This window comes from Myotis yumanensis, unplaced genomic scaffold (genome assembly GCF_028538775.1).
Source record: "Myotis yumanensis isolate MYYU_CA2020_CCGP unplaced genomic scaffold, mMyoYum1.0.hap1 SCAF_11, whole genome shotgun sequence".
Classification (NCBI taxonomy): domain Eukaryota; kingdom Metazoa; phylum Chordata; class Mammalia; order Chiroptera; family Vespertilionidae; genus Myotis; species Myotis yumanensis.
In genome coordinates, this window is record NW_027223762.1 from 18,718,721 (window position 1) to 18,790,809 (window position 72,089).

At 40.0% G+C, this 72,089-nt stretch overlaps 1 protein-coding gene across 6 annotated transcripts; it reads right to left on the reverse strand.

Annotated features, from left to right (window-relative positions):
• Positions 1 to 5,309: 5,309 nt before the first annotated feature.
• Positions 5,310 to 54,951, reverse strand: ATL2 (atlastin GTPase 2). 6 transcript variants are annotated; one of them, XR_011473152.1, is made up of 14 exons: positions 54,822 to 54,951; positions 30,414 to 30,658; positions 21,420 to 21,554; positions 20,447 to 20,551; positions 17,615 to 17,665; positions 17,250 to 17,306; positions 15,718 to 15,810; positions 13,622 to 13,760; positions 12,507 to 12,634; positions 11,188 to 11,244; positions 10,257 to 10,328; positions 9,097 to 9,528; positions 5,674 to 7,011; positions 5,310 to 5,522 (listed from the first exon to the last, which is right to left on the reverse strand). XR_011473152.1 is itself a non-coding variant. In XM_070429035.1 (14 exons), the coding sequence occupies exons 1-14, from the start codon at positions 54,937 to 54,939 to the stop codon at positions 7,394 to 7,396; spliced, it is 1,755 nt and encodes a 584-aa protein (XP_070285136.1). In that variant the 5' UTR covers positions 54,940 to 54,951; the 3' UTR covers positions 6,919 to 7,393. The 6 variants fall into 6 exon arrangements, 5 of the variants coding, with proteins under 5 accessions (XP_070285137.1, XP_070285136.1, XP_070285140.1 ...); XM_070429035.1 differs by lacking the exon at positions 5,310 to 5,522 and adding an exon at positions 7,597 to 7,611 and having other exon boundaries at positions 6,919 to 7,501; XM_070429039.1 differs by lacking the exon at positions 5,310 to 5,522 and adding an exon at positions 7,597 to 7,611 and having other exon boundaries at positions 6,919 to 7,501; positions 54,853 to 54,931.
• Between the last annotated feature and the right edge of the window lie 17,138 nt (positions 54,952 to 72,089).

Genomic DNA, 72,089 nt, shown 5'->3' on the forward strand with positions numbered 1-72,089 from the left:
CATATCCTTAGGCAAAGTGCCAGTCCTCGGAGGGTCCCTGAAACCCTGTCTATGAATTTCAAGCTCTGAGTCCAGGGGCCCAGAGCAATGGCAGCTGGAGGGCAGCAGTGTGTGAGGCCACGGAGTCGACTCTCTCTTACTAATAGGAAGAGAGGCACCATTTTGTACTGCGAAGATGTATGACCACCTGCATGCTTCTGGACTAATCCACAGGCCATTGGGGGGAGGCGGGTGTTTGGTACCATGTGACCTAAAAGAGAACAACAGTAGAGCTTGACACCACGCTAGGCATGCGGCACACAGGTTGGGAGAAAGAACACCAGGGTGACGGCATTGGTTTTGACACTGGAGACCTGCGAACACTGCAGGTCTCCAAACCCTAACAACTCAAGGTTATCTTGGGCTTGGAAGGGACTTCCTTTTTAATAAACTTCCGATCTGGGAATAATTATAGATTTGTAGAAAAGTTACACATACAGTACATAGCTCCCATACCCCTTCACCCAGTTTCCACTAACGTTAGCATCTTTCATTATCATGCTACATTTGTCAAAATCAGGCAGTTAACATTGGTACAGTACCGTCAACTAAACTCCAGGCATTACCCGGAATTCACCAATTTTTCCACTAATGTCCCGAGATCCTGCATGGAATATAGTCACCATGTCCTCTAGTCCCCTCTGACCTGTGATGGTTTTTCCGTCTTTCCTTGCTTATCATGACCTTGACCATTTTGAAGGGTACTGGACAGGCATTTCAGAGAATGTCCCTCGATTTGGGGGTTGTCTGATGTCTCAGAACAGACTGCAGTTATGGGGTTTGGGGAATAGCCACCGGTGAAGTGCCTGGGAGGAATTACTTCAAAGAACAGGTAGCTGCCTTCAAACTGACCTGCCTGCAAACCAAATTGTGTTTTGTTTGTTCCGTCTGTATTTTTAAGAAATTTTGGGCTGAATTATTTCAATTCAGACTTCCAACTTCCCTTAAGAAACAGAAAGAGCTGGTGACTGCATGCTTGCCTGGCAGGCACAGGCAGGCGCTAAGAAGCAATGGCCTGAGAGGCCCTCCCTGCTCAGCCACTGACTGTTGGCCCTCAGCTCCATGGAGACTGGCTGGATCTGACAGGTTGGGAATCCACCAAACCAGGAGATGGCCTTGTTCGAAGTAGGCAAACGTGCAAACAAGTCATATGAGCAAAGCGGCAAAACCAGGAGAGATGGAGCCAACTTTGGGCCTGGCCAGTGGGACCCTGGTCAGAGAGATCCTCAGGGACTGTAAGTAACCGGATGGCGTTTGTCATAAGATTATGCAACACTGTGGAGCTGTGGTTCCTGTAACTTGTCTGCCTCAGAGGAACTAGTGTGTATTGACTTTCTCCTGCTGGAGGCAGAATCATCACTTCGGTTTGCCAGTATTGAAAGTGCTCAGGTTTCTGGAAGAAGCTTGGACTAAAGAACTGAAATAGGCATCTCTATATTGGTTTTATTCTTAATAATAGAGAGTGCTACCACAGATTCATGAGAAATCGATTTGGTTCCTCCCCTTGCACATCTACTTGACCAGTAGCTCTCCATGGAGCCATAGCCAGAGAGAGTCGGCACAATTTTCCTGTTTGTCCCATAAAGAGGAGTCGAACAGGAGGGCGGGGGAAAGCATTGACTAATGAAAGAGCCAACAAAATACTGGCTGCTCAAGTAACTCTTTGCTTTAGCTCAGATTTGCCTTTTCAGAAGAAATTCCAATATCTAGCTTCATAACTCAGATGCATACGTATGGCTTTTTTAAAGCACCCAGAAAAATCCAACATGGCATTAAAAAGTCCAAAATTAGAATATGCTCTTGAGGTCTTTGCCCAAAACACAACACCCCACATTCCTGGTCCTTTCCTCTTCCCTGCTCCGATACCATTCTTGTGCCCATAGCAACATGTCACACACACACACACACACACACACACACACACGCATGGCATTTGCTATCTCAACATTTCTGAAAACTTCCTCTTACTTGTTTGAAAAGCTAAGGAAGTAGAAGGGGCTACTACTCCTGAAGTAGGAAACAAGATTCACTAATGAGCATGATGGTCTCTTTGACCCATTCTCTCAGCAACAATAAAAACGCAGCCACAGTTCAATTTAAGCAAACACCTAAATGAAAATTGATTTGCTGTATAGAAAACATTAAATTAATATTAAATCCATCAATAGTCTCTTTTTTTAAAAGCATTCGGAGTAGAATTCCTTTACTTAACAAGCTTCTCTCTCAACTATTCCAGAAAATGTTTTTTTCACAGATTTGATAGCACAGGTACCAAGTGTTCCATAAATAATGAGTACCATGCAAAACCAGATTCTAGTTTCCTTTAAAAGCTGAACGAAGTAAGTTTTAATCCGCTACATCTGAAATGCTAAGCAGCCACAAATGATTTGGATAAACGGACTTCCTCTGCCCCCTGCTGTATTCTAGGTAAATGACAAGACTTCCCAATTTAGCCTCAGGAGAAAGTCAAAATTGGCCCATACTACTAGCATCCTTTTCTAGCATATAAAGACTATGTGACTCACCGTTGCATCTCAGCATGTAGCATACATAGCTGGAATACAGCAGGTGTCTAAGTGCCGAATGAGTGGACATACAGGGACGTACACATTCTTATTTATAGTGGATGGTCAGGGACTTTGGCTACAGTATGAAGATATAAGACAACTGGGGAAAGTTGAAGGCTTATTGGATATTTGATATTGAGTAATATTTTATTCTTTTAGAAGTGATGAGTATTGTAGTTGCTAAAAATAAGTCCTGATGGTTTATGGATACATACTGCGGTATTTATAATTGAAATGAGGTATCTGAGATTTCCCTAAAAATAATTAAATTGGGGGTGGGGAGAGACATGTGGGAGTATATAAATGAAACCAGATTGGCTATGTGCTGATAACTATTTGAGTGATGGGTACATGCCAGATCATTACATGGTTCTCTCTCCTTTTATATTTGAAAAATCTTCATAATCATGTCTTTAAATATCTTAAGGACGTTTTCATTAAGTCCTGATTTAATCTGTGCCTGGCACTACACTTCCTTAATCAAGAGAAACACAGTCGGTAGGTGCGCACACAATGACACCAAAAACAGCCCAGAGGTAGGATCCTGACCTTTTACACAGACATGGCAGTAAGCACAGGAAAGGTCTTGACAGCTCATACCTAATAGTTACCTGCAAGGTGGACAGGAAAAAATTCACTTCTTAATGTTTTTAAATGCATTATTACAGGCGATTTTCACCTTCCGTATGAACAGAATCTTGTTTTCTCCATCTTCTGGTGCTTTTCCTAACACAGCCAAGACGGCTTTCACCTTGTGTTAGGGACATCACTCATCTGTATCTGAAACTTCGTATGGATTCTCAGTTTCCCAGCCATCTCACAGTACTGTGGTGAGTATAAAAGTGCTGATGTATGTGGGGGTGCTTTACTGTGCCAGGCAAAGGCTGTGATCCCCACTCCTAACCCTTTTTATACATACCTTTGGGTAATTTTGATCTGGTCAACTGCTAACTTGAGTTCTGATGAGCCCTAAGACATGAAACTACAAGAGCATAGTAGTTGTATTACACTGAAATATGTCAAGAATAGATCAATTCCTGTCTAAACTCCAGCAAACTGCAAATCTAAAGCAGACACTCCTAGATCTGGTACATGACTTCGGTAGAGGCAGTGGCAACTCTGTCCTACTTGGGAAAGCCCTAATTTAGCTTGGTTTGCCCAGGGGCCAACTGCCAAGTCCTCCCCATGACAGAGGCTCTAGGTGCACTCTAAGCGACAGTCATCTGAGCAGCAAACCGGGCCTCCCGGGAAGGTAGAGACCAGGAGCACGGCTGCCAGCTCTCCAAACAGGTTTTCATCACCACCCCACATCTAGGACACATGGAAAAACACACAGGCGCACAGGCCAATGCTGGTCGGTGTGGGGATTCGGGCCCTGAATGAAACTGCTGAAACCTAAAAGTGTCTCCAACTGACACCAGCTACCGATGCTAGCAGATAAGCAGCTAGTCAAAAAGCCAATTCCCTAGTTAAAAGACTGAACTGCTTAAAGTGACTTTCTGAAAGGCCATTTTGAACTTACATAGTGGACCACTAACAGCAACATCACAGTGTTCGCTGGCATATTTTTAATAGGTTCTTAACCAAGGCCTAAGCTTATTTTTAATCCCATAATGATGAAATAATGTAATTAACACCAACAGCACTCACACTACAAGGGTAAAGTCCCTCCCCTGTCCAATCTGGAAGTAAAATAAGTGAAGTAAGTCCAGCTCAGGGTTCTTTGAAAATGTAACCCTCAAAATGAAATACTGATTTTTGATTCTACAAAGACGATATTCACTGAAGCAACTAGCTATCTTCATGAGAAATGTGTAAGGCATGCTTATAACAGGGTCACAAATGAACTGCCTCTTCCACAAAAGTAAATTGTCATTTTTTTAAATATATTTTTTATTGATTTCAGAGAGGGAGAGGACACAGAAACATCGATGAGAATCACTGACCAACCGGGAATCGAAATGTGACCTCCTAGTTCATAGGTCCACATGCAACCACTGAGCCACGCTGGCTGGGCCAAATTATTTGCCTTAACTAGGAAGATAAATCACTTGTCCTAAATTATTTTTTTTAATCCTCATCCAAGAATATTTTTCCATTGATTTTTAGAGATAGAAGGAAGGGGTAGTGAGAGAGAGAGAAACATCAATGTAAGATGCATTGTTTGGTTGCCTCCCGCACGCACCCTGAACCAGGGCCAAGGACCAAGCCCACAACCAAGGTATGTGCCCTTGACTGGAATTGAACTTGGGACCCTTCAGTCCTCAGGCCGATGCTCTATCCACTGAGCTAAACCAGCTAGGGCCTAAACTATTTTTGTAAAAACCCACCTTGTAATATAGATTACTAAAAAAAAATTGTATCACAGAAAATGTACTACACTGAAGTTATTTCAGTCAACAGTTTATCTTTAACCTCTTTTATTGCTTCTTGCTTAAAAATGTTCAGAATCTTCCAGCTGAAACCAGTGTGTTCTTGGAATTCTTTATAGAAGTAATCTTCTCTGGAGAAAGCACACTCCTTCCAATACTAAAAAATCCAATGGTCTAGATTTCACAGCCCTTTAGTTTAGGAAAGAGTAAGCTATGTGTCTTTAATTTCAGAAGAATTGTTATTATACAACAAACTTTTTATTTTTTTCATTCATAAAAACAGTCCACAGCATTCATAAAACAGGGTAGTCGAAGAAATAAAAAGAGACACTTTTCAGGTGGATTCTTTATGTTTAAGAACAGATGAGTTGGTAGCAATTTAATACAGATGGAAACAAATACAATCCATAGAAAAACAGGAGTTGAAAGGGGGAGGAAATACCAACCAAGATAAACTTAGAGTTTTCAGGCATGCAATTCAATATCTGAATTTTCTTCACTTAAAAACCAAAGTAGGTGCTTTAACAGGTGTCCTAAAAGAAAGCTACAAAAATATTGCAAATGTTAACCTTACATGTATCACACACAAAAAATTAATAAATCCTGAGCTACACCCAGGCTAATCACAAGTTCTCCCTATCCAAAACAGACACAGAAAAATAACTTTTTACAAGCTTAGCTTAAAGGTACAATACCTTAGAGCTCTCACTTGGGTGTTTCCTGCTCATGCTCTTTTCAATATAAACAAATGTGGTATATGTAATGGAATACATACTTGAAGAATTCCTTAAAGAAAGAATCACAAGTTTCATTTTATATATACAACAAATTTTTAATTATGTACTGAAAATAAATTACAGGAAATAACTTTAAAATGCAACAGAGAACAAAGTCACAATAAACATTCCCATTGGATTCCCTTGGGGGGTGAGATTGCAGTGCTCAAGGAAGATAAATATCACAAATATATCAAAAACTTCAAATAGTTTATGCATTCACACACCGACGTGAGCCACAAACATTCCTTCACAGGGACTGTACTTATTAGCCTACCACAGGACGAGATTTTGCCATAAACTACAAAACTTTTAATACAAAATTGTTATTTATATATTTATAATTCATATACATGCCCTACCTGTGAGTTTAGAAAATAAAAGCTACACACTGTACAGACACTCTTAACTCATAGCTGTAGGCAACATTTTTGGATGGAATTTCTCCCCCAATAAAATTAACGGCATATTTTATGTACATGAAGGCTAAACTGCATAATGACAGTTCAGATTCCCAGATATGCATCTCCTTTTAGGGCAGGTTTATAAATTTCAAAAGGCAAGACAAATGTACACCTCAGAATCACTTTCTTAGCTACAAGAGTTGTCATGTAATTTCTGTGAAGTTTCTGATACATGCAATTATGTAATACTGGTATTGAAGGCAGTAAAGCAATATATACTTTTAATGTAGTGGCTCAATAAAGGCTTCATTGTCATTCCAATCTGATTCTTTATACAGTGATTCATAGCTTCTCTAAAAATTAAAATTCAATGGGACACTGTTAGAGAGACTCTAAATAGATTTCTTAAAATATTTCCCTGAAATATCCTTTTACATAAAACAAATTTCACTAACATTAGCTTAAGTAAAAAGGAAAAGAAAGATTTAAAAACATGGCACAAATGTGCATGATAAACTAATGCTCCTCAGCCAATTTCCATGCCGTAGGAGCCATGAACAGAATGCTTAAAACCAACCAACAATTTTCACACTCTGTGGCAGCCATCTGTGAAGCCAGTTGTACTAAACTACTTCTACAGTTGATTGTAAACTTTGGTTTATTTGTATTTGAGTTCTCATTGTACAGCAAGCATGAACAAGAGGGAGAGTGGAGTCCATGAGGAGATGAACTGTCAGTCTGTCTTTAACCGGGCATGATGAGACACCTGGTCAGTCAGGCCTGCTTTGATAGAGTTTGTTACAGACTGTCTTATGTTTTCCTCCATCAAATTATCACCCAGGGGCTTCAATACCTGTGGTATGAGAAATGTGCAAAACAAATAAAAACATGAGGTAAAAAAGGAGTTACACATAAAAATAGATATAAAAATTCAATTCAAAGCAATGAAGAAAATAATCAGGAATGTGGAAAATAAAAAGATGCTTCTCCCAAAAAAAAGTTATGATGCTATAAATAATGCAGTTAGACATTTTTTAATGCAACAAAAATCACTTTCCTCTTATTCAAACCATTTACAATTCCTATGAGATGGATGTGCAATTCCATACCCTATTTGCAGCATCAAATCTGGTATGTACACAGCATTTATGCAGACCGGCCCAGACGGTCCTGCTTATTGTCCTACATGTATAAGTGTGAACACTTCAGATAGAGAAAAGAGTTTAAAATACTGTCTAATTTTTCTTCTTGTTATTGTTGGATGGCAGTCTCTGTCGCTGTGCTGATGAAAGAGCACGATGAACCATTCGGCTTCTAGTAACTTCAAACAGTTTGGAAAACACCTAAAACATGGAGTGATTTGTTAGGAGAATCACTGAGAGTGCCTGCAAGTTAGAGTTTAAGACTACAGGAATTTGAGACTTTGTAGGTTTCTCACCTTCCTGGGACTCCTCTGAAGCAACAGAAAAGAGAAATGCAAAATAAAATTTAGACAAGTTTTGTTGACACAGCACAGACCTTCTCTGACTAGTGATCCCCTTACCTCAACTACACTGAAAATAATTTCACCCACTTGAGATTCTTCCATTGAACTGTTTTGTAATAATGGCACCTCTAAAACCTTAAGAATCAATGCTGTATAGGAGATGACTGGTTTTCAAAAGAAGACATTGTACAATTATTAAAATTCTTGTTGCAGAACATTAGTAATGGTCCAAAATTTTCAAGTGGATAACACTTTTTAAAAAAGTGAAGTCGTAATAGCTTTTAATCCATCTTCTATTAGAAGGTATCAAAGCAATGTGAAGAGCCAGACTTTTAAGACAAAAATTTAAATTTAACAAATATCCAAACATAAGCTTCCAAATCAGACCTGAATAAAAATGAGCATTTCTCTAAAGAATAAATTCAAAATCCAAATTAATATAGTGGGTCACATTATAAAATAACATTACAAGAAAAGTCACCACCCAATCAACTTTCTTTAAAAAAATGGTTTACTTCTTCAGTCTTTGCATTTAAAGCCAAAACCAACGTGGACCTGCATATTCTACATCTTCAATTAAGCCCAATACTTCATGGGCCCAGAAAAGATACCTGAAAATGCCCTATTTTACTGTCCATCAGTAATAACTGTAGCTTTCATTCTGGTCCTCGACATGATGCTAAAGTATTTCATGATGATCACTTTAATGACAACATCCTTAAATGCAATTTTCTGTTCATAGGAAATTCTAACACACAGTTGGCCAATATATAACATGGCTTGCCTTAGTAGAAATATGTCAGGTCCGACTTTGATTTCTGGGTGAAGTAAAGATTATGATTAATAGTTGGTTCTCTGTAGTGCTTTGCTTTGTTCATCAGTATTTCCTTGGTACAGAGGTGAAACAAAGGTTTTTTTGGTGTAAGAAATCACTATTGGATTGTTCCTTGTAGTATATCAGCAAATCACCACTATCTTCATGAGAGACAACGAAGACCTGAATGCCACCTAATATTTTCCCTGGAATATATGCATGCATTGGTTCTTGCCAATATTAGTAAGAAACTTCTTTTGCTTTCCTAAAGTACTGAACTTCCAAACTTCTTTTCCTTACCTTCATAACTCTTTCACCGATTACATTTCCTCTTCTCAAAGAAAGAAATCCTTAAAGACTTGCCCTGCCCACTGTCTGGCAGTTAGGCCTATGATTAAGAATCTGTCCAAAGGATATTACAGATTTAAGCCAACCAAAGCACTCTGAAAGTACGACTTTAAAGAAAAAAAACTCTCTCCCATTCACACTTTATATTCAGATTCTACATCCAAAGAAAACAGAAAAATCCTTTTGACATTTTGCATATAAAAGAAAAGCAGGTGCGCAAATATTGTGTGGGAGCAGGGGGAGTCACAGGGATGAGATTAGTCACTGAAAACCAAAAGACAGATACCAACCTGTTCCCACAGTGTTTCAGCAAGCTGATCAATCATTGTTCCAATTTCTCTGAACTCCCCAGAGTATTTAACATATGCCCAAGTACAAAGAGATGTCAGTGCCAAACCCATGACCAGGTTACACAAGACGGCTATAGAGTTTAGACCGATGAAGCCAGTCAGTCCTGAGATTATATACATAGCAAACATGACTGCAAACAGGGTGGCAGGTGTACGAGCAGCATAGAAGATATTTTTGCCATCGTTGTGCTTTATGAAATTTGCATAGGTTTCTTCAATTTCAGCTTCAAGCTGGTCCTGATAACGACGGCAGAAATCATCTCCACCCATTTTTTTAATTGAACGAAACTGTTTAATCGCCACTTCCTTGAGATCCAGATGTTTTCGTTCCAGATCTGAAGGTGCGATGTAAGGCTTGTCTCCACCACATACCTGTACAGACACAATTACAGTACGAAGGTTACATGCTAGAAATAATTCACACTTGAAAGTTCCCTACTCTTAGTGTTGTCTCAAAAAGTCAGACCACCTACATGGTTCAATTTTAAACTTCTTCATTATGTCTCACACATAACCATAACCTACTTATTTATAACCTATATGTTTAACTGACTCGGGCAAAATAAATTTTCCAAATATAACTAATACAAGTAAAGACAAAAATAATTACATTGAAATTTGAACTTGACTTCACTTGACCCACCAATACACCATAAGAGTACAAAAGACTACTGGCAAGGGAGTGAGAAAAAGATAATAAATTAAAAAGGTACTTTAATGTTCAAATTAGTAAGCTTAGCATAGAAATTGCTAGTGGCCTTAAGCTAGTGTTAATTACATTAGAAGCTATTAATTAACAGCACTATGAATCATGCGTCATAAAATATTCCAGATGGTTTGTGTAATCACTTACTACCCATCTCTTGCACTCTATGTGAATTATTTTGTTAGTTTATTTCCAGCAGAATTAGATAATAGAGAATTAGGAAATGATGTAAAATAACACTGTATAAAGAGTACAATTTACTTCAATTATTTTTTTTATTTTTTTCCCCTCCCTCCTCCCGCGCTCCCCACTTCAATTATTTTACATAATAAAAATCTATCTCACTCTTTTAAAATTTTAGTTACAAATTTAAATTTAAATTTTAGTTACAAACCTGTTCCATATTTCTGCAATAAATCTCTCTTGCTCCTGCTACTGCAGCAAGATTATTAGCTTCAGCTGTTGCCTAAAACAATAAAATGTGCCAATTTTATACAAAAAAAAAACTGATGACTCTATAAATTCTGATCAACACAGTAAGTTATATACAATAAAGAAGTCTAAAAATGAACCAGAGAAAATATTACCAACTTCCGGTTTTCCTTTTCAATGAAACACTAGTATAAAGAATACAGTAACACTCTTTCTGGCTTCTATAGAACTGTCTGCCTAATTTTATTTTGCTTAGGTTTGTTAAAATGGGTTTATAGAAAATACCACATAGTAGTATGCTCAGGAAATTATAGGCAATTAGATAGACACAAACCTAAAATGCATCAAGTCTCCAGATGTAAAGAATCAAGTATTACCCAATATGGTTCTCTCTCTCATAATCAATATTACACAAGGGATATTTTTAAATGCACAAAACAGCTTATTGGGTGATTTTTATGAGAAAATATTATTTAGTCCACCATAAAGTGGAAAAATTGCCTGAGACAGCATTAGAAGTAACTCTAAATTATTAATACAAAAAGAAAATAAGACTTATTTCAAACAACATTCACTGTCAAAGATGCAGAGGAAAGGAGAAGTGTGGTCCAGAGGCCCATTTTAAGCTAGCTTCTGAAACAGAAATGTTCCTACACTTTCTGAGCAACTAAAGGGAAGGTATTGAGGATTCTTATTTCTGGTGACCTATCTGTGTGCAAGGTCTGCAATCTGTAGTTACCAAAAACTTCAGGACCCATGACAAGTACTGATTTAAATATCTGATATTTATATGCATGCAAAGAAGCACCACCCCATTTACAGCATTTACTAGTATCTCTAAAGCAAAGATTTTTTTTCTCTTTCACAAATACATACAAATACATACACACTACCTGAAGCATGGACTTTGGATGTGGAAGTTCCTCTCCTTGATAAATTTTAATGTAAGCCTAAAAATATAGAAGACTTGTTATACTGACAGGTTATGCAATTTAGCTCTACAATCCAAAAGAAAGAAAAATCATAATATAAATATAAAAACAATCCACACTATTAAAAGGAAAGCCTAGACTTTAAAAATCATCCAGTCTCATTCCAACAAAATTAACCCTATGCTCAACATTATTAAATATATATTTTTTTAGTTGATTTCAGAGAGGGAGAGGAATAGAGAAATAGAAACATCAATGATGAGAGAAAATTACTGATAGGCTGCCTCCTGCACGCCCCCTACTGGGGATGTGCCCTTGGCCAGAATCAAACCTGGTAACTGAAAAGTCAGCAGACCAACGCTCTATCCACTGAGCCACACCAGCTAGGGCTCAACATTATTAAATGCCTATGTTGCTAAATAATATCCTAGAGAAATGTTTCTAAATATAATTCCAACGTGCATAAAAGTTATTTCTCATATTCCAAAGTTATATATAAAACGCCATCCACTTTATTAAAAGAAACACATAATTCTCCACTACCAATGTTTCAACTAAATATGTTAGAAAACATTATAATTCAGTATTTTACTTTGACCAGCTTAAATTCTCTCTCAGTTTAAGAAAAAAGAATTATGTACTTGTGGTTTAAGAGTAAGAAGGCAAGATGAGAGTTTTTAGTAAGTCCAGATAGGAATCTTTCATCTCAACTTTCTATTGACTAAATTAAGTCATAACTAAACAAAGATAGTATGTATAAAATGACCAAAAATATACTTAGTTAACTGTGTTTTCCCTTCCACTTACCCATAACTACTATGAATAAATAAAGGTCTTGCTTTGTCTATCAAGCTATAAAATTTTGAAAAGAACAGAGGAAAAAAATACTGCAAATAATTTACTTGCACTCAGAAACCAGTTCTGATACTTTCAGCGGCTCTTATCAGGACCTCAGAACTCTGAGAGAAGGCTTTTGTAAGCGCTCAAGATGGAGAATTATGCTCCCAATCCCTATTGTCATTCACAAATGACAGTGGTATTACAATACAGTGAATGGTTCTTCTCTCCATATCAGAGCTGGAGAACAAGTAGGATAGTTCTGTAAACAAAATCACTGTCCAGAAGATACAAGGTGTCTGCTAGAATGTTAAATAACCTTAAATGATGATATACCAAATTCAAGGCAGATATTATACTTTTGCTTTAAAATAAATTTCTTATACATATGTCAGCTACATTTCTAACGTAAGCAAAGTCATTTAATGGGAGAGTTTTCCTACCTTAAAATATTCTACAAGATCCCTGCAAGTGACTTTAGATCCACTTATCTCTTTTTCCACCAAATTCTCAGGGGCAAGCAGCAATGGCACCAGATTTCGAAGCTCTCGTTTAAAGTCTTCATCAATGTCTAGTGGACGTGAAATCAGTCAATATATTAGTCCAGAAAAGCTAAGAACTACCCATTGGTAAGAGCTCATAAAGTTCTATTTCATGAAATAAGAGTTCACAGTATCTATTACTTAAGTAGATTAACTTTAAACTCATCCAAACATGTCATATCCTAGAAAAAAATTTAGCACCCCCAACACTTCCCCTCACACCCCAAGAATTCTTTCAGTCAAATAATAAAGTGTGGACTACACAAACAAATCCCACATTAAGTATTAACTAAACCAGTGGTCGGCAAACTGCGGCTCACGAGCCACATGCGGCTCTTTGGCCCCTTGAGTGTGGCTCTTCCTAAGCCTTAGGAGTACCCTAATTAAGTTAATAACAATGTACCTACCTATATAGTTTAAGTTTAAAAAATTTGGCTCTCAAAAGAAATTTCAATCGTTGTACTGTTGATATTTGGCTCTGTTGACTAATGAGTTTGCCAACCACTGAACTAAACTATCCCTTTCAGAAAGCAAATAATTCAAAAATTTGTATTAATTGTTAAGATTTTTCCCAGCCATACTGTAAAAGTTTCATCAATCTTTAAGCCTTTTTCCATCATTCTCAAAATAATCCAAAAACATAATGAAGTTATACTACCATCCCTGAAAAGGAGAGACTTAAATCTGGTTGCATCAATAGAATACACTGGTAAAGCTTTATAGCAGAAAGCAACCAGATGAAATACTGAAATGTTCTCAGCCTTCAGAACTTTTAGGACATCAGTGCTGAGCAACAGACCACATTATAAAATGTTAATCAGTATGATAGCTGTTTGCAAAAAAAAAAAAAACAATGGAAAACTAGAAAGACCACATAGAGCATTATAATCACATCATTAACAATGCATCAAAATATCCTCCAGTATCAAACACAAAATTTAAGGAATCATGTATTTTTTAAAACTTTCAGCCCCTAAAAAATAAGTTCTGATTTTAGCAAGAATGGGAATTCCCACCTTTCAATCTCCCATCAAAACTAGGATTAGTTGCAACTTTAAGACCAGGATGTGGTAAAAGGAAGCAACCAAGATTTGAGAAACAATTGTGAATGTGCTTCCTTACATTCTGTAGCTCTTCATGCTGATTTTGCTTTACCTGAGGGCAGAAGGAGACAGAATGAAGGTGCAAATAGGAGCAAAAAACTTTTTAAAGAAAACACACACATACTCAATGCATGCACACTTAACTCAGATACTATTCCAGATAGGTGTTTGACAACAGAAAATTTTACTAAAGATCCATTTCTGACCACTTTGGTAAGACCCCACTTTGTCTTAAACCAGAAAAGATTGTTTTTCCCCCCTATGTTAGCTGCCAAGGACATAAAAAAATAATAATAATTAATCATAATATCTAACACCAGAATAACAAATCATGGTTGAGATTTATAAACCAGGTAATAAATTAAGAATCTGCCTTTAAAGTACTTACAATGGCAAAGAGAAAAACAAAGTATTAATCTGCCTACAAATAAAAGGGTCAAATAATAGCTAAAGTGAACCACTCCAGCACAGTCCAAAAAACCTTAGAAATTTGTTAGGATTTCAGCTCTTAGTCCCAATGATTATTTACGATTAATACTAGTTATCAATGTCTGGGGAAGAGAGATTGCTCTGTATTTCCTGGAAGAAAATCTTAACTTTAGATTTTTAATAACTACTTATCCCAATATAACTTCTCAAAAATCATTCTAAAAAACATACCAAAATACACCATTCATAATCAACAAAACCTGGAAATTACCTAAATCACTATCAAAAGTAGAACTGAAAAATCATTGTTTATTCATACAATGGAATACTGCAGAGCAATGAGAATAAATGAATAAGTTACATGCAACAGTATGGGTTAATCTCAGAAACATAATAATGGACAAAAGAAGCTATTCACAAATACATAGTGTATATGATTCCCTTCGTAAAAAGTATAAAAACAAAGCCAGTTAGAGGTCAGGATACTAGTAGAGGGTTTGTGGCTGGAGGAAGGGTGGGTGTCAGTGGATGGAGGTGGGTGATTCAGGATGCCAATAACATGGTGGCTATGTTTAATCTGTACAAATTCATCAAGCTGCACACTGATGATTTTAAGCACTTTTCTATGTTACTTCAGTAAGACACTAAAAATCCTTCTTGGCTTTGAAGTACATAATTCTGAGTTTAGGTAGTATGCCTCATGTGCTGTGTGTTAATTTCTTCTGAACAAACCAGAGAAAATTCTTGATGACTAAAATGATCTCCAACAGTAGGGTCTAAAAACAAAAATGCCTTTCAAATAATCCAAGATTGAGGAGCTGGTTTTAATCTCATTTTAAAAATAAGACAACTATATTGTACCCAAAGTTTATTAATACGGTTGAGAAACTAAATGTGTCATCACATAGGCAAAGAAAATTGTATTAATCAAAACAGAACCCTCTCCCTTATGAATAAAGGGACCTTTATGTATCTTTTGTGTATGTGAGTGGATGAGTAGTATCTGACATAAGGGTTTCCCCAATAATGCCATGGAGAGTACCTTTAGGAATAAAGGATCATGTTGGCGAGGTTATTTTCCAGGAATGCCTTGGTGTGGCATCTGCATGGGCCAGGAGACTGGATGTTTGGGTTGTAGTCCAGTTATCAATAATTAGTTGAAGTGATCAAAAGCAAGTCACTTTTCTGGGTTCTAGTTTTGTATTTTTTTTTTTTAAAGAAGACTGAACTAGATGATATTTAAGATCCCTTTCTAGCTCCATACGCTGTCATTCTATGAGACAGTATTCCTTGGAGAGATGGCCTCACATCATCTGTGCTCAGTGCATGCACATTACATTATCCAGTCTATTCCAAATGATCAGAAGATCAGCTGGGCCAGAGAGGAATATGCATGCAATCTAAGTAGGTAAGTAAGTCATTGTCCTCTTTTCACCAATTATGTGTGGAGTCATCTGGGCTAACTGGGATACTCAATTTATTCCAAGGATACCTAGAGATTGGTAGTCTAAGCAGCAGTCCAGGCAGCCCACTCCTTCACCTCGCTTGGCACTTACACTCTCCTAAGAAGTGGAGCTTACCTGCAATCTCTTTTCAAGGAATTGTTTTCCACCTTCCAAACCATATGAATGTTCATAAGGGTAACTCCAATCTCGAATCAAAAACATTAATGTCTATACACAGGGGGAAAAAGAAATCATTTTTACAAAATCTTACCAAAAAAGCCACTATTTTAACAATTGAAGCCAAATAAGGCCCTAAACCAGTGATGGCGAACCTTTGAGCTCGGTGTGTCAGCATTTTGAAAAACCCTAACTTAACTGGTGCCGTGTCACATATAAAAATTTTTTGATATTTGCAACCATAGTAAAACAAAGACATATATTTTTGATATTTATTTTATATATTTAAATACCATTTAACAAAGAAAAATCAACCAAAAAAATGAGTTCGCGTGTCACCTCTGACTCGCGTGTCATAGGTTTGCCATCACTGCCCTAAACAATCCTTATAAAAAAATTGTAGTATTAAATAGTTTAATACTGCTCAAAGTTATATCAAGGACCTGCCTAAACTAACACTCCCAGACCATATACCACCAAGCAATTGCCTCCATTTGAGAACTTCGCTATGTTCAAAGAGCTACCACAAGCAATAATGCAGGTTTTTTAAAATTAACTCCCCACCCAAAATGTGACAACCAAAAATGTCTCCAGACACTGGCAAATATCCCATTAGTGGTAAAAATACCCCAACTCAGAAAAAAATGAAACAGGACCAATTGAGTGTATTTCATCCATATGCACAAAATGAGCCTATAACGTGCCCAAGTATTTCATAAAAGTGATCACTTGAGCCAGACAAGACTGAGGTAGAATTGTTTTTAATAAATCTCTGTCATGAAAGGGCTCCACAGAAGCAAGCAAAGCAAATACTTCTAAAATAACTCCACCTAGATTAACTCTGACAATATTCTGTACCTATCATTTAAAAAACATGGGGATAAAAGAGCAGAAGGGAGGAGAAATATAATTCTCTATGAAACCAAAATAAAAAACAGGATTACCCTCAACTTGCAATACACCACACCAAAGAAGCCTATACTAGCCAAGACCGGTTTGGCTCAGTGGATAGAGCGTCTGCCTGCGGACTCAAGGGTCCCGGGTTCGATTCCGGTCAAGGGCATGTACCTGGGTTGCGGGCACATCCCCGGTGGGAGATGTGCAGGAGGCAGCTGATCGATGTTTCTAACTCTCTATCTCTCTCCCTTCCTCTCTGTAAAAAATCAATAAAATATATTAAAAAAAAAAAAAAAAGAAGCCTATACTATTTTGTAGTAGTTTATCATGTTAAAAGAAATTTAAGTGACTGTCTTAAGTTTTAGAATTAAATAACATCAAATTAAGAATCTATAGTCATTTGTTCTATTTCCTACTAGTATTTGGTTAGCCTACAATAAGTTGGTGATAATATTAACATAAATTAATATCAATTCTGCTGAATCTATTGCTAAAAATGAGTTTGTTGTAATGACCTGTTTTCAGTTACAAAATAAGATGACTTGATAGCTGTCCATAGGTAACTTTTAAAAAATGATAAAATATTTATTTACCTGAAATGGTTTCTGGTAGATTTCTTCCATTGCAAGCCTGCCATACTCTGTAAATAACTATTAAATTAAGTTATTTTAAATAATGCCTCCAAAGAGATTGAAAGAAGACATCTGTAAAACTGTTTTACAACAAACCACTAGATGTCAGATATCATTTGAAAGCCAAGCATTTAATTTTCTAACAGACTGGGTGGGTATATATTAAAATTTAATTAATAAAAAGTTTAATGAATAAGAAGTCATACATCAGTTTAAAATCATGCAGTATTAAATCTTCTTACAATGATATAGGCTTTTAGGGGTAAAGTCACAATAAAGTAGGAATTAATTTTTCAATACGTGGACATACATTAAGTCTTACGTACTTGCAAGTGCTGAAGATCATCTTCTTGAATGTTCTGAGACAAATTATATACCTATTAAAACAAAATTGTTTTTACTGGTACTTTATTTTGAATACCCAGCTGTGTATAGCTTTACTTATGGAAATAAAAGCTACTTTATACCTCGGTACAAATGAATCACTTAGCCACTCACTATCTTAATCCGTGGCACATGAAAAGGATATTCTCTTTTTTCCTAATTGTCAGGATAAAACATTCAGAGGAAAACAGTGTTAGTAAACTATAAAAATCACGAATACATGCATATGGGGCCTAAAAAGTGGCAGACTTTTAAAAAGGTATATTAAGTAGTAAGTTTCTATTTTCCTTCTCAAGGTTACTTTAATGTTATTACTAAACAGTTTTTTTTAAGTAAAGATTATTTCCAAAATTATTTTTTCTAAGTCAATGAATGTGAGGGGTATAGTTTTACAAAAATAAATTCCTCCCTGATACTAGTACAATCATAGTATATAGCTGATAGTTACTTGGTGGGTTTCTCAACTACCATCGATTCAAATATGGTTCTCTTTTTACATAAGTAAACTCATCAGACTAAATAATTTAACATGAAAATTTCAACAGCCTGTGCTAACTGAAAAAAAAAAAAATTAATAACAGTAGGTGGCACTCTCGCCCTTTCTGAAATGTTTAGGAAGCTTTCATAGACCAGAGCTGATGACGGAAGGTCTAAGTACTCTCAAGGAAGGAAAATTGGAGAAAAGATCCACTAGGTCCAGTCCTTCTGGCTCAGGTCTTCATAAGGTGACCTAGGCCACCACAGGAGAAAAATGGATGTCCACAGACGTCACTCTGCTAAGAAATAACGTTGTCTAAGAAAATAGGGTTGCTCCAAAGACAGAATAATTTGTTCTAACAGCAAATGAGTGATAATCTAGCTGAATCACTTGGAAGTCAAGAATATAAACAGCCAATATAGGTCAGCAAAATTAAAATAATATTCTCAGCTGACTAACTCCAAACAGATTACTTAAAAAAATAACTAATGACTGAAGTAATTAAACTCTAGATTTAAACTTAAAACCAAGAAAATAAATAAATAAACAAACAAACATAAAACCAAAAGCATGACCAACCTATTTTTACCACACGGGCCTTAGCTTTTAGATAAGAGGTCCAGATCCTTGTCTGAGCCAAGTTGCAAATAGCAATGAGAGACAGGATTTGTTCATTTAGATCATTAGTACTTAACATACTGTGTTGCACTTAATAGATGCTCAATAATTATTTGTTGAAAGTATAAATGAAAGGAGGATCAATTTGTCATTCATCTATCAGCCAGACAGCTTATGTAAGGAAGGTGAGAAATCTAGCCTCAAAGACCAGGAGGAAAGCAATAATAAAATATAACTTTAACCTTCCTGGTTATTAATAGCTTACAAAGCACTTTCTTATGCATTACCTCATTTAGATCTCATATCTGACTGCACACAACCACCACATGTGAGATAGGCAAGATGGGGAAAATACTCATTTCATAGGTAAGAAAGTGGATGAGTGACCATAAATGATTATCCAAAACCAAGCCTTCTACTACCATAAAATTGAATAAACAAACAAGAGAAAACCATGGTACAAGTTTTAGGACAGAGAACTCCACCCCACATTATATTTTAAGGCAGTGGTTCTCAACCCTGGCTGCACATTAGAATCACCTGGGAATCTTTTTAAAATCCTGATTTCTGGGCCTCATCCTCCGGAAATTCTGTTTCTTTATTATGGGGTGGGGCCACAACATTAGTAACAAAGAAACAGAATTTCCGGAGGATGAGGCCCAGAAATCAGGATTTTAAAAAGATTCCCAAATGAATCTAATGTGCAGCCAAGGTTGAGAACCACTGTTTTAAAGCAAGCCACAATGCCAGCTAATCTGAAGGGCTATACTGTGATAATATAAACACAAAGATGTGGCTTCTGCTTTCCTAAAGGGATTAGCAGTTCTGCCACCTTGCAAGATTAGAGAAAAAGAGGGTGAACAAAATAGACAAAGGAGACTGAGGATCCCCAATAGTATCATTTAGTTGATAGTGACAGATATCCCAAGCCCTATAATAAACAGAAGCCAGGCTGAAAAGTACTCCTCTTTTATCTCATAATATCCAAAACTTCCTTCCACTCAGACAGCTAGATACTTCAAATTGAGGAAGAATGGAAATGGGAACTTCAAGACTGGTCATATGTTCCAGATATTACTGGAAAGCAAAACAAAAATCCCAAGAGACTGTGACAGCATCACCTATAACAGCCGTGGGCAAACTACGGCCCGTTTGAAATGAATAAAACTAAAAAAAAAAAAAAAAAAAACCGTACCCTTTTATGTAATGATGTTTACTTTGAATTTATATTAGTTCACACAAACACTCCATCCATGCTTTTTTTTCTGGCCCTCCAGTCCAGTTTAAGAACCCATTGTGGCCCTCGAGTCAAAAAGTTTGCCCACCCCTGACCTATAACCTACCACTGAGAAGAAACATTTCTTATGTCAGGAGTACATATCTGGCAGCCATATGACTGAATCCAACTAAGGATAACATGCAATAATAACTTTTCCTTTAAAAAAAAAGGCATTAGATACTATGAAGAAAAACCAAAGGAATTGGCTATTTATTGGTTTATTACTTTCTTGGCAAGCACTCAAAGTATACAATTTTATACTGTGAGCCAGAACAGCAAGCATGAAATGTAAATAGCTCTAACTTTAACACTTTTTTCTCCGATCAAAAGGCATTTTGAGGAAGAGGAAAGGTATTAGGCTGATCTGAACCAATCATACCACAGCATCTCGTGTCTCACCTGGACTGAGCTAGTCATAGTGCTCAGAGCAAACACTGTTGCACAGTCTTTGATTGTTGACTGGCTATCGAAGGCACCCTGAGTATCCATTAGCAGCACAGCCACCTAGAAATTTAAAAGTTTAAAATACTAAGTAAAATATTCACCAATAGTGACTAAAAAAAATCTATCTATATATATATATATATAAAAGCCTAAGTGACCGTTATGACCCAACGACCAGAATGACAGAACAACCAGCCAACCACTATGACACGTGCTGACCACCAGGGGGCAGACGCTCACGCTCAATGCAGGAGCTGCCCCCTGGTGATCAGTGCACTCCCACAAGGGGAGCACCACTCAGCCAAAAGCTTGGCTCACAGCTGGTGAGCGCAGCTGCGGTGGCAGGAGCCTCTCCCAACTCAGCGGCAGCACTACCGAGCAGTGGTAGTAGGCACAGCGGGCCAGGATGAGTGCAAGCAGCATGGTGCCCGGCTTGGGTTCCTCCCTAGCTGCCAGCCACTTGGTGCATTGCTACATCCTCCAAGGAGTCCCGGATTGCAAGAGGGCGCAGGCCAGGCAGAGGGACCCCCTTTCCCCCACCTCCACCTCCACCTCCACCCCCTGCCTGTGCACAAATCCATGCATCAGGCCTCTAGTCAAATATAAAATAATAAATGCTAAAATCAGTAATTAGGACAAGAAAAGTACTCTAAGTTAACTATCTCACAGATTTTGACATAATAATCCATATACAGGGTGGGGCAAAAGTAGGTTTGCAGTTGAGAGTACACAAAACAGTTTATTCTTTTATTATTATTTATTAATTCTTGTATTACCTTCCATATGAACAGCTGTAAACCTATTTTTGCCCAACACTGTAAGTTAAAGTTATCAGACATTAATAGTTCTGTATTGTTTTAACTTTTAATATTAGAAAATAGCTCAAAAAAGAATACAGGAGAAAACACAGTAAGTATAAATATTTTACTTTTGTTCCATCAGGTCTGTCAATCACAAACACTTCATTCCAGACTTGTATGCCTGTTGTTTCTCTTTCACAACCACCTCGCCATGTAAAGCCAGTCAATGGTTCGTTGTTTCCACCAATCCAACTTTGATGATCCTGTTAAAGTCAAGCATAAACGTAAATTAAACACAAAAATTAAGAACTAGAAATATAAAAATCACCCACTCTTTATTTTACAGATGAGGAAGGTAAATCCAGTGAGATTAAAATACACTGGAACATTACACAAGCAGTTACAAAAGCAGTCCCAAATCTCATCTGAGGGGGTCCATCAAATATGGTCTCTCTCACACCTAAATCCTCTCTAATCAGCTCACATTTTCACTCTCTATGCTTCGAGATAAGTGGAGTCACAACACTTTTCCCCATTTTGGAAAGTTTTCTTATCCTATATAATAAAAGCCTAATATGCTAAGTGTCGAACCGTTTGACCATTCAACCAGTTGGTATGACGCATACTGACCACCAGTGGGCAGACGCTCTGACTGGTAGATTAGCTTGCTGCTGGGGTCCAGCCGATAGGGACTGGACAAGACAGGCTGGACACGCCCTGGAGCCCTCCCTCGGTCCCTTCTTGGCCCAGATCATGCACCAGTGGGGTTCCTTGGCCTGGCCTGCGCCCTCTCGCATTAAGGATCCCCTTGGGGGGTGTCAGAGAGCTGGTTTCGGCCCAATCGCCACAGGCCAGGCTGAGGAAGCCCACCAGTGCATGAATCTGTGCACTGGAACTCTAGTGTTTAATAATCATAAAAAATAGCTACCATCTATTTTGACATCAAAGTTCCAGACAGAATGACTGTCAAAAACAGTATATATCTCTTAGAATAACATATACAATGTTTTCACACTAGCTTAATGTTCTCTTTAAAAAAATATGGACTTTAAAAATAACCACAAGACTTGCTTGGAACCTGACTGAAACAATCCAACTGTAAAAGTCTCTTTCAAATCCTAAAAAAAAATCTGAATCCAGAGTGGGTATTATATTAGATGGTATTAAATCAGAACAAAGTTGATTCTTTGCTATGATAATGGTATTATGGTTATGTTATTAATAATAATATTAACAGAGTCCTTTTGTTAAATATGCATGTATTTATACTGGAAGGCTATATCTGCCATTTGCTTAAAAATGTTACAGCAAAAACAAAAAAGAATTGCCTAGCCAGCATGGCTCAGTGGTTGAACATTGACCTATGAACCAGAAGGTCATGGTTCAATTCCTAGTAAGGGCACATTTAAAAAAAAAGAACAAGTGTAACAAACAAAACAGTTGCAAACATAAGAGATATTAATCCAACTATATCAATAATTACTTTAGATATGCATGATCTAAAATAAAGCAATTAAAAAACAGAAACTGTCACTATGGATAAAAAAGACCCAACTATTCATTGTCTACAAAAAAACATACACAGTTTAAATATAAAGACACAGGTAGGTTAAAAGTAAGGAAGTTATACCATGCAACCACTAATCAAACAAAAGCTAGAGTAGCTGTACTAATTTCAGACAGAGCTGACTTCTGAACAAGGAAATTATCAGCATAAAGAGTGGTATCTACACTAATAAAAGACAAAGATGCTAATTGACTATACCTTCACTACACTCATCAGCCAATCAGAAGAGTATGCAAATTAACCCAACAAAGATGGCTGTTAAATTTGCATACTGCAGGCAGATCTTGCTGCGCCGCCCAGACCCCCTCACCCCCCCCAGTGCGGGATCTGGGCCTGCCGTGTGCAGCCCGGGGCGAGGGGGGCAGGCGGCAGCGCGATCCCCAGCCACAGCCCACCCCAGTGTGGGATCCGGGCCTGCCGTGTGCAACCGGGGGAGACGGGGCAGGCACCGCGGGATCGGGCGTGCCATCTGCCACCAGGGGAGCGGCTCTAAGCCAGCAGGTGGTTATCTCCCAAGAGGTCCCAGACTATGAGAGGGCACAGGTTGGGCTGAGAGATACTCCCCCGCCACCCCCCCCCCCGCCACCGCCCCCTGCCAGTGCACAAAAATTTCTAGTTACATATAATAAAAGAGCCAATTCTCTAAGAAAACTTAACAATCCTTAAAGTGTATGTACTTCACAACAAAGCATCAAAATATGTGAGGCAATACTGAACGTTTGAGGAGAAATAGACAAATCTACTGTTATACTTGGAGACTTCAACACCCCTCAATCAGTAACTGACAAATGCAGCAGACAGAAAATCAGTAAGGATATAGCTGAACTGAATAGCACCAGCAATCAAGTGAATCTAACTGGAATTATAAAACATTTCATCCAACAACAGAATACACATTCCTCTGACTCACACAAAACATTCACTCAAATAGACCACATTCTGGGGCAAAAAACAAATTAAAAGGAATAGATTATACAAAGTACACTCTCAGACTACAATGGAATTAAACTAGAAACCAATTAACATCAGGGTGAAAACCCCAAACAATACACTGGCGTCTAAACAACACACTGTGAAATAACATATGGGTCAATAGAAATTTTTAAAACATTTGAACTAAAAGAAAACAAAAATACAACTCATGAAAAAGCAGTGCTTAGAGGAGAATTTATAGCATTGGGTGCACACATTAGGAAAGAAGACAGAACTAAAACTAATCATCTAAATGTCCACCATAGGAAATTAGAAAAGAAAAGCAATATAACCTAAAGCAAACAGAATACAGGTAGAGCAGAAACAAAAAAAACTGAAGAGAAAAAAACAGGGTATCAACAGGGAAAAAAAAAAAAAAAAAATCAATGAAACCAAAATATGTTCCTTTGAAAAGATCAATGAAATTTATTTGAGAGAGAGAAAAGACAAGTTAATAATGTCAGAAATCAAAGAGGAGTTAAAATTATTAATTCATGGACATCAAAATGAAAATAAAGAAATATTAAGAACAACTCTATGCCCACAATTTTGATAGCTTAGTTGGAATGGACCAATTCTTTGAAAGACACAAACTACCAAACTACATATACAAAAATAGGATTATCTGAATAGACCTATATCTACTAAAGAAATTTAATGAATAATTAATAGCCTTCTAAAAAATTAATGAACTAAAGCCCAATTTCACTGGTGAATTCTACTAAACATTTGAAGAAGAAATAACAAACACCATTTCTCTATAAACTCTTCCAGGAAATAGAAGCAGAGGAAACACTTCCTACCTCATTCTATGAGGCCAGCATTATCTTAATACCAAAATTAGCTAGACATTACAAGTAAGAAAAACTAAAGATCAATATATCTCATGAACACAGATACAAAAATACTCAGTAAAACATTAGCAAATTGAATCCAACAATGTATAAAAAGAATTATATATCACAACTACGTCAGATTTATTCAAAAGATGTAAGGCTGATTCAATATTCAAAAAATTAAAAGCATAATCCATCACATCAACAGGATAAAGAAAAATCACATGATCATATCAATAGATGCAAAAGAAAGCATTTGACAGAACCCAACATCTATTCATGATTTAAAAAAACAAAACAGCCCTGACCGGTTTGGCTCAGTGGATAGAGTGTCGGCCTGCAGACTGAAGGGTTCCAGGTTCGATTCCGGTCAAGGGTATGTACCTTGGTTGCAGGCACATCCCCAGTGGGAGGTGTGCAGGAGGCAGCTGATCAATATTTCTCTCTCATCGATGTTTCTAACTCTCTATCCCTCTCCCTTCCTCTCTGTAAAATATCAATAAAATATATTTAAAAAAAACAAAACAAAAAACTCCCAGCAGACTAGGAATAGAGAGGAACACCCTAAACGTGATTTTTTTAAATTTACAAGAAAATCTACAGTTAACATCATACATAGTGTTGAGAACCTAGATGCTTTCATTAGGATGTCCGCTCTTACCACTTGTTCTCAACATTGTACTGGAGGTTCTAGCCAGGAAAATTAGCCAAGAAAGAGAGATAAAAGGTAATCAGATTGGAAAAAAAAAAGTAGAACTATCTCTATGTGCAGATGAAATGATCTTGTATATAAAAGACTCTATAAAGAATCCACTAAAAAACTACTAGAACTAATAAATGAGTTGAGCAAAGTTGCAAGATATAAGATCAATGTACAAAAATCAATTGTATTTCAATAAACTTGCACTGAACAATCTAAAAATGAAATTAAGAAAACTTCCTTTTATAATAGCATCCATAAATAAATAAATTTAAAAACTGATAAAATTTACTCTGCAAATCACAAAACATTTTTTAGAGAAATTAAAGAGCTAAATAAATGGGAAAACAGCCCATTTTCATGGACAGGAACACTTAATATTAAGAGAGCAATACTCAAACTTTCAGCCTCAAACCAATCAACAGAATCCCAGTTAATCTCCCATAGAAATCTGCAAGCCAAATCTAAAATTCATATAAAACTAGAGGCCTGGTGCATGAAAATTCATGCACGTGGGGGGTCCCTTAGCCCAGCCTGCGGCCTCTCACAGTCTGGGACCCTTGGGGGATGCCCACCTGTTAGCTTAGGCCTGCTCCGCAAGAACAGATGATCTAAAAGAAATAATCATATCCTTGGGTAAGGTTTTTTTAAAAAGGTAATGGTCACATAAAAATTCACTGCCGACAGGGCTGAAGAGACTGGGGGACTCCAGCGGCAGGAGCGCCGCACAGCAGGGCTGAGAGGACTGAGCGCCACCATCTTGTAGCTGTGGGCACCGCCATCTTTTGAGAGCATGACAGTCAATTAGCATATTACCTCTTTATTATATAGGATTATTATATAGGATTGCAAGAGACCTACAATAGATAATCTTGAAAAGGAAGACCAAAATAAGAGAACTCTCACTTCCTGATTTGAAAACTTACTACAAAGCAACAGTAATCAAGACAGTCTGGTGCTAGTATTAGAAAAGATATATAGGTCACTGAATCAGAATTGAGAGCCCAGAAATAAATTCACATGTCTATAACCAGCTAATTTTCAACAAGGTTGCCAAGACCAATGGTGAAAGAATAGTCTTCCCAACAAATGGTACTGGGACAACTGGATAGACACATACAAAAAAATGAAACTGAACCCTTACCTCACACCATTTTTATATACAGGTATATAAAAGTATTATGTATAATCAGTGAATACATGTTAAACTATGTTAATACAATTATAGCATTATTCATAAGCCTAAAGATGGAAACCCAAATGTCTATTAAGTAATCAATCTATATATATAAAAAGCTAGTGAATAGAACGCCATAACAACCGGAACGACCAGTCACTATGACGCTCACTGCAGCCAGAGAACCGGCCTGATCTGGGGGTGGGGCCAGCCGGCCGCGGCCCTTCCTCCCGGCCAGCCCCACCCCAATCTGCCCACAACCTGTCCCCCCCACCAGCCCCACCCCGATTGGCCCACAGCCCCTCTCCCCTGGCCGGCCCCTCCCCTGATTGTCCCCCCTAAATGCCCCCCATACCCCAATAGGGGGCGGGGCTGGCTGGCCAACCTCCTGCAGCCCCTCCCCCTAGCCAGCCCCTTCCCCCAGTCGGCCCCACCCCTGATCGCCCCCCCCAGCCCAATAGGAGGCGGGGCCGGCCGGCCAACCACCTGCAGCCTCACCCCCAGCCAGCCCAACCCCCAATGGGCCCCCACCACCCCTGTCAGGGGCAGGGCCCACCAGCCAACCTCCCGCCATCTCCTCCTCCTGACAGGCCCGGCCCCAATCCGCCCCAATTGGGACCGGGCTGGCCAGACCCCACCCATGCACAAATTTGTGCACTGGGTCTCTAGTAGATAAATAAAATCTGTTATATCTATACAATAGAATATTATTATCCTAAAAAGGAATGAAGTACCGATAATGCTACAACATAAATGAGCCTTTAAAGCAGAGGTCCTCAAACTTTTTAAACAGGGGGCCAGTTCACTGTCCCTCAGACATTCCACACATGCGCACTGTGGGCCCGGGATGAGTCAGCTGCTAAGCAGGACAGGCAGCGGCGGCAAAAACACCCGGCGGGCCGGATAAATGTTTTCGGCGGGCCGCATGTAGCCCGCGGGCCGTAGTTTGACGACCCCTGCTTTAAAGTGCCCTGACCAGTGTGGCTCAGTTGGTTGGAGTGTCATCTGTATCGTGGGTTCAATTCTCGGTCAGGGCACATATCTAGGTTGCAGGTTCGATCCCTGGTTGGGGCATATGCAGGAGACATGTGTGTGTATCTCTCTCTCCCTTCCTCCCTCTCTAAATAAATACATGAATAATAACACTGAGTGAAAGAAGGCAGTCACAAAAGACCACATATTGCCCAGCCAGTGTGGTTCAGTGGTTGAGCGTCGACCCATGAACCAGGGGGTCACAGTTCCCCTCCTAGATAGGGCACCTGCCCAGGTAAAGGCTCAATCCCCAGTGTGGGGTGTGCAGGAAGCAACCAATTGATGATTCTCTCTCATCATTGATGTTTCTCTCTCCCTCTCCCTTCCTCCCTCTGAAATCAATAAATAAAAAAAACCTAAAAACAAACATATTAAAAAAAAGAAAAGACCACATATTATATCACTTCCGACCTTCTTTAGCTAGCATGCCATCTTTGTGAGCATATAGGTTAATGAAGTAAATCCAAAACCATTCCATTATTATTTCTCCCCCTTTCATCTCCTAGGAAAACTATAACCCACCATTAAATCAGTACAAGCATGTTATCCTAAAAATCAGACACTGTTTAATGCAATTTTCAATTAAGAGAGATTACTTATATCAGGAATTCTACATGGAAACCTTCTGAATAAAAATTAATAAAAATATTTCAACTTAGAAGCTACTAATTAGGTATGTAACAGCACTCAAGCCCTCATAACTTTCTATGGCTTCAGTGTCTTCCCCAGGAGAGGGGGTAGGAATCCTATTAGCTAGAGACTGCAAATACATGTGTGGGCTGCTATTCCTCCTCTGAACAGCCCCTACTAAGTGATCAGAGATGGAATCACAAATAGCACCTGAGGTGAAACTTATCTGTCATTGCCAGACAAGTGATCTAAGCTTCCTTCCCCTTCTAGCATTTTACTGTCTGTGACCTACTTGAAATCAAATACATTTACAGTGAACAGCTCAGGCACAGATAGAGACAATACACTCAAACTAACTTAAGAGGTTGGAACCTCAAAATACAGAAATTCTTTATCATCTTTAAATGTACAGTGCACTTTTAAAAGGATATGCCACTATTTATACATTCCTCTATTTCAGATGTGAAACTCAGGGGGGAAAAAAACAAGTTTAAGTGGAAAAACTTTAAAATACTATCTCTTTCTCAATTTCCAATATAATAGTATTCTTTAATATGAACTACATTCTGATACTCAGGCATACTTGAATATTCCTGAAGAGACCCCTATAAAAAAAAATTTCCTGAAAAGCAGATGCATACCCAGTTACAGATTTATATAGAACTCAAAAAGATGAGCACCTTGACCAATATTTAGACCAGCAGTCGCCAACCTTTCGGACCTCATGGACCACCAGTGGTCCAAGGACCACCGGTTGGCGACCACTGCTCCAAAGGTTTCCTTAAAGCAGCAGAGCCCAACCTTTCAGACCTCACGGACCACCAGTAGCCCGCAGACCACCGGTTGGTGACCGCTGATTTAGACAATTACATAATTCTGTCAAAGTGATATTTCTAGCATCTTTATGTGGCTTCTAAATGTCAAAATGTCAAATGCCCCCAATAAAGCCTTCCCGCTAAATGATCCATTCCAAATTTCCAGTTCTTTCTTGGTCTCTATCAAACTCCCATTCCCTCAGCCCAACTTGCAACTGTTATAAAAACATTCTGATTCAAATGGGAAAAAACTTTTTTTTTTTTTTTTGCTTTCTTCAGGGAAAAAGTCAGAGTCGGAGGGGTGCAAGAGAAGAGGGAAATAACAGTTGTCTGGCACCATAAAAAAGTGAAAATATGTAAAGAAAGGGAGCTCATTGGCCAAAATATAAAATAAGTGCTTACACAGGCCAAGTATTGTGCTAGGTGCAGGAGATATGGTATTCAAGATAAGGCCCACCCTTGACAGAGGTTTACTAGCCAGAAAAAATAAGTAATAAAGTGGTATCAAAAAAAGTAGTATCGCCAAACCGGTTTGGCTCAGTGGATAGAGCATCAGCCTGCGGACTGAAAGGTCCCAGGTTCGATTCTGGTCAAGGGCATGTACCTTGGTTGCGGGCACATCCCCAGTAGGAGGTGTGCAGGAGGCGGCTGGTCGATGTTTCTCTCTCATCGATGTTTCTAACTCTCTATTCCTCTCCCTTCCTCTCTGTAAAAAATCAATAAAAAATTTTTTAAAAAGTAGTATCGATAGAATATATGACCTGTGACTTGAGTATTGGGAGGAGGACATAACTTAGTCTTAGACATCTGGGAAGGCCTCCTGTGAAGATTAGCCAAGGGCACAGCAACATTTGAGAAAAAACATGACACACTCAAGGAACTAAAAACTAGAGGATACTTTTATAAACAAAGGCAAGAGATGAGTCTAAGAGAACATGGAAGACACTATAAGGGACTCAACTTCATCTCAAAAAGTAACCATCACTGAAGGTGACTTGAGGAGCACAGATGTCCTTCTACAAAAGTCTCTATCAGCCTACCCCACCCACTGGAAAGGTGTTCAAGAAGAGGAAGGTATGAGGAAATAACAAAAAGGGAGAGACTTTGGAGTATATTCAGTCATCTTGGATTAGAGCTGCAATGCCTGGAACATAGATGCTCAATCTTATGCATCAATATCTATTATAAGCAAAAAGGAATTATAGAGATGAAGAGCAATCAAGAGATCAAACATATATTACTGTCGTAACTGAAAAGTCTTATTAAGAACTGATTTTTGTAAAACTAAAAATACAGCTCTTACTAGTTTTTGTCTATTAGCTTTTAAATAAAATTGGTTGGTTGGTAGAGTTTGTTGTTTTTAATTGGGTTCAATTTAAAAGACACTATTCACCTTGTTATACATATATCTAAGCATGAAGTCCAGTAGAAATGATTTCCCTTTACGAAAAGCTCCTGCCACGGATACTACCACTATGTTAAGATCACGAATGTGCTCCTGTAGCAGTATCTGCTCCAAAGCTTCTTCATCAAGCTCAAAGTTATGGTCATCTTCATGAGCAAGAACAATCTGTACTGGACATGGTTTCTTCATAACCTCATCAGAGTTTACTAGGTTCTCATCTTCATAATCCTCACCTAGAATTTAAAAAAAGAAAAACATTACTTGAATTCCTGCATTACAAACTTTTTCTAAAGGATCACAACTAAGGCAAAATTTCAATCAACTTCCCATACCACCCCCTCACCCTATCCCCCACACACACACACCTTATAACCATCTGAAAATATTTATAAGTGATGGTCAAGTAGAGGTTGGATTTCCCATTCCTTATATAATAGGACCAAGAATACCAGTAAGATTTCCCACTATATCTACAATAATAAAAGCGTAATATGCTAATTAGACTGGGCAGTCGGACTACCTTCCGGACGAAGCCAGGGCTGGGAGAGCCAAGCCCCTTGCACGAATTTCATGCATTGGGTCTCTAGTATACAGATAAGCAGCAATGCTAAGTATGGCTTCTATCTCAATTAAGTCTTTAACAGCTAAATGTGAACAGTAGATGTTGCTGCATTATCCCATAAACAACTTTTGCTACTGTATGCACACAGAAACTAGTTGGGGGTGGGAGGATCAATTGCACCTAATAATTCACAATCTAATTTTCCTTGTAGGTATTGCCTGAAAATTATTCCAAGTTACAAAGATTAAAATATGTATGAAATGTAAACAGTTTTCATTCTGAAACTTTAGAGGGCTATGTTAAGGTCCTCAGAAGTCTCCAAAAATGCGACTATGATAAAGCTAACGAGTCCCTGATTTAATTAGAGTAACCCAATAGTACATGGTAAAGCAAAGCACAGGATTAATGTTTAGTGCAGCGGTTCTCAACCTGTGGGTCGCAACCCCTTTGGCGGTCCAATGACCCTTTCACAGGGGTCGCCTAAGACCATCCTGCATATCAGATATTTACATTATGATTCATAACAGTAGCAACATTACAGTTATGAAGTAGCAACGAAAATAATTTTATGGTTGGGTCACAACAAGAGGAACTGTATTTAAAGGGCCAGAAGGTTGAGAACCGCTGGTGTAGTGGAAGACACAAGAAAAATGGTCAGTGAGGTGCACAGTTCTAACTTAGTTTCAGCTACCTCCGGTGTTCTTTTTCACCAAATACCACAGCCACCACCTTCAAAATTACACAGCTCGCCAAAACAGCTACATAAACTCTTCCTTGTCCACCCAGCACACCTGAAGAAAGTAACTCTTGCAGAAGAACTTTACTGAATAATGTACTCAACTGAATGGGAGTGAAAAGCCGGGTCAGGCTGTAAACACAGACGACAAACAGCAAAACTAGTTAAAGCCCCATTGCTACCTCTCTATAAGCCTAAACTGGCAAAGCCTAAAACTGAAATGTCTTTACTTCCAATACTCTACCCTGCTTTTGTGTCCTTTATTATAATTAGGATTCCCACAGTAAGGATCAAAATTCAAATTTCTAACTATAAACACTATGACCAACTCAAAACCAAGGATTGTTGGCAATTAGCTGATGCTAATCATCCCGTTAAAAACCAACCCGGAGTTGTGCTTAGCAAAAACAGATGCATTCGGCTCTCCTTTTTTTTTGGGGGGGGGGGGGGGGGGTGAGGGGGGTACATTTTCTTAAATTTTGGAACTTTTTGCTTCTCAAAAAAAGTAAATCACCATAATGTCAAAAATGTTTAAGTAAAAATATTGTCACTCTAGAAATAAAGCATGGCACTTTAAAGTCTACAGAAGTGAGGAATAAAAGAATACAAATTATCTTCCAAGTTCAAACTATCATGTTCAACAAAGCACAGTTGTGAAGGACAAGGAAATGTAACTGAAGAAAGCATAGACCTCTAGGTCAGTACAATTACCAGTAACCTTGTTAAATGTGACAGACTGACTAACAATGTGGACAACTTGATAGAATGCATATCCACAAATCCATACAACTGAATGAAAGAGGCCATTTCCTTATAAAGGCACAATCTAGTTTTCAAAATGCTTAAAAACTGAACAGGTGAGCTAGAAAAGGAGTAAGTTTTTAGCTGAAAATATTATTTGAGAAGTTTAGGAAGATAACTGACTGGCTCTGAAATTCAGTGGAAAGTATTAACCCTTTGCGGTCGTTTGTCTACTCTCAGCCACCAAAGCTTTTTTACCGTTCCGGTCGTATGTCTGCTCTCGGCCACCACAGCAAGGAACCGTACAAATCTTAACTCTACTCATTCATGTATCAGTTCATAATTTCTCTGAAAGCTCTTAAGTGTCTAAGCGACCTTGTCACGAACCAAAACATTGCCCCGACAAATCGGAAATATCGAAACTCAATATAAACAAACGCGGTGGTTCCACACTCGCCATGCAAAACACCGTGGCAAGTCAGTCGCCTTTTGAAAGTGAAGAAATCGACAAGCTTGGAGATACTTCGCAGAATTTCAAATAAAGCTTTACAAATTACGTTTACCTGTAATTAGGCATTCTCGCTTGTTAAGATATTTCAAAATAATACTCCAAAATGGCAAAAAGAAAGTTACCGAAAGAAGTGTACTGCGAATCTGAAAGTAACGATGAAGAGTTTTATTTTGGCACCTTGAATACTGACTCTGACGTAGAAAGTGATAACGTTTGTAGTGATTCCACTAGTAGTGACGTAGTTCCAAAAAAGAATTAATAAATCTTGTTTATCCTTCATAATCTTGCATGTTATGTATCACTGCTCTTTCAATGGAAATTAATTCCGACCAGTACGACACCCATGTCCAAATTTAATACGACCGCAAAGGGTTAAGTGCCATTACAAATGCACTGTTACCTGGAAGAGAAGAAATTGCTATTTGAGATCACTGTCAACAAAACAGAATTTCTCAGAATGTGAATGCATTAGTAAAGCCAAGAAAGAAAAGAGCAATGCAGAATTTCAAAGGAAACTTAATCTGTTAGAATTTCACTCAAAATAGTTCACCAACAAAGCACTTTCAAAGTGGAAAAGCAAGAGATCATTGAAGAAAAATTCTTCTCTAGCATTTGTTACTCACAGTTTTAGAGCATCAACAAGAAAAGTATGAACTAGATAGTCACTCTGGATATAATTCAAAGGTGTTTATCAAAATAATGTATTAGCATTATGTATATAATGATTACTAGATAATATGTTTATATTGAACATCTAGTTTATATTCCTAATGTTCTTAAAAGATTGTCCAATATTCATTTCTTTTCAAGATCAAGTATGATACAGAATGAAACAGATTTCCTAAATCAGATTCCCAATTAGAAGTAACACACACAGGAACCAATTAAGTAGTGTCAAAGTCCTGCATAAATAGAATCCAGGAAGTCTTCACTCTAGAAATGGGGACTACAAAAAGGCAGCAATGCACCATGATTTTGAAGACCACTAGGTGAAAAACTGATGGGATCCATCAGCGATTTTCAACTTTTTTCATCTCATGGCACACATAAGCTAATTACAAGGTATGTGCAGCACACCAAACATATATTTTTTTGCTGATCTGACCAAAGAAGGGTATAATTTTGATTCATTCACACCAGATGGCTATTATTGTTGACTGTTGTCATCTTTTATTTGACAATCTAAGAGAAAAGAGGTCAGTGCTCCTGACTAAATAGTCAGGTATTGCATGTTTTACAATTTCCTGCGGCACACCAGTTGTAAATCGCTGCCTTATATACAATTATAGGCACCTAATTATTTAGAAAGTCACTTTGGAGCAAAAAGGGTACTGCGGCTCGGCAAACCGCGGCTTGCGAGCCACATGCGGCTCTTTGGCCCCTTGAGTGTGGCTCTTCCACAAAATACAGGCTCTTCCACAAAATACCGACCTCTGCGCATGGGCCACGACGTTTCAATCTCACTGTACGTGCGTGCCTGCAGGTGGTATTTTGTGGAAGAGCCACACTCAAGGGGCCAAAGAGCCGCATGTGGCTCGCAAGCCGCGGTTTGCCGACCACGGGGGTAGGTAATTATTACTTTTTTTTTTTTTTTGGTAAATCAATCAAAAGTGTGCCTATTTTTTGGTCAGATTGGAAAAAAATACTCTTTTGGTGTGCTGCAGAATTGTAGTAATTAGTTTATGTGTGCCATGAGATGAAAAAGGTTGAAAATCGCTGCTCTAGATCTAACTACAGGGAAGGAAATATAGGAAACACATTCACCACAACCAGAGATGGAGTCAGAAAACTCTAGAACATGGGAAATTCCATGAACAAACAAACCTGAACAAATAATTTGCAAAGCAAAGAGGGGAGAAGGGGGAAGAGTACCTACAGAAGAGAGAATTAAGAGGCTTATCAACCAAATGCAGTGTTTAAGCAAAGCAAATATAAAAAATTTGAAACAAGAAAATATGAACTCAGAATATTTGATATTAAGAAATTATTTTTCTAGTGTGATATGTGCTATGTTTTTTTAACATCTTTAATCTTTTAAAGACACAAAATAGTCATACAATCTGCTATTTGCTTCAAAATAATCTAGTGGGAGGCTGGCTATGAGAGACTAAATAAAATAAAGTGGCCATTATACTGACAATAGTTGAATCTGGGAGATGTGTCTACACAGTTTCCTTATATTATTCATTTCTGTACATATTTGAAGATTTCTATTAAAAGAAGGGTGTTTTTGTTAAGTAGGGAGTCTAATAAAGGCTTTATTAGAAGATGAAACAGATCTAAACGTTTTTAAAAGAGAGATATAAGCCAGTGCTATTAGAAGTGGAAGAAAGTCTCTAAAATACTTTCTCAGCCTATCTTCTACTTCCACTGCATTTTGGTGATGGGGCGGGGACAGGAGGGTGCATGGAGAATTAAAAAAAAAAAGGTTTTCAATATATATAAGACAAGATCAAGTGACTGTAAAATTCTGTGACTACCCGACCATTCACCTCAACCCACTTCCCCAGAAATACAGTTCTAAATTCACATTAATTCTTGCCTCCTAATATCTGGAATCAAGAACCCTACTCTAAGAAACTCATTATCAACTGGCTAACTAAAAGAAGGTACTCACTTTTTAGTAGAGAAAATTAAAAGGAATCAGGTTTAAAAATCAAATCCATTAAACATCTTACAAAGAAAACTTTAGGCCCTGGTGGCTTCACTGGTGAATTCTACCAAACATTTAAAGAAGAAATTAGACCAATTCTACACAGACTCTTACAGAAAAAAAAGAGAAGGGACCACTTCCCAATTCATTTTATAAAGCCAGTATTATTATTATCCTAATACCAAAATCAGACAAAGATATTATAAGAAAATAAAACTACAGATCAATATCCCTCATAACAGACATAAAAATCATTCATCAAAATCCAGTATTCAGAATATATAAAGAACTTCTACAACTCAGTAAGTACAATTCCATTTTTAAATGGACAAGAGATTTTAACAGAGATTTCAAAGATACATGAATGGCCAGTAAGTTCATGAAAATATATTCAACGCCATTAAATGTTAAGAAAATGTCAATTGATAACACAATGAGATACCACTATACCCTCATTAAAATAGCTAAAATTTATAATAAGATTGACAAAAGAGTTTGTGGGAGTAATTGGCACTCACATATATTTCTGGTGAGGGTATAAAATGATACAACCACTTTGAAAAACTTTCTGGCAATACCCTATATACTGTTAAACATATACTCACCATACAACCAGCAATCACACTCCTATGTACTTAAAAGAGAAATTAAACATATGACAACAAAAGGCTTGAACATAAATGTTCATAGCAGCTTTATTCATAACGTCCATAAAACTGGAAACAACTCAAATGTTCATTTACTGGAAAATGAATTAATTGTGTGTTAAATCCATACAATGGATTACTACTTGGCAATGAAATGAATTACTGAAATACACAATGACACAAATAAATCTAAAAAGCATTATACTATGTGAAAGAAGTCACATGCAAAACATTGTAGTGTCTGATTCAATTTAGAAACAGCAAATCTACAAGTAACAAAGCAGATTAGTGATTGCCAGGAAAGAAGGTAAAGAAAGAGAATTGACTACTGCGGACTGAACGTTTGTGTACCACCACCTCCCCAAATTCGTATGTTGAAGCCCTCATCTTCAATGTGATGGTACTTGGAAGTAGTACCTTTGGGGGATAATTAGTTCATGAGGGTGAAACCCTAATGTATGAGATTAATAAGAGACTTGGGAGACATGATCTCTCTCCACCATATGAGGATACAGTAAGAAGACAGCCATTTCCAAAACCAGAAAGAGGGCTCTCACCAGAATCTGCTGGCACTTTGATTCTGAACTTCCCAGACTCCATAATTGAGCAGTAAATGTTGCTTAAATCACCCAGTCTATGGTAATTTGTTATAGCAGTCCAAGCTAAGCCAACTAAAACGGAATACAAGGAAACTTTTTGAGATGGAAACGTTCTACATCATGAGTGTGATGGTGGTGGTTCACACCTTATGCCCTGAGCTATAGGGATGGGTTCAGGTACCTGCTACCCTGAACTGGAATAAGTGCGTTGGAAAATAATAATCTTGTTTCTATTCTTTTTGAATGTATATATAGCTCATATTTATTTCAATGTATAATATTAGGAGTGTTTGGGGTCTTTCTTTGTAAGTTTAGTGATGTTTTATGACCAGAAATGTGCTTGGTGATATTTTATGACCAGAAATGTGCTATGGGAATTTAACTCTTGTTTTTTTATCACTTAGCTTATGGTAAACTTAGTTATGCTATATGTAATTTTGCCGGAAGCCGGTCCATCCTTGCTGCTTGACACAGTCGCTGCAGGAAAGAAACATCTACACAGCATATGTTTCAATGGACCTGGCATATATAGCATACTGTTTTTGATATGTTTGCTCCCTTTAGCGCCATGTGTTTTAACCAAGGTCACCTCTCCGAGAAAGGTTGTTTCCCCAGGTGGGGATCTTTCCCTGAGGTTAGGGAGGGGATACAACCCCTTAATTAAGTGCCAGGCGGGTAGTTAAGCTACATAATCTTTACTCCCTGGAATGGAGATGAGAAACACTTTAACCCTTGTAATAGAAATTGACAGGATTAAAATCGGCTGGTATAAATACGGATGTAATAAGACAAACGTCAGATCCTCATCAGTTCCTAACCAGAACTCCGACCAGAACTTTGGCTGGAGATCCTGGCTATAGGTCCTGACTAGGCTGCTGACCAACTGAAGGCTGTCTTCGTGTCATTCCTTCTTCGCCGACTTCGTCCACACCTTTGGGGACCCCTGGACCTGCTGGGATTGGACCCCAGCATAATTTCACTGCAGTTTTAAGAACCCATCAAAATTAAGAACTTGCTGTACTTAAAATTAAATCTAACATATCACTCACAGGGGTTTTGGACATTATGCAGCCAAACTCACCCATTTTAAAGATAAGGAAAACACATGCCTAGACCACTAAAGGGTCAGGTCTTATTAATTTAGTATTATTTCCTCTATAGCAGTGCTTTGCAAACTTTTAACATGCACATGAATGACCTGAGGATCCATGTTCTGATTCAGTAAATCCAGGGTAAAGCCTGAAACTGCAAACTTCTAACTCCAACATGATACCAACACTGCTGGTCCTCAGGAAATAACAGAGTACCCAGGATCACAATATTTACAGGTGTTTAGTATGTAAATATCATTTTATTTCATTTCATGTAGTTTCAACTGATGTTAAAGTTCCCACAGAAGAAAAAGTTTAAGCTCAACTATAATCATTCATTCTTTCTGGGAGACCACTAATACTATGATACAACTAACCACTCCATCCTGGCTACCTACTTTAAAAATGTAAACATAAGAAATATTTTAATATATTGACATGATATATAGCTAGAGTTGAAAACTACTGGTAAGGAATCATCATCAGTCACCTGGGTAAGCTTTTATAGTAGTGCTCAACTTCCCCGCCCGGGCCCCAAATAGGTACTGCCTGGAGTAAGAATGACAAAGACACAAACTTGGACTTCAATAAACTATGTTTTTAAAAGAGAGAAGAAGCCATTAGCCAATCAGTTACTAAAAAAAAAAAAAAAAAAAAAAAAGAAAAGGTTTGAACTATTTGCTCCTATAAAATAATATTATTAAAGAACTCATAAAGTTAAACTTCTCTCATATGAAACTGGAACTACAATGCAAATTGCCAAAATAAAAACTTTATAGACTCCTGCAGAGGAACTATTAACAATGTCAGATATCAGATATGTGGGGGAGAAAGAAGTTTTACACTACCCTCTTTCTACTAGAGTCTTACAGCTGGTCTATTTAAATTAATTTGAGACCAAAAAAAAATTTAATTATATATTGATATGGGAACCCGCACAAACATGACAGGTTCAGAGACAGAAAGTAAAATAAGTGTATATGGCAGCCTGAGCCAAGAAATGAGGTAAGATGCCTTGAGGCTTCAGAGGGGAGAAAGGTCATTGGCAGGATGGTAAAAACAGAAGTTCAGTAAGTAGAAGTTTGCCCTGCCCTATAGATAAGCCATAAAAGGTTATCTCTGGTAATAACTCTTATTGTAGGCAAGGCCCCCAATTCAGATTTTTCTAGGTAATTAAGGAGGGGTAGCGTCTCAACTGCCTTCAGCACAAAATAATTCATTGGCCAAACTGGCACATGTGGGGAGGCCTATTCTGGGCCCCTTCAGATAACGTCCCCCACTAGCTTTACCCCTTTGACCATCAAGACCATCCTAAATCACCAAGTTTTAAAAATGCTTTTAAAGAGTATATAATGTAGTTCATCCCCTTCTTTCATTACTATCAAGTCAAGAGATAAACAAAAAGTTGTTTTCCTATAAGATTTACATATTATTTTGCACTTGAAATCTGTTTCCATAGTAACCAGCACTGATGCAACAGAATTTCTGCTGTTCCCATTTTAAGAACACTGAATCATAAAAATTCCTTCATGCATTTATCTAAATAGATGAAGACAAATGTAAAATAGATTACAAATATATCAGGTAAAAGTATTTTCCCAAAGCTTATCATCAAATATTAAGTAGTTCTTAAAGAATACATTAGGATATCAGTGTACTTTGAGATAAAAAATATTTTTCAACTTAAATTAATTTTAAATTAGATATTTTAAATGAGGCTGGAGTTTATAAAGCAATTTTGTTGGCTAGTTAAGAGATGCTAAAATGAGTAATGGCTCATGGAACTCTGAGCAACAACAAATTCAAAAAAATTCTATTTAGGCTCTGCAACTTAAGAGTCCTCATTTAGGTTCTTCTCTATTTTCTTCTAAAGGAAAGTCTTGCAGAAAATCTCACCCAAGTCACCCCAAGACTCTTGCATCTGCTCTTTGTTTGGGGAGTGGGGGTATACTGTTCCCTGGTCCAAATTTTTAAACAATTAGAGTACACAGTAGTGAAACTTTTTCAATTTAATTTTTAGGTAACTTTGTTCATATGCTAGAAGAATTCTTACATATATGCACATGAAGAAAGAGACAAGGTCTCTTGTTTCCTGAAGCATTGTTTGTAATCGTAAAAATAAAAATTGGAACCTAAATATCCATGAATAAATAAACCATGAAATAGAGAATTGAAATTATGAATAAAATCTAAATGTGCACACATGGATAAACCTCAAAACCAATGTAAAATGAATAAAAAGTCAAGCCACAAGTACAAAGGTTAAACCACTTACTAAAAAAATTTTTTTAATATGCCACAATACTATGTATTATTTAGGGAAAATATATAGACATTTTACGGAACTATTTAAAAACCAGGAAACATATATATCACTTCAAGAGAGGCATGTATCTGTGGGGAAAGGAAGGAGAGAGATGTTGGGAGAACACTTCAACTACACAGAACACTTTATTTCTCTTAAAAAAAAAAAAGGATTCTAAACATGGCAAATATTAACAGATCTATGCAATGGACATTTGGGCATCTATTACAGTTTCCTGTCATTTTAGTAAGTTTGAAATATGTTACAATTGTTTTTAATGAAGTATTTTAAACTGCTTCAGAATTTACTTTCACTGAGACTCTTATGACTCTGACTTATGCCAGGCACTGTGACAGGAATCCTCTCAACAACCCTGTGTTTTAACAATTATTCCCTTTTCAGAGAAAAGGAAATGCAGATATTCAAACAAGTTTAAAATTTCTTTTTCTTGAAGATTCTACAGCTGAAAGAAGTATATGCATCAAGATTCCTACCTAGGTTTTTATATACTAAACTGTCTTTAAACGTTACAAGACCAACCACTGTTCTCACTCAGGTGGTATAGTCATAGAAAGGAGACTAAATCAGTCCTACTTTTGAATTATGCTTTTCACTTAAATCCCTGATATCAGCTCATCCATTTTATTATTATTATTTTTTTTTTTTTTTTTGGTTAACCCTCACCAGAATTTTTTTTTTTCTATTGATTTTTTAGAGAGTGGAAGGGAGGGAGAGGAAGAGAGAAGAAAAACATAGATCTGAGACACATCAATTGATTGGTTGCCTAACAAACACACCCTGACCCAGAGGGGGGAAGAACCCAGTTACATGCCCTTGTTTGGGAATCAAACACGAGACCCTTCAATCCACAGGCCAACACTCTAACCCAGCCGTGGGCAAACTATGGCCCTCGGGCCGGATCCAGCCCGTTTGAAATGAATAAAACTAAAAAAAAAAAAAAAAAAGACTGTACCCTTTTATGTAATGATGTTTACTTTGAATTTATGTTAGTTCACACAAACACTCCATCCATGCTTTTGTTCCGGCCCTCTGGTCCAGTTTAAGAACCCATTGTGGCCCTCGAGTCAAAAAGTTTGCCCACCCCTGCTCTAACCACTGAGACAAGCCAGCCAGGGCATCATCCATTCTTGTTGTCAGTAAAAAAAATAACAAGTACAGATTATTTGTGGTTTAAAGGGTTTTATTTTGTTTGGGCAAAGTGCATTGGTAAACATCTAGTATTCTAGATTTCTAGATCCTTAAAGTTCTGAGTCATACTGGATTTTGGGACAAAAACTAGAATAACTAAAATAATCAAAACTACAGATACACATAACTCTTCCCTACAGATCAACAGGGAAATATTTTGCTACAGAATGGTTGCTGGGGTCCAGCCCAGCAGGTCCAAGGGTTCCCCAAGGTGTGGACGGAGTAGGCGATGAAGGAATGACACGGAGACAGCGTTCAGTTGATCAGCATAGCAAGGTTCTCCCGCCAGCAGCCTAGCCAAGATCTCTAGCTAGGACCTCCAGCCAAGTTCTGTTCAGGTTCTCCAGCCAGGTTCTCCAGGTTCTCCAGCCAGGTTCAGTCGCCAGGTTCTGTAGCAAGGTTCTCCGGCCAGGTTCTATCCAGGTTCTCCTGCCATGTTCTGTATAGGTTCTCCAGCCAAGTTCTGTTGCCAGGTTCTGTCGCTAGGGTTCTGTCTTTAGGTTCCGTGTCTAGGTTTTGTCTCTAGGTTCTGTCCCTAGGTTCTGTGTCTAGGTTCTCTGTAGGATCTCCAGCCAAGTCCTGTCTCTAGGTTCTGTCTCTAGTTTCTGTCTCTAGGTTCTGGGTCCTCTTGTCTTGTTACATCTGTATTTATACCAGTTGATTCCAATCCTATCAATCTCTATTCCAAAGGTTAGGGCGTTTCTTATCTCCATTCCAGGGAGTAAAGATTATGCAGCTTAAGAGTGATTGTTCGTAGTTAAAGTGATTAACTACCCGCCTGGCACTTAGTTAAGGGGTTTTATTCCCTCCCTAACTTCAGGGAAAAATTCCTACTTGGAGAAACAACCTTTCTCAGAGAGGTGATCTTGGTTAAAACACATAGCGCCAAGAAGGAGAGCAAACATAAGAACAGTATGCCATATACGCCAGGTCCCTTGAAACATATGCTGTGCAGATGTTTCTTCTCTGCAGCGACTGTGTCAAGCAGCAAGAATGGACTGGCTCCCGGCAAATGGTCAATTCATCTGTAATTTAATTATACATGGGACTACAACTGAGTTACACTGTCAGTATTTAATTAGGTACAGCCACACAATAAAACTGTGAGTCCTATGCACACTAAAGCTTAAGAACCACCAGCGTGGCTTATTTAGAATACAGATTCTTGGACTTCTCGTCCAGTGTTGAGACAGCTGATTAGATATGGGGTCCAGTAATCTACGTTTATAACAAACACCGCACTGAAAACCACCAAGGTAATTTTGATTCAGGGGACAAAAAGAATACAAGTGTGTGTGTGGGGGGAGGGGGGGGGGCGTATATAAGTCTTGATTCTCTCAATAAATATTCACTGAACACCTGCTAATATGCAAATCGACCAAATGGTGGAACGTCTGGTAGCTATGACACACACTGACTACCAGGGGGCAGACACTCAACACAGGAGCTGGAGTGCCGCTCAGCCAGAAGCCCAGCTGATGGCTGGCGACCATGGTGGTGGTGGCGGGAGCACTAAGGATGTCGAACTGCCGGCTTAGGCCCCCTCCCCACCGCAATTGGACATCCCCTGTGGGATCCTGGACTGCAAGAGGGCACAGTCCGGGCTGAGGGACGCCACCCCCCCCCCCCCCCACCCCGAGTGCATGAATTTCTTTCGTGCACTGGGCCTCTAATAATAGCATAATATCTCTACATAATATCTCTATATATAATCTTTAAAATCACTTTGTGGGGTAGCAATGAGTTTCCTTGTTTGTATAAAGGATACTGAGTCTCAGATTAAGCAATTTACAAGAAAATAACATTTTAAAGCAGTGGTTCTCAACCTTCCTAATGCCGCGACCCTTAATACAGTTCCTCATGTTGTGGTGACCCCCAATTTCATTGTTACAATTTGAACATAATTAAAGCATAGTGACTAATCACAAAAACAGCATGTAATTATATATGTTTTCCAATGGTCTTAGGCGACCCCTGTGAAAGGATCGTTCGACCCCCAAAGGGGTCGTGACCCACAGGTTGAGAACCGCTGTTTTAAAGTAATCAAATAGGGATACACACCCAGGTCTTTAGAATAGTCAAATCAATCATCTTCCAACTGTGCCAACCAAGCAAGTTTGTTGAATAAACTCAAAGCAGAATTCTTACGTGCTCAAGATTTCCAGAAAATTGAAAAAAGTTACCAAAAATATAATTTGTCGCCCAGGCCCATGAACCTGGAGGTCACAGTTCAATTCCCTGTCAGGGCACATGCCCGAGTTGCCAGCTTGATCCCCAGTAAGGGGCATGCAGGAGGCAGCCAATCGATGTTTCTTTCTCATCCATATTTCTATCTCTCTATCCCTCTCCCTGCCTCTCTCTAAAATCAATAAAAATATATTTTTTAAAAAGAATCAACCTGCCGAGACCGGTTTGGCTCAGTGGATAGAGCGTCGGCTTGCGGACTGAAGGGTCCCAGGTTCGATTCCGGTCAAGGGCATGTACCTGGGTTGCGGGCACATCCCCAGTGGGAGATGTGCAGGGGGCAGCTGATCGATGTTTCTCTCTCATCGATGTTTCTAACTCTCTATCCCTCTCCCTTCCTCTCTGTAAAAAATCAATAAAATATTTTTAAAAAAAAAGAATCAACCAATAAATGCATAAATAAGTGAACCAACAAACAATGTTTCTCTCAAATCATTAAAACAAATTTTTAAAAACTACAACTTTTTAACAAAAAGGAGAAGGGTATATCTCTCATCTTTATAACAAATTTTGGCATACAGCTATTTTTCCCATTACTTTCTCCAAAATTTCCTTGTCAAAACATTTATACAGTCAGCACAACATTTATACAGTCACCCATTTGGGAAACAATTCTTTTTCATTCATAAGCTTCATTGAAGGGCAAGTTTTAAGTTGTAGATTTTTAAAATATAAGATGCAGAAGCATTTGGGATCTTGCTCTCTAGCATATGTCATCAATTTTGGCTCAAATAAACTCTAAATAAATAAATAATGAAATAAAATTTTATTTGCCCATCTTTGGTAAGATATGCATACATATATTTATATGTAAGATAAATAAATGTGTAACTCACTAGTTCATATTCACTGACACAATGACTTATACGATGTGTCCTGAATAAGTGAGGAAGGTCCCCACCCCACGTACCTCAAGCCAGTAATTAGAGAGCAGGGCACTATGCTAGATACTATCGATGTACAATTTGCCAATAATAATCCTAACTCCCAAGGTTTGAACACAAACAAGCATAAAAGAACAGCATAAAAAAAATGCTATATTGACTATTTAAATTAGGGTTATCAATGAAGACATCTTGGAGAAGGCTGCAGCCCTCTGAGTCCTGAAAATCAGATTAAGGCTAAACTTAAAAGTTTAGGCTACGAGTACTGGCATTATCCTGAAGAGAGCAAAGGAAAATTTTGAAGCAGAGGAGTGATAAGATCAAAGCTGTGTTAGAAAGATAAGGTGAAAGTGATGAGTGAGTAAGAAGTGTAATGAGAGTCTAAAAACAGAGAAATCAGATATAAGGCAACTGGAAGAGACTGAGTATAAGGTGAGAAGCACAAAGTGAGGAGGTGACAGTAAATAGAGAAAGTGATGCATGTAAGAGCTAGCTAGTTCAACATACTTCTTAGGACTAGGCAACAAATAATACTAAATTACTCCATATTTTTTATGAGACATTCTCTTTCTTATAAGCCTTTATAAAGCAACAATGCATTAAATTTCTATTTTCAAAAATATTTTTGATACAGTGGCTACAAAGTTTTGTAACACAGGGAACAGGAATCCAAAGTCAGAGTAGGTTTCCTTGACTCAGGCAAATAGTTTAAACATTCCCTTTTTGGCCCCCCAAAATTAACTCCATAGTAAGTCAAAAGACATTAAACCTACAAAAGAGCTATTGAAATTTGGGATAACCAGTTAGGAAAGGAGTCACTAAAATTAATAATAACAATGCACACAGGACCCAAGCTTAAATTTAGAATAGGGTTTTCATGACAAATCTCAAATTGGTATCTATCTGCCAAGACTCTGGAAATAAGAAGCTTAAGTTCCATTTTGCCACAACACTCTACCTCAGATGACTTGTTAAAGCAGCACTTTAAAAAAGGGGGGGGAGGGGGAGTATACACTCAAATCCCAAACTTGGCTCAATAAAGGCAAAATTTGTAAGGAGTAAAAAGAAGGGAAAAGTACCAAAAACAAACGTCCATCCAGCTGGATAAAATGTAACTAACTTGAAAAAACAAAAGGGTAAGGAAGTCAGAAATTCTCAGCATTCTCCTTTCATTGTTTCTCTAGTATGGAAATTTTAAAGTACATGTCAGGATTCCTTTAAACTAGACATACCTAAAATACACATGCTCAAAAACAGGAAGGAGGAACATATCTCCATAGTTTTTAAGAAGTCACATTTGGGACTGCTCAGGCAGTTTTCCTAAGAATTATCCAGTTATTTAAATCAATTCTTTGCTGTACCAGGGTACAGAAAAACAGCCCATGCTGCCCTGACCGGTTTGGCTCAGTGGATAGAGCGTCGGCCTGCGGACTGAAGGGTCCCAGGTTCGATTCCGGTCAAGGGCATGTACCTGGGTTGTGGGCACATCCCCAGTGGGGGATGTGCAGGGGGCAGCTGATCAATGTTTCTCTCTCATCGATGTTTCTGGCTCTCTATCTCTCTCCCTTCCTCTCTGTGAAAAATCAATAAAATATATTTTTTAAAAAAGAACAGCCCATACTTCTTTTATTAAACACTAGAGGCCCGGTGCACGAAATTTGTGCACTCAGGAGAAGGGGGGGTCCTTCCGCCCTGCCTGCGCCCTCTCGCAGTGTGGGAGCCCTCAGTCGGACATCCTTAGTGCTGCCGCAGAGGCCAGAGAGGCTCCCACCGCTGCGCTCGCCAGCTGTGAGCCCAGCTTCCAGCTGAGCAGCGCTCCCACCAGGGGGCAGTTCCTGTTGAGATGTCTACCCCTGGTGGTCAGTGCTCATCATGGCGAACGGTCCTTCAGCCATTTAATCGATTTGCATATTAACCTTTTATTATATAGGAAGGTTGCTCTAACACCATTTATTCTTTCAACTGCCTTTCCCTAATTGTTTTTAAATACTTTTTTAAGCAATAATTTTTCTAATAATTTTTAGAAAAATTATTAGAAAGGAGAGACAAGTGCTTAAACTATTTTGCAAAAAGCTTCCTTACTTACTATCTTTATTATCTTTCAAACTAGTACATCCTACACTCTGCTCTCTTAAGACCAACCCATTTTTCAAGGCCTGACAAAGTCCACCCATCTCCATGAAGTCTTCCTCAACAACACTGGCACACAGTAATTTCTACTTCTGAAATTATAAACTTAATGATAAACTGTAATCACAAATATGCATAAGTTCTATTTGATCTCCCATCTACATGAAAGCTTAGAACAGGAGGCTGTTCTAAGGTAGGTGTCAACTTATAACATCAATGGAAAAAAAAGCTAGGCCTTTGTCTAAATATGGTCCTCTATCGGCCTGTCCTTCTCCACCTCTTTACTCCCAAAAGAGAACTAATCCGTCCCATAAGGTTCTCCTTTACCCTAAAAAGGGGTAAGTTTCTTTGTACACTCAATACATGCCAAGTGCTTTTAAGACATTATCTTTTCATATTAAACTTTTAAAGTGGGGGTGTTGTGTGTGTGTGTGTGTGTGTGTGTGTGTTTAGTTAAGGAAGCTGAAGCTTGGTTGTGGTGGTGACTTGAACCCAGCTCCTAAACTTTGGAGTCTACCACACTACTGGACACTGAAGCAGATGCCCACAGATTCAACTCAATCCCTATTAAAATACCAACAGCATATTTCATAGTTCTGGAACAAATATCCCCAAAATTTATATGGAACCAAAAGAGGCCCTGAAAAGCCTGAGCAACATGAGAAAGAACAACAAAGTTGGAGGGATCACAATATCTGATATCAAACTATACTACAAACCCACTGTAATCAAAACAGCCTGGTGTTGGCAGAACAGGTATATAGACCAATGGAACAAAACAGAGACCTTAGAAATTGACCCACGCCAATATGGTCAACTGATATAGACAGTGTGGGGCACATATGTAATACTGTAAATTATAAATAAAAATTTTTAATTAAAAAGCAAATATGAAAAGAAATTTATTGTATGCAAAGGGACATCTATGAAAGAATAAGTGAAACACTGAGAGATGATCAAAGAATACAAACATACAATTAATAATTTGTATTCAGTTACCCTATTAAATTTTCAACATCAACTGTAACCAAAGATATGTAAATAAAGCAGTAAGATCTCCATTTTTACCTGTGCTGCATTTTTAAATAACGCCCACTTGTAAACAAAAGTATCTGTAAATAAGCACAAACCTAACTCTAATGGGAGACAGAATGGATACACCTTTCTGAATGGATTTACTGATGTGTCTCTTCAATCTTGAAAATATACATGCCATTTGACTCACAAATCTACTTTTATAACCTATCCTAAATGTCAAGACTTATCTACACAGATGTTTAGCCAGCATTATTTACAAGAAATAACCCCACATCCAAAAAGAGGATTAGTTAAGTAGTACTACAATGCCACTTAAGAAATCATGTTGTAGAGATTTTTTTAATCACATAGGGAAATATAATATGAAATGAAAAAGTAAATTACAATAAGATCTCAATTTAGGAAAAATTACAAAAGGATATAAACTAAAAGATGTATACTAAAATGTCACCAGTGGTTACCACTAATTGATATGATTTTTACCTTCTTCCTTTTTATTTTGTTTTCCAAGTGTCTACAAAGATTATTACTTTTTAAATTTTAAAAAAATTAAACTTTTACAACAAGGTGTGAATTATCATATCACCCCTTTAGGTAAAGAGCTGTGCTCACAAACCCTGTTCCATCAATCACAAGTTTAGCTGTAACTTAAAGGCAATAAATTTCTATCTTAAGCTAGAGGGAGAGGAAGGTCTGGATAGAGGTGGGCAAAGGAGGGGGGGGAGGGACATCTGTAATAATGTCAACAATAAAAATAAAATATTTTTAAAAATTTCCATCTTAACATCCAGTTGTAAGACATTTGGCATCAGCTACAATTGTTGACCTTCCCTTGACCTTCCAGCCTAAATTTAGAATTTTTTGAAAACAATATCCAAGTACACTGTCATTTTCTTGCAATACGTAAAAAGCCTCTCAATTCTAAACAAAAACTCCACGTAGCCAGTCCATATTAACATACTTATTTTAAAATTAAATTGCTGATGAAAAGAAAACAGCAATTACTGATGATCTGATTAACTGTCTTTTTTAAAAATCTAAGAACAAGGTTCATTTCCCAGCCAAAATTTCTCTCCTATTCAAAAAATCACCCTCCATTCTAATACAAGTGAACTTAATCCAACTTTTAATATCTCATAAATACACTCATTCAAATACAGAAAAAACAGCTTGTTTAGTGTGCGAATTTCACCCCCTTTAAAGAATTTAAGGAAGGCTTTAAAGCTTCAAAGTGTCTTTCATAAATTATCTATTTAATAATCAAAAAATGTTTAAAGACCAATAAGGTTATTATTAACCTTCTAGGAGGGGGAAATGTTATCATTGAGTAATCCAAGCCTCCATTCTGAATCCATTCTGAAGGTCATAGGAAGTTTATAGAACTCAAAAGTAAGTCATTGGCTAAAATAACTATGTTCTAATCACTACTTGTGACTCTACTATAAATTATTATATAAAGGGGAAAATTTTTTTTATTGATTTGAGAGAGAGAGAGAGGGAGGGAGGGAGGGTGGGAGGGAGGGAGGGAGGAAGGGAGGGAAAATCATCCATTTGTCGATTCCACTTATTGATGCATTCATCGGCTATTTCTTATATATGATAATAATTAGTGGGGTATTAAGTCAATCATTTTTTAGTAATTCTTGTGCATAACAGACCATAGTTAGATTTTGCATGTTTACTGTTAAAAAAGCACTTGGAAACTGTCATGACCTTAACTAAAAAATGAATTCATATTGAATCTTGTAATTGAAATAAGCAATTTCAGAAGACTATTTTGCCACATGAAGTGATCCTCTAAAGTGCAAGTTTATTAAAATGACACAAGTATGGATGTTTATTTTTATCTTATAAAAAACGAAACAAAGGCCTTTCAAGTCACCTATTTTACAAATTAATTTTTCATTCAAAGTCTCCTCTTAGATAACCACAAATTATAGTAACTACCATCAATAGAATGTTTCCATTGGGTTAAGCACTTTTATCACATTTAACACCCACAATACCCTAATCATGAACACATTATCACCATTTTACACATAAAGTTAAAAATTTACCTACCTCCCTTGTCCAAACTAAACCTCTGTCCACATTACAGAAAAACAATTACAAGAGACTTTCTGATTGCAAATAAACACATATAAATAATAGCACAAGTAGTCAAATTGGCATTTCCTTACATATCTATTACTGTGTCTTAAGCACAGACAACTTTACAATTTACAAAACACTTGTACCCTGTCATCTCATTTGTCTCCCATAGCAGCCCTGTTAGGGGATTATTATCACTCCCATATGTCATAGGCTTCAAGGATCAGAGTTGAAGTGAAGTCACTCAGGTTTTGATTCCTCCTCCTTTTCCCATACACCATCTTTCTTCTCTATGGTTAAAGAAACATAACCCCCACAATCTGAGTATTATGCAATAAAAAGATGAATGTATGGGAGACCTAGATAAGCAACTTTCATCGGTTGCATTCTTCACCAAGTTCATAGTTACTGGTTATTTTGATGCCAACCATAGAAATATAAATTATGTAAGTAAATTTTGTTAAGCTGGCATGTTAGCAAGGGAATCCCCTAGATTCTACTTGTACTGGCAGAAGACTAAAGCCAAAGTCAGTAAGAAGTACAAATTATCTCCTTGTGTAAAAACAGGATGTATACACTAGTCTTTCATGACTTAACAGTTGTTTCAAATAGACATCTGCCCATAAAATCAACTACCTTATAGCCATTTGTTCCAGAGTGGGTATTGAGGGTGGCTACCTATATATACACATTTCTACTCAATTTTAGCAAATATGTGTACACCCAAACACACAGAGTTGTGGTTAATAATAACTAGAAAAATCATTTTTAAAATACAGTAGTTATCTTGGCTCTGCACTTATGAAGACTTTGTGCTTCTCAATGTGCACAAGCAAAATTGTTCTATTTAATTACTTCTACTTCTTTCTACAATATCTACCATTACCCTTTCTACTTTAACATTTCCCACTCCTGCCCTGGCCAGTGTGGTTCCGTTGGTTGGAGCATTATCCTGTAAACGGAAAGGTCCTGGGTTCAATTCCCAGTCATGGCACATACATAGGTTGAGGGTTCGATTCCCAGTTGGGGTGAATACTGTCCAATTGATGTTTCTCTCTCTCGTTCCCTTCCTCCCTAAAGTCAATAAACATATTCTCAGATGAGGATTTAAAAAAAAATTTTTTTTTTAATTTCCCACTTAGTGACTTGCCCCATCTTTTTTTTTCTAATCCCCACACAAGGATATGTTTTTATTGATATTGAGAGAGAGAGCGAGAGAAACATCGATGTGAGAAATGAGAAACATCTATCAGTTCAAACCTGCAACCCAGGATGTGCCCTGACCGGAAATCGAATCTGTCACCTTTTGGTGTACACTCCAACCGAGCCACCCAGCCACCCATTACTTTTTAACAACCCTATCTTCTCATTAGTATGATATCAGACTTCAAAGTTTTACCCAGTCATCTCTAATTATGTGACAATTTTCAATGAAGAAAGGCCTCCTACTTTCTCTAAGTAAGAGTGCCTCTGAGTAGTTTCTGTGACAAGTCACAATCATTCCCTCTAATAGGGAAACTTAATTCCCTCACAGAAAGATTTTCAAAGAAAATAAAATCAAAGCCAGATGTTTGAAGTACTTTATAAAGTAACAAGTATTATCCTATTGCCATCGTATTTTCAGGTTGATGGTTTTTTTTCTGCTAGCCATTTTTAAAGCTATCAGAGAAAGCCGTCAACCAATCTTCTGTATTATGGGTGCTAAGAGTAAAGGATTGGAAGAAATTTACATGAGTAATGAATTAATTGGGGAATCAAGTTCAATTACTCTATATTCCCAACTATCTTCCTTAAGTTAAATAATGTCCAAGAAAGTAAACAACACACCTGAACTTTGAAATTCCAAAATGGTTAACCGAAACTACAGTACTATTACACTTTTAAAAAGAAAAGAAGAAAAAAAAAAGGCTGTTTCTCAGCACCCACCCCAGAGAAAACCTCCTTTGGTAAAGCTGTAAATGACCATTACAAAAGTTTAACTTTTATTCCCATCCCTTACATTTCTGGCTCTTACATTTGAGAGCCTGCCTGCTAAATGGCTTTGCTTACAATTTTATGTCAAACAGGTCTTCACTGGGGCACAAACAATTTTTTTTATGTATATTGCTACTAAGTGTTGCAATTTTTAAAACATGTTTTGCCCCACAGGCCTGGCTCAGTGGTTGAGTGTCTACCTAGGAGCCAGGAGGTCAGGGTTCAATTCCCGGTCAGGGCACATGCTCAGTTTTCTGGCTCTATTCCCAGTGTGGGACGTGTAGGAGGCAGCCAATCGATGATTCTCTCTCATCATTGATGTTTCTATCTCTCTCTCCCTTCCTCTCTGAAATCAATAAAAATATATTTTTTAAAAATAAAAATAATAAAACCATGTCTTTGAACTACAGGATCAAACTAGATGACAATCTTCCAGGCAGCTGCTTACTATCAGACAGATGGAAAAATCACAATTTTGGAAAAATTCTAACAATTTCAAGAAATTATTTTTACTTGTAAATATTCAAAAACTGCCGAAACCGGTTTGGCTCAGTGGATAGAGCGTCGGCCTGCGGACTGAAAGGTCCCAGGTTCGATTCCGGTCAAGGGCATGTACCTGGGTTGTGGGCACATCCCCAGTGGGAGATGTGCAGGAGGCAGCTGGTCGATGTTTCTCTCTCATCGATGTTTCTAACTCTCTATCTCTCTCTCCCTTCCTCTCTGTAAAAAATCAATAAAATATATTTAAAAAAAAAAAAAAAAAAAAAAAAAAAAATATTCAAAAACTTTATCCTAAAGTTATAGAACAGTAGCAAATGAAAAAGAAATTCCAAAATAGGTGCACTCTACTTAAGGCCAGAATAATCTCATTTTAAACTCGTTCCTTATAATAAATTACTCTAAGACAGCTCTTCCTTCCCCAAAAAAAATAATTTCAAAGGATTTCCAAACTTGACTAATTAGGTTTAATCACATCTACATGTTCCCATCAGCCTACAAAGTCATTAAAATATGAGAGTTAATGCTTTATAAAGATCCTACATTTCCTAAAAAGGAGTAAGCATTTCTTAAAAGAGACACGAAGCACCTTCCTAAGACTGAACTGCTGGAGTTGCACCTGACTCACCCCAACTTAGCTCTTCAACTTTACTCATCCAGAAAGCAGAGGGAGACAAAGAGTTTCTACAGTCAAAAATAGATGAGTCCCTATTCATTCACAGCCTGCTTGCTCTTCCTTTAAACACAAATCTTAACAAGTTATTTGGTTTCTAATGTAGTAATGGGTGACTCAGAGCAAATGAGCAGGGAGAGGGACTGTTTTAGGCATACATTTGCTAGGAATGACTATCAAGTGAAGGCTAACTCTAAAAGGAGGAGAGAAAAAAAAGACAATCTGTGAGCAGCAGACTGAGCTGCTCACATTTAATAAATGGTGAGCCGTGTTTGTCCAGTTTTAAGGATCCCATCTCTTCTCAGTGTATCACAGCATAAGAACGATGTTCATGGCCACAACTGAGTAAATACTTACGCTTCTGATTAGACGGGTACACAGAGAAATAGATATTCAGACAGAAACACACCTCCCTTAGGGTCCAAAAGCGCTAAATTAACCAATCCGTCTGCATTCCCAAGCCAATTACTTGAGAATTCCAACCAGAAGAGATCTAGGACAAAACTTCCTTTTATTTATTTATTTTTCCTGTGTAAACAGTTCTGCCATGTGCTTTGGTTGGCAGGTGACACTAAAATAAGCTTTCTTTCCTGTTCTTTTTCCCTTACCAAATCTCTACCATCTGGCATCACCTCCGACACGTCCCAGGGCTACCGTGAATGCAGAAGTGTATTTCCCAGAAACTTTTCTATTAAAGTGAGCCTTCATCGTTACTATTTTATCAAGATGTTTTACATTTCATCTCACACACACACAAAAAAATCTTAAATCAGATTCTGGGAAGAGAGAACTCTGAAAATCGCGAGTTCATATGTAGTGCAGTTAGCAAACTCTTAACCTTATGCCATGGCCGGACTGCCCTCACTGCAAGCTTTTGATTTATAAATAAGCCTTTAAGTACCATCAAAATTCCCAGACAGAACTCCGTGTGTTCAGCTCGCACTACGATGGAAGATCAAATGCTGACCTCCTAAAAAGAGGGGTGCTGTCAGTGAGAGGGGCGCAGCGCCCCGCGTCTCGGGGGGCAGGGGCGTTCCGCGCACTCGCGGTGGGAACGCAATTCAGCAAAACCCGGGAGCCAGGGGGTCAGGTGACCTCGCACCGGACACTGTCCGTCCGAGGGTCTGAGCGGCTGACGCGGGCCCCAGTTTGACAACCAAGTCTGGATTCGCACCCTGGCCACGCGCAGCCGCGCCAAGGGACGCAGGGGCCGAGGGGCCCGGGCACGCGAGCGCCGGGCGCAGCTTGGCCCGCGGGCGGCGCTTCCCTCCGGGAAGGTGCCCGGTGCCCGGAGAGCGTCCGCTCCCCGCGCGCGCTCCTCCTCCGCGGGGCCCGTCCCTCCCCGGTCATCCTGCCGCCCGTTCCGCACGCGGGACACGGCGGCGAGCGCCCGCGGGTGACAGGTCGCCCCGCCGCGCCCCGACCTCTCCGGGACCCAGCCCCGCCGCCGCCCGCCCCGCGCCCGGGTCCTCGGCCCCGGCTCAAGGCCGCCCCCTCGGGTCGGGGCGGACGCAGCGGCAGCCACGCGGCGGGCAGGGGGCCGGGCCGGGCGCAGACGCGCGCCTCCCGAGCACCGACAGCTGCGGGAGCTGCGGCCGCCGGGCGCCCTTTCAGGCCGCGCGCGGCGGGAGCGCGGGGCGCGGCGGGGGTAGGCCCGGCAGCGCGACAGCCCGGCTGCCCGGCGCGGCGACGGGAGGAGAGCCGAGCGGCCGCGGCCACGACCCCGCCGCCTGCAGCCGGAGCCCGGGCGGCCGAGCGGCCCGCGCCCGCCCCCCGGCCGGACCCCGCGGCCTCCGCCCGCCGCCCGTACCTAGCGAGGTCGTGGACGAGACGTGGTTAACCTCGGTGCCGGGGTCGCTGGTCCGCCGCCGGCGCCGCAGCTCCAGGTGCGGCTGCTGCCTCCGCGCCACCTCGTCCCCCTCCGCCATCTTGTACCGATTTAAAATTAACTCCCCACTGACGTCAAACGGCGCCGCCGCTTTATCAACCTCCCGGGAGCCGGCGGCCGCCGGCGGGTCCTAGCGCCGCCCTCCGCCTCGCCTCCCGGTCCTCGCCACGCCCTCCCGCCACGCCCCTCGGCGCCCTGGCTCCGCCCCCCGCTCCGCGGGCCGGGCGCTGGGTTTGCCTGGCCTTTCCCTTCTGGGAGGAATTGGGCGGCGCCCCCAGCGCCCGGTCTCACCCCCCCCACAGCCCGGGGATCTGTGTCCCCCCCCCTCCTCCGTTAGCCCTGGGCTGCAAGAAACCCAGGAGGCATCTCCTTGGGACCAAGTCCCTCCTCCCCAATTCCCTAAACCCATTCTCTTGACAGCTTTTCTCTAGAATCTTGGGAGCCCTGCACGTGAGGTTGCTTCCCCACTCCTTTCCTCCTCACCTTTTCATCACCCCTCCTCCTCCACAGCTATTCCCCTCCTCCCTCCCTGCCACCCCGCCCTCACCCCCAGCTATTGCTTGCGCCCTGCTTTCCCTTTTGATTCCCCCACACCCCCCATTCATACACACACACACACACACACACACACACACACACACGTCCCTGATGTTGCTTCCCCTCCACACACCATCCTATGGTTCCTTTGCAATAGCTCCATTTACTTGTAAGACCCTCCCCTATCTTCTTAAGTGTGCATACCCTTGCCCTCCAGCCACTAGCACCTTGCAGGAGCAAGCCCGAAAGCTCTCCAACCAGAAAACGAATTTTAGCAGATCCTAGTGATGAATTTTCTTGTAGGGGCCCAATGACGTCCTCTAAAAAGTTCAGGTCATTTTTTAAAATAGCCTGTGGGCCCTGGCGGGTAGCTCAGTTGGTTGGCGCATCCTCCCAATAAGCCAGGGTTGTGGGTTTGATCCCTGGTCAGGGCACATGCAAGAATCAACCAATGAATGCATAAATAAGTGGATCAACAAACCGATTTCTCTCTCTCTCTCTCTCTCTCTCTCTCTCTCTCTCTCAAATCAATCAATCAATAAACAACTTTTAAAATAGCCTGTGGAGGCTTCTGTGATACATGGTCTCTATTCTTTTGGATTTTTACCATATCTGCAGTTGCATTAGAAATTCCTTTTCTCTGATGGTTGCCAGAGGGGATGGGGTGGGGGAAACTGGATGAAAAGGATTAAGAAGTACAAATTGCTAGTTACAAAATAGTCATGGGGATGTAAAGTACAGCGTAGGGAGCCTAGTCAATAATATTGTAATAACTCTGTATGGTGCCAGGTGGGTACTGGAAATATCAGAGGGAACACGATGTAAAATATATTATTATCTAACCACTATGCTGTACACCTGAAACTAATACAAAGTAATATTGAATACAAACAGAAATTGAAAAATAAAATTAGGCGCCCCCACCCCCTCTTTCTCCACGCACAAAATAAAGGCCATTTGCGGGCACAATTAGATGGTCATGTGTAAACCAGGAAGATAGCCCTCACTAGAAACCAACCCTGAGAGATTTTCATCTTGGACGTCTTACCTCCAGAAATGTGAGAAAATTTATATATATATATATATATAAAGAGAGAGAGAGAGAGAGAGAGAGAGAGAGGAACATCAACCTGCCATTCCACTCATTTGTGCATTCATTGGTTGCTTCTTGTATGTGCCCTGCCCGGGGATCAAACCTGCAACCTCGGTACATGGGAACTATGCTCTAACAAACTGAGCAACCCAGCCAGGACAGAAAATGTCTCTTGTTAAAGCCACTCCATCTGTGGTATTTAGTTATGGCAGCCAGAGCTGACTGATAAAGGGTGCCTCGTTAGTGGGCAACTGAAGTGTAATTTTGCTGGGAAACTCTGGGAATTGGTACACCTAAGGTTTCTTTCTTTTCTTTTCTTTTTAAGGTTTGTTTCTAACCCAGGGATGAAGAAGCTAGAATTTCTGCACATCAACTCATAACAGATATAGCTAATGACTGCTCCCATGAGTCATTAATTTCTCCAGACATCTAGATACTGTGGACGAAAGGGGCCACATGCTGACCTGGCGAGCTCAGGAGAGGCCTGCATGGCAATTTTGCAGACTCGGAGACCTAAAGTAACCACAAAGGATGGTCTGAAATTAAACCTTAACTAAAAGCAGTTATGGTGGGCAGTTACGTTCTAAGCCGATATCTTCATTGATAAGGTCAACCTTTACCGTACCTGAGCCTATCTGTCTTTTTGCACCTATGATAACATACCCTTGAAATGTCTGGGTAACTTGTGATTTCCCTGTATCTGGAGCCCCTAGGGCACAGCCAGGTGTGCTGGGCCCAGGACAGATGCAGCAGATTCTTTCATTTATCATGTTAATTGTTCCTGCACCCACCTAAGTATGTGTCCATCATTTTACTTTTTATCCTATCACAGAGGTTTCCCCGCTTCGCTTAATCCCACCTCCTTAAATCTGTCACCAATGAATTTCATGTATAAATACAGATGTAACCCTGCCATTCTCCAGAGCACTATCTCAATTCGTTGAGGTTCTGCTTCCCGGCATATGTCGACAGTTTGACTCAAATAAACTCACAAAAAATTATTTACAGGTTTCAATGGTTTTTTTACGTTAACAATACAAAGTGGCTTCCTGCAGTTTTAGGAAGAAAGGAACCCTCGGGAACACACGCAGACACAGCCGCTGGAAACGTGGTGCTGTTGGTGAGAGTACTGACTGAGGCCTGAGGCCTTTGAAGCTGAATGTAATATACTTACTCCCAGGCAGTTTCGGAAGCTGTCCAGGGGATTTAACCCTATTCAGATCAGCATCTACCTTTCCATCTGCATCCTTCCCCTGACCCTTTCACCTAAACACAGCAACCCGTCACTAGGGCATGCGGTAATGTGTTCTGTTCCTCAGTCACACCAACATTCTAACAGTCAATTACTGCAAAAGCCCTTCATACAAACTTGGAAAATCAAATACAGAACTCTATAAAGTAAAAGGGAAAAAAAATTAAGAAATTCTGCCGGAGTCCATTCATTGTCTTCACTAGCTGAGTTTAGACAGAGACCCCCAAAAGCTAGTAACCTTTGAAGCCGTAGCAAAGGTCAGAACTGTGCAGCACACAGTTAATCTAGGAACCACCCAGTTAATCCTATCTAATAAAAGAGAAACATGGTAATTAGCCGTACGACCGCTACCCTTCCCATTGGCTAATCAGGGCGATATACAAATTAACTCAGCCAAGATGGCGGCCAGAGCCATGCACTGAAGCGAACAGGGAGGCTTGCTTGCTCCAGTGACTGCGGACTCCAACGTTCCCCCCCTGACTTGCCGGCCTCTCAGCTGCAACTCTAAGTAACTATGTTGCAAATATAGAAGCTAAACAAAACCCCAGAAACCAGCTTTAGTCAGCCCGGCTTCAGCCAGCCGGACCCCAACATTGTATCAAATACAGAAGGTAAACAAAGCAGCAGAGGCCTCAGAGCTAAAGCTGGCCCAGAATAAAAAAAAGACAAAGAAAAAAAGGAGTGGTTGGGAGTTTCAGTCACCCGCCAGCCTGAAAATGGCCCTCAGCCCCTCAGCCAGAATGGCCAGGCACTCCAGTGGGGACCCCCACCCTGATCAAGGACACCCTTCAGGGCAAACCAGCCGGCCCCACCCGTGCACCAGGCCTCTATTCTATATAGTAAAAGGGTAATATGCCTCCCGGCATCGGGATCAGTGGAGCAGCGAGGCCTCCTGGCACCGGGATCAGCGTGACAGGGTGCGGCGCCCCAACCCCCTGATCAGCCCTGCTCTGTGCCTGATAGGGGGGAGCTCCCCAACCCCCTGATTGGCCCTGCTCTGTGTGTGACAGGGTGCAGCGCCCCAACCCCCTGATCGGCCCTGCTCTGTGGGTGATAGAGGGCAGTGCCCCAACTCCCCCTCCCCACGGGCCCTGCTCTGTGTGTGACAGGGGGCGGTGCCCCAACTCCCCTATTGGCCCTACTCTGTGAGTGACAGGGGGGAGCTCCTCAACCCCCTGATCGGCCCTGCTCTGTGTGTGACAGGGTACGGAGCCCCAACCCCCCTGATGGGCCCTGCTCTGTGCGTGACAGGGGGTGGTGCCGCAACTTCCCTATCGACCCTGCCTTGAGTGTGACAGGGGGCGGTGCCCCAACCCCCCAATCAGCTGTACCCTTAGCGTGACTAGGGGTGGCATCGCAACCTCCCGATCTGCCCTGCTGTGTGCATGACTGGGGGCAGCGCCCCAACTCCCCAATTGGCCCTGCTCTGAGCCCGACCAGGGGCTGCACCTAGGGATTGGGCCTGCCCTCTGCCACCCGGGAGCAGGCCTAAGCCAGCAGGTCATTATCTCCTGAGGGGTCCCAGACTGCTAGAGGGCACAGGATGGGCTGAGGGACCCCCCCTCCAGTGCACAAATTTTTGTGCACCGGGCCTCTAGTTTAGGTAATAATAGTTGAAGCATCATCCCCACCTTTGTTCACTTAATTCCTTAGATACTTATGTAGATCCTTGTTGATTATTGTTGATCAGATACTCTGCCTATTCCTGGAAATCATCTATTGATGAGTTAATCAGATACTTTGTCTATTCCTGGAAATTGTCTGCTGATCTGTGTGTCATTGAAACCTCCTTACCTAAGGGCTACTCCAGATCAATAAAAGATTGGAGCAGCCTGAGCATGGGTGGAAGTCCTTCGGGACTTGCCCGCCTGGTCCCCCAATATTGCAAAATTATCACGTGTCATTTCTCTCTCATTTGTTGTGCAGCTCCTCTTTCAGATACTGAACCCTACTCCACGCAGAACGTGGAGGGAGTGTTATTCGACAAAATTCCTTTTCTCGCACAGCCGCGGTAGCTCAGTGGTTGAGCGTCGACCTGTGAATCAGGAGGTTACACTTCGAATCCTGATCGGAGCATATGCCCGGGTTGAGGGCTCGATCCCCACTCATGAAGGAGGCAGCTGGTCAGTGATTCTCTCTCATCATTGATGTTTCTATCTCCCTTTCCCTCTCCCTTCCTCTCTGAAATCAATAAAGATATATTTTTTAAAAAGAAAAAAATTCCTTTTCTCTAGTAAAGACAGGTAGACAGGTGTCCAAATCACTGTCTTGTCCAGGATTTCTCACAAATCTGCAACTCACAGCCTTCATCCTGCATGATCTCTAGAAAAGCATTGGCATCATCGAAGCTTGCAGGGGGCCATTCTACAGGTATTTTTTAGGGCTGCTTCAAAACGCACCTGTTTCTGTCTTTATGGAAAGGGGTTTGCAGCTCCTCCTGGACTTTCTAACTCCCTGCATCCTGGTTCAATGCCTCTGGGGCAGCCTAAGCCCCAAGCCATAAATCGTGCTTGACGATGGATTTCCTCTCATAATTTCCCCATGCGGCATCTATTTATTGCCCACAGTCTGCTTTATGCAAAGTATTATCTTGGGCATGAGAGAAGATGCAAAGATGAGTGATTTTGCTGTCAAAGAATTAACTCCCGGTTAGAATTAGTAGACAATTTAGCACTGAATGCGCCTCATCAGGGACACCTCCTCCCCAGAGAGTTGGCCAGTTGGTGTCCTCACTGGTGTCCTTTCTACGACAGTAGTCCCTCCCTGATCCGCAGGAGTCCCTTCCAAGATCCCCAGCAGATGCCTGCAACTGTGGACAGTAATGAACCCAATATTTACTATGTTTCTTCCTATACATACACATACCTATGATCAAGTTTAACTTATAAACTAGGCACAGTAAGATATAAACAACAATAAAATAGAACACTTATAACAATACACTGTAATAAAAGTTATATGAATAGCCATTGTTAAATAAAGTAAGGGTTACTTGCACACAAGTACTGCGATACCTCAACAGTCAAGTTGATGACCTAGTCCTAAATCACTACTGTGTGACTAGCAGGACCGAATGAGATTTCATCACAATCTAAAACATAAATTGTTTCTTTCCAGAATTTTTTTATTTAATGTTTTCAGCCCATCTTGGACTCCAGGTAACTGAAACTGTCAAAAGTGCACTGCAAATAAGAGAGGACACTGTGTTGTTGGTTTGATTCCCAGTCATGGCACAAGCCCAGATTGTGGGCTCAATCCCAGGGGGTGGGGGTGTGCTGGAGGCAGCCAATCAATGTTCCACTCACATCATGTTCCACTCTCACATCCATGTTTCTCTTTCTCTCTCCCTCTCCCTTCCTCTCTAAAAAATCACTAATTATATATATATAATTTTTTAAAAGGTTAAATAATTTGATAAGGCCACATGACTAGTAAATTAAGAAGCTGAGACTTAAATGCAATTCTGTCTGCTGCCAGAGTCCATGTTTTCAACCATGTATCTCTGGGAAACACACTGGTCTTGAGGCGAGGCACTGAAAACTCTGTAATCATCTATAATAATAAAAGTGTAATATGGTAATTAGACCAGACAGCCGAACGACCTTCCGGATGTCATTCTGGACGTCATTATGGATGAAGCAGAGGCAGTTAGGGGCGATCAGGCAGGCAGGTGAGTGGTTAGCGGTGATCAAGCAAGCAGGTGAGTGGTTAAAAGCCAGCAGTCCCGGATTGTGAGAGGGATGTCCCACAACCGGTTTAGGCCTGATCCCTGCATCCCTCAACAGGTCCCGGATTGTGAGAGGATGCAGGCTGGGCTGAGGGACACCCTCCCATGCATGAATTTCATGCTCTGGGCCTCTACTATAATCATAACAACCATTTGCATAGATGACCGAGTGTCCATGGGTTTGTTCCCGAGAGCTGGAGTGGAGGTGAACACATCCAGTCCAGGACAAGGGCACCATGAGCACCGTGACAAGACTCCATGGGAGCACCTGCTTGAGTGATCGACTTCTACGGAATTCACAGGTATCTTGCAGTCACTAGAATAATTTTGTAGTGGGAGCAACAGAAATCCAAATTTGTGAACTGGACTTGTTTGAGTGTGTTTCAAAATGTAGGTAGAGACTGGGTTTTAACTTAAGGTCAGAATACAAAAGAATGCTGGCAGGAACTCTTTGGCAACTATATCATAGTCTATAACACTGTTTCAAAAATAACCATGAAGAAGTGAATGTAGCCACCAGGAAACAGAAACTGTGCTTGTTGCTTGCAGCAAACACTGCTGTGTGCTTTCATCTCCTCTGAGAAACAGAGCCTTGAATGAAATCCACCCCAGACAGCCTCTCTGGACACACCCCATGTCCCCCCATCCCTGCCCTGCCCTCAGGAATGCCTTTGAAGTCAGTGGGAAATCTGTGTTTCACAGGAGGAACTGTGTTTCTCTTTTAAGATTAAGACAACATCTCACTGGCCTAATTACAATCAAGGTATTTTATTTGTACCTGGAGAGCAGCCAAATCTTTCTTTCTCACACCCAAGCTGAATTCTGAACTCCCCAAAACTGAGTGGCTAGTGGGCAGGCAAAACACTCCACCTTGGCAATGCCCTTCGAATTGATTGTCCTTGTGGTAACCTGTGCAATCCTTGGATTCACTGCCACGAGCGTAGTTTCATCATTATATTTTGACGGTTAAATCGGCACCTCATCTCAAACACTTCCCCCAACCCCTCACCATTTCTCCCCTCCATCAATATTCTTGGGGTCTGTCCTCAAAAATAAATGTTTAGAATGTGAGTCCCTTCTTTCTATTTCCCATAACAGTTCTTCGCTCAAGCTGAGATATCAGTGGGTGATGCCACTGCCACCAGATCCGCCTGGCAAATATTTATCGTTCAAGCTTCTCCCTTTGTTTGAACTGTACTTCAAGCTTGTCTTGATCACCATCCAAGAAAGTGAGATGTCATAAGATATAATGAAATGATTGTGTTTTAAGGCATTCTGGTTTGAGGTAATTAGTTGTAGGATAGCAATAGGTAACCAGAATGCGTGCACATGGTGTGATATCAATGTATAAACATGTACACATGGTAAAAGTGTAAACAAACACAGAGCAATAACAAACACTGGATTCAGGAGAGTGATTATCACTCGCTGGCGAAGTTACTTGTTTGCTTCTGCTGTCAAGAGCAGTGGCTCTTAATTTTTGTTGTTGCGGTTTTGTTTAATTTAAAAGCCATACAAATGACAAATGGCATTTGGCTGCAGGATATGTTGCCATAGGCACACCCAAATATCCACTGGTGGCCACTGTAAATTAAACTATTGGCCATGCAGCCCCTTTCAGGAGCAGATCCAGGATGTGTGGGGCCTCAAGCACGTGCAAATTTGGGGAACTTCCTTAAGAAAGCAAATTATGAATCAAAATTGGACGTGCAAGTAAATATTTATTTAGAATGAGAAAACAAACCCCACGTCACAAATTTTATAAAGTTAATACCACAAACATATAGAAAAAAAATATTTTTATTGATTAAGTTCATGGCCTACCTCTCTAATACCTGTGTCTGACTTTTTTGGCTGCATAGTCTTTGGCTCTTTATGTTACTCCATTTGGGGATGTCATTTTCTGAAGAGAAAATAGGCAGGTGATTTAGTGTTTCCCTCCAACGTAATTAACACAGTTTTTATTTACTGACAGCTTCAAAAAGTCTCTTTCAGCTTCATAGCATGTAAATGTTTAGGATTATTGTCAAATTTTGGGGAAAATCTCCATCAGGTCTCTTTCATATAGGAACTTCAGATTGCAAGACACATCAAGTTTGCTTTTTTTATTTTTTTGTGCTTGCTTGGTTGTTGGTGTTATTTTTTAATTGAATTTATTGGGGTGACATTGGCTAATAAAATTATACAGGTTTCAGGTGTACATCTCTATATGATATTGTGTGTTCACCACCCAAAGTATATCCTTCCATTTATCCACCCCTTACCCTCTTTACCTCCACTGCCCACCTTTCCCTCTGGTAATCACCATACTGTTGTCTGTGCCGATGAGTTTTGGGGTTGTTGTTGTTGTTGTTGTTGTTGTTTTGCTTAGTCCCTTCACGTGTTTCACCGAGGCCCCCAACCTCCCTCCCTTCTAACAGCTGTCAGTCTGTTCTCTGTATTGATTAGTCTGTTTCTGTTTGTCAGTTTATTTTGTTCATTAGATTCCACATGTGAGTGACATAATGTGATACTTGTCTTTCTCTGACTGGTTTATTTCACTTAGCATAATGCTCTCCAGGTCCATCCATGCTGTCACAAACGGTAAGATCCGCCTCCCTCCCCCGCTTTTTTTTTACAGTCAAGTAGTATTCCATTGTGTAAATGTACCACAGCTTTTTTATCCACGCATCTACCCATGGACACTTGGGCTGCTTTCAAATCTTGGCTATTGTAAATAATGCTGCATCAAGTTTCCTTTTCAGTGGCTAATCTGAAATACCCTTTGACCTGAAAATGCATGGGGTGTTTATAGTTGTACTAGTATATGCTGCATTTTGCAGTAGAGGTCTTAACATTTTAAATCATCATTGATGAAGCACAAAGTCCTTTTTTTACAGTTTTATCCACCTAATGATTGGGAAGAGTTTTCCAGAGACTAGTTTCTATCTCCATACTTTTCAAATGTTCTTTTTCCTCCAGGCACCCCATGCACACTGTTGGTCTGAAGACTGCAGGGCACTTTTACTTCTGATTTTCCATATGTTCCTATCACCTTTGAGTCTGAGAACACAGGAATAAAGAGACAAAAGTGCATACATCCTGGTCAGCCCCTTCAGGGCTTAAATTCAGGAAGTCATAGGTGCTCAATGGATTGAAGGGAAACAGAAAGCAGAGGGCGGTTTGAGCTCCTCTTCCCCGGTTGGAATCCAGGGAGGGAACTGCTCCACAGAGTGGCCTAGTGCCTTCAAACAATTGTCACAACAAACTAAAAACAATGGTGCATGGGGGTTCTGTGGGAGTGGGTCTTTTATCCCTTCCGAGCTCCGTGGGGGTCACTGCACACACCATGGAGGACTAGGGAGGTAGCTGAGTTGGGAAGCAGAGGTCATCACAGTGAGTACAGTGTTCAGCCTAAGGCAGGAATCGATGGAGGTCGTAGGTGAGAATCAGACAGTTGACCTGAATTCGCAAAAAAAAAAAGTGCTGGGTCCCGGACATGCCAAAGAGCAAAGCATAGGTAAATCAGATCCAACTCCACAGAAGAGTGCAAGGTGCCCAGGGTCCAGATTAGCCAGAGCACCTCACCACGGAGCCCAGCCAGATCCACACAAGCACCCTGGGATCCAGCTATGTGTCCCAAGCCCCCGCCAGTCACCCGTGCAAGCTTTCCGCTTTGTCTGCGACCCTGTTCCCTGAGCTGTTGTTCTAGGAGGGAATAGAGACAGTGGAGCCTAAGATACTAGAATCAGGTTTTCAAGTCACAGGGGAAGAGCCCTGGAGCCGCTACTAAGACTTAAAACAATATTAGACATTTATCAGGTACTTTTTTGTGCCTGGCCATTCATATTACCATACTAGATAATATACTTGTATAATATTGCTTTTTTTCAGTTAAGCTTCACCATCACTTTAAAACAGAGATATTATGACTAGCTCCATTTACAAGGAGCCTGAAGCCAAGAGAAGTTCAATAATTTGCCCAAGGCTACCCAGCTTATAAAATAGGGATGCTGGGCTTTGAACCCACAAGTAGAACTGGACAAGTCACACTTGGAACAACTAAGCTCTGTTTTCCTGGAACAGCTTGAGAAATTGCAAGTGTATGATACCAATAGCTCTTGGGACTTAGCCCGACTCTCCCCCGCCTCACCCGCACCCACAAGTCCCCTTCTTGTCGCCATATGCCATCAATGGCCAATCTCAGAAGATGAAGTCATCGATGCTCTGGTGTGTTAAGTATAGTCAGCATCTCAAATCCAGACCCCAAACTGCTTTGATGGAGGGTCACCTGTTGCTAGGGAAACACTACACATCAGCCATCACTACTCTGGATACCACACTGGGCCTCGCTGGCAGCAGCCAGTCCTGCCCTCCAACTCATACCCATTCTCCGCTCCATTCCAGAAGCCTCGGGAGCATCTTAAAGGCATATTTTAATCCATGAAAACACATCCTTAGAAGTCCACACTTGCTATGGATAACCCAGAAACTGCAGCAGCAAGAGCTCCAGATTGCAATTTCCACTCTGGGATAAGAACCCTTGAAAACGTATTTAACTTTCACGTACTTTCATTTCCACAAAACTGAAGGAAGTGCAACATCCCACTATCATTTATAGGCCGGTCGGTTTGTTTTTCCTTGAGCAAGTCTTCATGTTCAGCGTACTTCTCCGCCCAGCCTTGCCATCGCCTCCAACACCTCCCTCCCGTCGGCATCTGCTTTCCTCGGAGTTCTTGAGGACAGAGCCTTATCCCGGCTGGTGCTGACAGTGCCCATGCAGAGAGCTGGGATCGATGCCAAGCGTGCAAATTGCTGACGCTCCCAGCGCCTCTGGTCCACTGGGCACCACAGCTGAGAAGATTCCATGCAGGGGCAGTGAGATCAGCCTCCCATCAGCCCTGTCACATTGTGTTCTGAGCAGGTCTGCTTGTGCCGAAAGCTTCCCCATCTCTCCCCTGAATAGAGACTTCACCGTTTCGTCCCCTCACTCCCTGCTGGGCATGCCTCAAAGTCTCATGAAGCCAATTCCTCTGTTTTAGGTCTCAGCCCACTAACTAGGGGTCTCCAGCAGCTCCCAATAGGATAGACAGGGAACAGATGCTATGCCTGTACTCCACCACTCACCTCTCAGGCCCTAATCTTACCGGTCCTCTCCTTAAGGACACTAGGTGTGTGACCAACCCAGCACAAACCAGTGCACAGGAGTGATAATGATACATGCAACGCCAAAAGGAACTTGAAGGAGAAATGTTGTCCTCACTAACTGTATTTTGGCCCTGGCTCAGTAGAGCAAAATTGCCCCGTAACAGATGGTAAAAATCAAAATACTTAGGAATTTCAGCATGGATTAAATGTTTTCCTCCTGTTCTTATTTTACCAAAAATGTGCATGTCTATCTGGAAAACAGCAATTTTAGATTTTAGTTCACGGGCATTATTGAAATCTGAAGGTGATGACCAGCGGCACTCTGTATCCTTTATTGGGACTCTCTCCTTCCCTACATTCATCTTTTATTTCATCCTCAGTTGATGGTGATTGATAGTATTTATTATATTCAGGTCAATGAAGGAAAACTATGGGCAAAACACCATGACTATAGGTAAGGGACTTGTTCTTAAACAGGTTATTTCTCACCATAGAAGTTGCAGTTGTATAAAAGGACACAAAATTTTCCACTCGAATACTTTAACCAGAGTGGTTTTGATATATTTAATAATACTACGTGAGAACTGAGGAGCTGGTCACCATTTGGGGGGCAACGGGGTTAAGCAGAATATGCCGAAGGCTGACACATGGCTATTTGCCAAAATTAAGTCAGGAGAGGAGCACCAGTAAACCATGGAAACGCCAGGTGGACGTGCAGATGCTCTGGGGAGGGTGGAAGAAAAATAACAGGCCTTTGGTGGAAAGACAGGAAAAGGCCTATTATGGGATAAAGGCGTTAGTTGTGAGCAGTCAAGAATGGGAAAGAGAGACAAAGAGGAAGTGAAAGCTAAGAAGAGAAAATACCCATTGCGGGTCAACAGGGAGGAAGGAGAAATTAGGCAACAAAAATTCAAGAACTAAAAGAAGAAATTTCTTAAAAAGACAATATGGAATGTATTAGAGTTCATCCGCTCACTAAATGATGGTGTTCCCAAGCCCCACAAGCAAGGAAATGGAAGAATAAGACCTTGGTGTCTAGTCTACCCGCTTCAACATCCACTAAAGCAATCTGGCCAGCTTTTCCCTCCGCGGCCAGAGGGAAGGGGAGAAGGATGCAGAAAACAAAAGTGGGAGTGAAATATAAAGCACAATAGTAGCAAACATTTTAATAGAGGCGAGACTTGGGAGATGCTGCTGGGGAGACTCGAGAGATAAGTGCAGGATGGACCGTGAGCTGGGGATCTCTCTGGTAGACTGAGCCTCAGAGGATCTGCAGTGGGCTTGCAAATAGTGATCATAGATTCTTAGGCACAACTCTTCAGATCATCTAGATCATTTGCATTCAACGAAGACTGTGACTGGTTCTCTAGGCAGTGTACTAAGGATATGGTGTTGGTGTTGGGCACAAGCTGCCAACCCACACAGATGCCCAATATAGCTCTTGTCTCCTGCCAGTGAGACCTCCCATCACACCTGCAAGCTTTCAACAGGTTCCTCCGCCCAGAGACAGCTGTAACTTGCAGAGGCTTCTTCTTTGAGCAGAAAGGGCAACATTAAAATTCATAGGCTGCTTCTAGTAAACCCTTTAAGGACATAATTTAATTTAAAGGAGAAAGCTATGCTAGTTCAATATTATAAGTGAAGTAATAATTGATAATACATTAGGATGTCTTAGGCTGAAAATAACAGAAAATCCAACCACGAACATGATCAACAAAAAGGAGAATGTTGTAGTATCTCATGCAACAGTAAGTTCAAAGGCAGAATATTTTCAAGGTTGGTTAACTCGCTGTTCAAAGGCATTATTAAAACACCTGGAGGTTTGGGGGGAGCTTTTTTTCCTTTAAAATTTTCTACTTTTCCTTCCTCTACAGGTTGACTTTTTGTCCACATTTATCCCCTATGGTTGCAAACTGGGTTGCTAAAGTTTTGAATGCCCTTTAAAGATGCAACAGGGTAGACCAAGCATGTCAAACTCAAAGGCTAACACGGGCTAAATACACAAGGTTTAAGTTCATGTGGGTCGCAAAAAAACAAAAGCTTCAATTTTCATAGAAACGTAGGTTTATTTCGATAGAAACATGCTGAATACAAAGGGCGGAAATAAATGAGTAATCATTAACACAAAATAAAAGAGCATTTTAATAAAAAATAATATTTTTTTGAACATTAACTTACCAGACACTGAATAACTGCACAAATTAATAAGTATAACGCAAGTAAACCTATTTTTCTTGTTCTCAGAAAGCAAAATATTTCCTGTTGCACACACCAAACAAGTCAGTACAAGACTAATGATGTGGCAATCAGCTGCTAAAATATTTGCTGCTAGTATTAGTGGAGAGAAATGGGGCGCCTGCGCGTAAGGCACGTAAGGGAAATGAATGCAACACGATTATAGTAATCAGTCGTTAGCAAACATTGTAGTTCGTTATTAATAATTATGTATAACAGCATATTGTAAAAATTAAGTTACGAAAATTTTATTAAAACGTTTCTTACATACCGTTATATTGACTGGGCAGCAAAAATATTCGTTGTGGGCACATGCGGCTCGCAGGCAGTGAGTTTGACATGCTTGGTGTAGACAAAAGAGGGTCTATTTCCTGTCTTGAATCTTTTCTCATCAGAAGGGAAATGCCCCTTAGACTTTCTCTGTCTCATTGCTTAGAATTGCTACACATGCCGATTTCTAAACTAATCTTTGACAAGGAAAGTGGAGTTGCCATGAGTGATTTAATGTGATCAAAATCCAACTTTCCCTGAAGCACACAAGTTACCTGATATCAGATCAAAGTTGAATATTATTAGAAAGAAAAAAGGGAGGAGTTGCCAATGGAAGAGGTAGCCCATAATCTCTGTCATGGATTAGATCAGCAGTTCTCAACCTGTGGGTCGCGACCCCTTTGGGGGTGGAACGACCCTTTCACAGGGGTCGCCTAAGACCATCGGAAAACACATATATAATTACATATTGTTTTTGTGATTATCACTATGCTTTAATTATGTTCAATTTGTAACAATGAAAATACATCCTGCATATCAGATATTTACATTACGGTTCATAACAGTAGCAAAATTACAGTTATGAAGTAGCAACGAAAACAATTTTATGGTTGGGGGTCACCACAACATGAGGAACTGTATTAAAGGGTCGTGGCATTAGGAAGGTTGAGAACCACTGGATTAGATCATGGGCACAGCTTTCAAATGCACCCTGTCCTACCATCTCCTCCTCTTCTGCTCCAGCAATGTACTTGCCATAAGGAAAATGAGCCCACACCTACCCCCTCGAATTTGAGCATAACTAAAGTATTGAAGAGTAGGAGCAGCCTGGAAGCCCTGAGATCCAGTCAAATATGCTACAATTGCCAGAGAAAGTAATGTGAGAAATTAATTAATAGGCAGCTTATGTTGAAACATGCCACCGATTGAGAAACATAAGTGACATCATTAGTGGTGATAAAGGACCTTCCAGTTCCCGGCAAGTATCAGTCATGTACAGTTTCGGCTCATCCCTTGACCAGAGATGTTTGTGATAGAGTTCTTGGCTTTTTATGAGGCCTGCTTGCATAGTTGAAAATCCTGTTTATCTTATGGTCACACATATCCTTATAATCTAGTCCTCTGTAACTTGAAGTGACCTGAGTAAGTTGGGTTTTTCCCATCAGGAAATTCATTTAACTTGGATGTTTGGGAGCTAAATGAGACCTCCAGGTTTGTTTTGTTTGATTCTCACATAGTTGGCCTGCAAAGTGATATTTTTTTCAACTTAAATTAGTTACAAATATTTTTTAAAAATAGATTACACACATTTTTTAAAAATCAAGATTTCTGGCTTTTCTTGGAAAATCAGTGGGTCTGAGCACCTGGGCCAGCCTCCTACATAGTGACCATTATCTAAAGCCAGCTGGTGGATCCCTGTTTGGAAGGGAAATAGATTCTCCAGCTTGCTACACACCACATTTTATATATATGCTGTCTTGCTCAATCCACCCTCAGCATTTGAGCTTATGGTCCCTGGCTACCTAATCAAAAAAATACTCATGGAGTTGTCTAATGGACCTGAAGTTAATAAACCCAAGAGTCATAGCTAGTTCAATCTGAGATTGAAAAGTGTGTGTGTGTGTGTGTGTGTGTGTGTGTGTATCTATATATAGGTATATATAGATATAGATATATATAGATATAGATAGATATATGGAGAGACATATGTATGTAACATATGATCTCCTATCAGGAGACCTGAGACATGAGGCCCATCCCCAGAGGAAAAGCATTTTGAAATTCAGTCCTCCTCCCACACCCCACACATCTTGGGAAGCTGGCCAGCCCTGATAGGAGAGAAAGAGGAGACTCAAACATCCCATTGTTTTTGGTCTAGTCTACAACAATCACTGTGTCGTGGGAGGCCCCAGAGCACGAGATCTGATTACCTGCTGACCATGATTCCAGCTTGCAGAACAAGCCTGTTCCCATTAGTGGATGTATACAGTTACACTCTGATATGCTTTGGGGATCTACCACAATATTCTTTTCAGGGATTTCTCTCTCTCTCTCTCTCTCTCTCTCTCTCTCTCTCTCTCTCTCTCACACACACACACACACACACACACATACACACACTCTTAATTTTGATATGCCTGACAGCCAGTAGCCCAAATGGAGTCTGGAAACTGACTCAATTTTATCAGCACTTACACGTGTTTCTCAAAGTCCATATTTTCTTCCTTCTTTAATCTCCACGTTATAACCAGGCCCATAAAACCAGTCCGTCATGCTGAACGTCAGCATGCAAAACAGCGAAAGCAGGGGGTGGGGTGGGGGATATTTCACCAATTATTTTCAGTAAGTGCCTAATACCAAATTAAATCAGAACTGTTAAAATGTACTAAGTTGACTTCTCAGGATCTCAGTCCGGAAGTAGCCAACATGTAATATGAACAAAGATGTGGGTAGCATGACATAATGCTGCATGTTGAAATGGGCAATTGAGCACAGATTCTTCAGCTGATGAGATGACAGAAATAGTTCTTAAAAATTAGGACAGATGTAAAAATAAATCAGCAAGAAAAAGGAACTACATATCCTAGAGATTACTGTGGCCTTCGGAGAAATTTCTATGAAACTGGATGCAGCAATAGGGAACTCAGGTTAGTGTAATAAGATCAGACGATTTGAGTGCAAAGCACCCCTTCAAGCATGGAAGGACACAAACAATGCTGTCCCCTGACAACCCAGGGTGAGACAGTCTGCTGTCTGTTCCACTTTCTGGTGGACTAAGGTAGTGCCTCACAAAAGTCCTGTTGAAAGAGAAAAGTTCATCCTAACTAATTGTTTTAGCATTGGAATGTAGGCTCTAGAGCAGTGGTTCTCAACCTTCCTAATGCCGTAACCCTTTAATACAGTTCCTCATGTTGTGGTGACCCCCAACCATAAAATTGTTTTCATTGC

What these genes read in the sequence shown, in the direction of transcription:
- ATL2 (XM_070429035.1), bottom strand. Translation starts at nt 54,939, where the DNA reads ATGGCGGAGGGGGACGAGGTGGCGCGGAGGCAGCAGCCGCACCTGGAG. An exon ending in CTCGTCCACGACCTCGCTAG is followed by an intron (nt 30,659 to 54,821) that starts GTACGGGCGGCG and finishes TTTAAATTCTAG; the next exon opens with GTGAGGATTATGAAGATGAG. An exon ending in TCCTTGAAAAGAGATTGCAG is followed by an intron (nt 13,761 to 15,717) that starts GTAAGCTCCACT and finishes TTCTGCCCTCAG; the next exon opens with GTAAAGCAAAATCAGCATGA.